The following is a 51026-nucleotide window of genomic DNA, read 5'->3' on the forward strand; positions in this document are numbered from 1 at the left end:
GTAGTAATCTTAGCTCCACACTTACTGTGTCATCTAATTCAAAATATAATCATAATTTCACCCCACAGTTAGGGTTCATCGTATCATCAAGAAAATTGTCCCCAAATTCATATGACTTAAGCAAATAATCTAATTAACACACATCATAAATGATTGATGTCCCAATCATTAACAAAGAACCCCAATGTCACAGTTTTCAATTCAACAAAAGGAGATACATATCATCATATAAAATTATTATCATGAACACCACAAATCAATAATTATATTTCCCTCATCATATCATCTTTATAACTAGTATATATAATATTCAAATGGCAAAGGAGAATTTCCTCAATCCACTTCTTGCATGAAAAATCAGATAAGGTAGACAAAGAGGTCATACTTACCTAATATCTATCTACAGCAGAAATTGAGGGTAATCAATAGCCTCCTTTCACACTCTCTTTGCTACCACTTCTTCGTCAAAAAAAACTTATCGAAGCTACCACTAAAAACACTAGAATTAAGTCAACACCTATTTTTCTCTAAGAATTTGTGCATACATTTTGATTAGGGATAAACATCTCTAAAACACATTAACGTGCCAGATATAAACTACCAATATGTAATGCCACACACGGGTGTGTGCCTTCCCCACACACAATCGTGTGTTACTTAAATTCAAATTGACATGGTGTTTATCCATTATGATCGACATGACAACTAACACATGAGCATGATCGTCTCATGCATGACCACCTTTCACTTAAATTTCATAACTTGACACTTAATTCAAAACAATTCAACCATATGCCAACAATAATCATATAAATGACTATAATACCTTTGAAATTTATTTGTGGATGTTATATGTTCTTGTACCATATGAGGTTGTATGTTATAGCTCATGAAAATTTGGAAATGTGTGGAATCTTATGGGCTTTGGCTTTTTGAAATAATTAACAAGACCATTTACCTTTATCTGTTAGAGGTGAATGATGCAAATTTGAGCCCAAAAATAGTTGATTGTTCCCTTATCGTTGGGGGTAGTGTGCTAGCCCATGAAAATGGAAGTTTTTTGAAAAAGTGTAGATTCTAGAGGGTTATAGGCTTTAGTTTTAAGATCCATAAATAGGGTAATCTACCTTAATACTTAATGGGCAGATTATGCAAATTTGAGCCTAAAATAAGTTGAACGCTTTCCCACCCTCATGAGTCATGTATTGTAACCCAAGAAAATAGTCAAAACTATGGGTTTTTTGAAAAGTATAGGTTCGAGAGGGTTATGGGTGTACGTTTTAGAGATTGTCAACAAGGTCATCCACTTCACATGTCAATGGTGGATGGTGTAAATTTTAGCCCAAAAAGAACCAATCATTCTTCCACCCTTGGGGGTTGTATGCTATAACCTATGGAAACAAAAAGTTTTTAGAAAAAGTGCATATTCTAGGGGGTTATGCGCTTTGGTTTCAAGGACCAGCAATAAGTCATCTACCATGATGTGTGAGGGGGTGGATGGTGTGAATTTGGGCCCAAAAGGAGTGAGACATTTCCCTATCCTCAAAGGTTGTATACTATAGCCCACAAAAATGGTCAAAATTAGGGATTTCTATGAAAGCATGGGTTTAAAGGGGTTATAGGCACACGATTCGAGGACCATTAGCAAGGTTATCTATTTTGACACATGAGAGGTGTATGGTACAAATTTAGGCCAAAAAAGAGTCACTTGTTCCCTCTTCCTTAGGTAACCCACGAAAATAAAGGGTTTTTGAAAAAGCAGGATTCTAAGAGTTTATGGTCTTTGGTTTTTCGGATTTTTAATGAAGTCATCTATCTTGACAAAAGAGAGGTGAATGGTGTGAATTTGGGCCCAAAAGGAGTTGGGTGCTCCCTCACTATCAGAGGTTGTGTATTATAGCTCATGAAGGTTTTGGAAAAAACAAGGGTTTGGAGGGTTGTTCATACTGGTTTCGGAGATCATCAATGAGTTCATCTACCTTGATGAGTGATGGATGGATGGTGCATATTTAAGCCTAAAAATAGTCGATCGTTCCCTTACCCTTTAGGGTCATGTGTTACAACCCACAAAAACAAGGGGATTTGAAAAAGCACAAATTCTGAGGGGTTGTGGGCTTTGGTTTCAAAAATCATAAGTGGGATCATCTATCTCAACACGTGAGAGGTGGATGATGTGAAGAAGTTGAGTGTTCCCCCACTCTCGATGGTCGTGTGTTAAAACCCAAGAAAAATAGTCAAAAGTGAAGGTTCTTGGAAAAGCGCAGGTTCAAGGGGGGTTATGGGTGTGGGTTTCAAAGATTGTCAATGAAATCATCTATCTTGATGTGTGATGGGTTGATTGAAACTTTTTTTTATCAGAATCATCATGTGTATTTTGTTAAATTGTTTGCCAGTTTAATTGAGTATCTAATGTGTGTTTTGTTAAATTGTTAGAAGTTAAAACACTAATATAACAAGTAATTTCCATTTGAACTTAGAAGAGATTACAAACCAAATGAGATTTTATAATTTAATTCTCAACTAAAACAAAAATAAGTATTAATAAAGAAAAAATGATGATATATAGATTAGAAGAAAAAAACAAACAAACAAAATATGTAAGGAGAAATTCAAAAGCAAAAATCTGTAAACTATACATTTCTATAGATAAGAACATGAAAATTTGATAAGAAATCAAAAGCCTCGATGAATAAGGAATGAAGACATTTGGAGAAGAATTTTGATAAGTGAAACTTGGCCAAGTCGAGAAAAACAGAGAAGGCGTTACATTTTTATAGGTAATTAATGGAACCAAACATGTCCATATTCTTAATTTTGGATTTTGGTTTTTGTTTTCCCATTAAATGCAGGATATTTGTTATCATATGATTAATTATTTTACAATAAATTTATATATATATTTTTTTTATACACAAATATATACATACATAGATGTATCATTATATAATTGAATAATTTTGAATTAGTGATAAAATAATATCTAATCAAAAGAGTGTATTAAAAATATGTACTAATAATGTTACTCATTATTTTAAATTAAGAATAAAATAAAATCAATAACATTTTTAATTATGTAGAAAAAAAATGTGCATGTAACATCACTTTTGTTAATTGTTTTAAGTTGATTTGAATATGACTTACTTAAGTCATACTAAGAGAAACATTATTAAAGTGTTTCATGAATTTTTTTTTTGGGTAAAGAGTTTTTTCTGAACTTTTTTTTTTTTTTATGAGTAAAGAATTTTGACATTGTATGAGGATTGATAATGTGGTTTTTGTTACAATGAAAGAAAACAATTTGAGACTAGACCTCGCAGTTTTTGTCAATGTGGCACATTTATATGGTATCAATTGGAGTTTTGTGTCAAAAACTTTTAATTTTAACTTAATCTAAATTAAAATCTAATAAAAAAATTTTAATCTTAATCTAACTCTTAATATTAGGGTTGACTCGATCCGATTCAAATTGACTTGAATTTATCTATTATTTTTACTCTCTAAAGTGGTTTTATCATTTTAATTTTTTCACTAAATTATCCCAACATACTATTAATAAAATACATAATATAATATTTTGTTTTATTGACAAATAGTTTAAAACTTTAGATACTAAGAGTTTTAAAACACAATTCTTAATAATAAAATAAAATATTTAAATAAACTAAAAAATAATATGAGTAATTATAATTATATAATAGCTACAATTACATACAATCAGTATGTCTAGTTAATGGGTCGTGTGAAAAATTGTTAACGTTATTTGAGACAGGTCAACTAATGAGTTATTTTACCATTTTAATCCCAAGTTTATCTTTGGTTTTAGTAATAATTTATTATAAAAATAAAAAATTATTATATTTAGATTATTATTTGTCATAAATTACTATAATATTTAGTAAATTTTATATTTATTTGGTTATAAATAATTATTATGTTTGATTGATTATAATAAATAAAAAATATTATTTTACTTAAATATTCTTAAAATTAATTTTGTTATTTCATTTATATATTTTCTATCTATGTTAATACATTAGAATTTCTTTACATCATATTATGAAATTAATTAATTATTTTTTTTCAATTTATCAACAACAAATGACATGGCCCACTTGTATTACGCTTTGCAATTGGAGTAACGGTTTTTATACCATTTATCTCAAAATTTTCAATGAATCTTTTGGCAAATAGATAAGCCTTATATCACTTAAATACTGCTGTCTAAGTTTTACTTACATTTGACAATTTTCTTCTCTTTTGGTAGATCAACAGCCTCTCATGTCTCATTATGTTTTAAGGCTCTCATTTCTTCTTGAACCACAATTTGCTACTAAGCATTCTTAAAAATTTGATGGATGTTGGACGAGATATTCTCTTTTTAAATTCTTTTGGTTATAGCCCCAAATGCCCTAAATAAAATTCTTTTGGATATTCTCTCATGTATAATATAATGTTTTTCTCTTTGTGAATAAACATGCATCTCTATTTCCTTTGAAGATTTTAAGATCGGGTGAATCTTTTACTGCTTTTAAATCAATTTATACTTTTGACACAATCGATGGCGGCACAAATTGAACAAAAGGTACAAAGATGAGTATACACACAAGCAGATCAGTTGATGAATGATCAGGCAAAGTTGAGAAATTTCAAAAGCTATTTTTGAATGAAGAAATCTCCCTTACCGAATCAACCAGGACACGACAAGGGAACTTTCAGACAACCAAGCTTAATAACCACTAGTGCCTTCTTCTGGTTTCACCATTGACAGTTAATAACATGTTTTCCCTTTACCCTGAATAAAGTTTTAATTTATGGTGGGTGATGAGTACAGAATGCAAATCATTCACTACATAAGTCATTAGAGGGGGAGAAGGATAAGAGATTAAGGTTTGAGTAGCAAACTCGCATTAATTCCTGAGTTGCTGGAACAACTCGGCCTACCGCTCCTAGTCATTGCAATTGTGGCCATGTTAGTCGATAGCAATTGAGATAAGATCACCAAATCAAATATGCATCAAACATCATTAACTGCAGAAACCCCCGTCTTTCTTTATTTTTTAAACCCAAAAACTGTCCTTGATTTAGCCTTGAAAATCCATTGATAAATCTGAAATACTTTGGCAGAAACAGTTCTAACGATCTATTTGGCCACAGAAATGTTTTCCCTTCTTCCTTTACAAGTGTTTTTCCTCAAAATTAATTAAATTATTAAAAAGTATCAATTCTTCTTTCTTTATAGATTATCCTTTATATATATAGACACTTATAACACAGAACATCACTATATGGTGAAATATATATATATGGCCGCCTGTACAAGATGACTAGATGTTGATAGTGTATATGTTAAATAATCGTATCACAGCCACGCTCCCCATCCAGGAAACATTAGACATAAGCGCTCCGGATTGATGGCATCTTGTATAAGTTGTTGTACCTACAAAGAAAAGGCAGAGTAACCTGATCACATAACAAATTCAAGTCCATGTCACAGACAAAAGAGCAAATTCGCATTTGTAAATTAATTGATTACAGAGTACATCCATATGGCATTGACATCTGAGATTTACCTGCCCATGTACACTTCTCATTTCACCATCTTCATATCCATCTAGCTTTTGCTTGACACGCATTAGTGCACGTGTAGCATCCTTGTTCCCTTCATGTTCACCTTCTGTGCCTTCCAAGCTTGTCTCCAGATCATCATCCAATTCCTAACAAGGTCCAGTATCAGTAATATTATATTTCCGATGTTTGTGTATTCTGCCAGAACCAACTTAAATGCATGCAAGAGTTAAATTGAAAAGCCAAATAAGAGGGATATGGTCAAGTAGGATTAAACTGACCATGAGGTGCAAACGAAGCCAACCGGAAAATCATGAGGTATGTATAAAATTGATCTAATGTGATTTTCATCAAGTAATTATATTATGAAGTTTAATACTGTTAAATTACCTTCTGACGTTGCAAAGCCTTCAAGGGGGATAAAGCCCATTTATACAAGGGATCATGGATAAAAACCTGCAGAGAATTTCTTACGTTAACAATAATAAGAAAAAAAAATTATATATTATAGCAATATATGAAGACAAGTGCTGTACTTCAATGATGGTCAGCAAAGCTTCTTTATTTGTCCGCATAACAGACAGAGTTTTCTCACAACATCTTCTGAAAACCCCTTCTACTCCAGTAACACCCATGCCATCAATAATGTCCCTAGTCAGCCTGAATGGAACCTACCAACATAAAATAAATAAATACATAAAAGAGATCCAGGAAGACGAGAAACAGATTACAAAATGGCTTATATAAGCACAAAACAGAATAGAAGGAAGATACCCGCTCCGGTGTCTTGAGCATCAAGCCTTGTTCAAAGGCAACACCAAGATCTATGTGAACAACTTCTGCGGTGACTTGATCAATCAAGATGTTCATTGAATGTCGATCTCCGAGGCCAACAATGTAACCCACCTGAAGAGTGTAAAAGGAAGGTTTCAGCGTTTATGACAACAGAAAAATAATGAACCGACGAATAAGCCAAAAAACATGGAAAATGAAATTCATATTCTTACTAAAACAACACAATTGTTCCCGTAAAATTAACAAAAAAAAACGTTACATTATATAGGAAAACTAGGTTTTGGTTGTATTAATAAGAGATCAAGGTCAACACCAAAGATTTCAAATGTTCAACCATGTATGTCTTCATAAATTCTGTCCCTTCAAAGGCTTGTTTTGTTTTTGGCTTTTATGCACACCTGGTCCAGCTCTGAATCTCTGCTTGTACTACAGTATATTTTTTATCCTATCCAAAATGAGTAGAATCACCTACCATTGAACTAGCTGCAACACTTCGTGTGTATGCAAGTCTTTTCTCAAACCAGTCAGCTGGTTGTAAGAACCTCTCCAGGAAAAAGTAATGCATGACAGGCCTGCAGAAAGTTCAAGGATAAGAAATAATAGTAATTTTCATTTTGGTTCTTTTTCTTTTTTTTTTTCATATTTAGGAGTTCTGTAAATGAATATTAATAACCTGAAATTCTCACAAACTTGCTGAAATGCTTTGCGCTTGTCTTTTTCCTATCAATGACAGAAAGAAAAACAATAAACAAATTTTCAATGCTTAGTATGCCTTTTAAGTTTTATCCTCAAAAATTTTTCTTGGATGATATCTTATAATTAGTATGATAATGAAAAACATAGATAATACTTGCATTTGACATGTGTTCTCTGCATTTCATGAATGTCCAGTCTCCAACTCCATAACAACCATGGGCACCTCCATTTCTGGTGCTGAGAATTGAAATCATTAGATGAAGATATTATATAGGCCTTTTTAACATCCAAGATAATTCTGTAGTACCATCATGTGTACCTTCCAATAAGATATTCTCCAAGAGGAAGAGTTCCATCAACCCACTCAAGAACACCAGCACTTGGAGTAAAAGGAACCACCTATTACATTAGCAAAATTGATTTATTCTGATGTGTAGTTATAAACATTCCATGAAAAAAAGCAGTATACTTTGTACACACATAATGACATTAAGTTTGGCAAGACCATATTTACATACCATTGAATTCGTTTGTAAAAGATTGTTTCAGTCCAATAAAAATAATGTAAGGGTGTTTAAACATGATTCTGACAATTTATATCACAACACCATAAAAAGAAAACTACTGATAGATATTATATATCACTAATCGGAATTATTTGTGTCAAAAGACCAACAGAGGGAAGTGATGCAGACAGAAGGCTTTGAAGATTAACACAAATACAGTACAGAATAATCATATCATCATCAGCAAAGAGAAAAAGAAATGCAGTAATCTCATCAGTAAAAATGTGAGAAACATTTTGTAATATTTGTAATACTAATGAAAAATATTTATATGATAGATTGAGAAATCATAGACATGCACAAGGATTCTTGGGGAGGAAAATCACGATACCAGAGCTTGAAAAGTCTGAAGAGACATAGGTTCATTGTAATTTATATGCGTTACTTGGTAAAGATTAATTCAGAGAAGACATCAAGATCAAAAAGCATGCAAGGATTCTTCCTAATTGAATTTCCAAAACAATTGTTAGGTTCAATGATGTACAAAATGTTTCAGTAAGAATGGCCAGTAATTTATGCAAAAATTTTATCCATAAGACAAGCAAGCAGTTCATCCTTTCAATTAAATCAACCAAAAGTGTGATATAACCTTTGTTAAATCAGAGGAGAGGTACCTTATATGTGCGTACTCCCAATCTTCTTTTCCATGTATCCTGATGATTCTGTAAGAAAGTGTTAACCAGACCAAAAAATTGTTCCATTACCTGCATATCATTCATTGTTAGAATGTCAACTGAACATGACAGAATCTTGTTCTAATCTTAGGGGAAAGAAAAAATATCAGACAGGAGTATCTGAAACTGGTTTTCTCAATGAAATTATATACTAAGGCTGGTTTCACTCAGTAATTGAAGCTCTAAATCAGATAGTAGTATCTATCTGACCCTAATTATCTCGATGAAATTGTATAATAAGGCCACCTCTACTCAGTAATTCAAGCACTCGTGTTGGACTGCCAGACATGGCACAAGAATCAGGACTTATCCTCACTTCTATATATGTTAAGAGTATCCCAAACTGGTAAATAATAGTCCTTGGCATAGGTACATATGTTCCAACTGGTCCAACCCTAATAGCAGAAATTCTACCATTTGATTTATCTAACAAGCACCTATGCCATGGAAATCAATAGGAAATGTCCTCTGAATGACAGATATTGAATAAAGATTCATATTAAGTGAAATTATGAAAAATATCTTTTGTAGATATGAAGAGCACACATTTCAACACCAATGATGCAGTATCCTGTTTAAAAAAAAAAATGTAGCTAATAGATATGATGGCAGAATTCAACAATATGAATAGAACGATGAGAATTCCTACAGCATCTTGTCTTAAATCATCATTTCCGGATTTTGCAAGCTGTCTATATTTATGGCCATCTGAACCAAAGCACTCAACCACCTTTGGAGCATTTACACCATTCATAACCCTACATGTCACCAATAGAAACTGAAAATTAGCATTGGATATTACTCACAAACAAAGAGACAAAATATAATGAAGTGTCATGAAAATTTGGATATGAGCGAAGACAAACATTATTGAATCAGCTAATCCATTGAAACATGGGAAAGAGCCTTCATTATATTGGCAGGTACGGTCAACAGGAACATTTGCAGTTACTACAGGTACCTGACATTGTCAAAATGCACAAATTTTCAGGTCTGTTGACAGTATCAGAAGGCAAGAGAAGAAAAATTATGCAAAATTAAGTTGAAAAAAATTCTGGGGAACAAATTACTATCCAAAGCATGAGCAAACCAGGATGATATTATAAACTTTTGCATGTGGCATTACCCAAGGTGATTGTGCCAGTGCAAATTTGTCTTGCATGGTAAATTTCAGCAGCATGATGCTAATACTAGAGATAATTTTGCCGTCAGGTTATTGTTGAATAATTTGTAATTCATTTAATTACTAAGTAGATAGCATAAGGATTGCAAAGAAGAAGCAAATTTTCTAACATATAAAATTTATAAAAGTAAACATCTTAGGTTTGTCCCAGATTCTGTAAAGCTGTTAGAAACTTCACTGTCTCCAAGTTATTTGATTCAGACTTTCTAGTAAATCTGAATATACAAGTCTGTGAATGCAACAACAATAGGCAAAGTGAAGATTTAAGAACTAAGAGCATCAACCTACCATCAATCCCATCCTGGCATGTTTGAGTGCCCCTCCACCTTGTTTTAGAACCAAACTTGTAAAAATTATTAATATGAATGAGGAGATCACTTACAAGTTCCAGTCGCCGAAGATTGCGAATATCTCTTGGTAATGTAATCCGTCTATTAGTATCCTGTTCAACAATCTAGTAGCTAAGTAATTATTCAAGGAAAACAAAAAGAGCTTCCACTTGTTCTAGGTGACTCAGGAACTGTTTGACTAACCTCTCTCCTAGTTTCAAGCTCTGCAAGCTTAATATAAATCTCCACCATTGTTTTCATCTTCACCATACAGTAGGCAGACAATAGTTAATTAATGAGAAACACCAAAATCAGAACATCTGAAAGATTACAAACAAAAATTACTTGTCTGATTATGGGTCCATGATAGGATGATAACTCTTCCAAAAGATTTTCTGCTGCAAGCTTTTTATCCATGTCCACCACAAATGAGTTTCTACTTCGTTGTTTGTCCTTGATTCGATCACCGTTTGCTAGAGCTAGAATCTATTTCAAAAAAGATGTGTATATATATATATATATATACACACACACATACATGGAGACTTAACAACATGGAGTTATACAAAACTTTTAAAAAAGGCAATTCATTAAAATTTCTGTAACTGAGGTGACAGTTTCTGCTTCCTATTTCTGTTATCAGTTGTAAACTCAGAAGTACATTAAAATTTCTATTGTTGGTTCTTCACAAGAATGGAAAACTTGATGCTATATATTTTCAAAAACAAGGCCCTCCAGAATGGCAAACTAAGATACCTGAAAGATTGTGTGGTATGGGTGGTCAATGGACATCTTCTTCACAAGAGAAACCAAGGCAAACTGTATGGACCAACAATCCAGAGGAAGAAATTAAATTTATCTTAAACTTCAAAATATAATAGCAAAAATAGTAATAATAACAACAAAATCAACAATAATAATAAATCATAACATAATGTCATTTGATACCTGAAAATTTTGAGGCCCTGGACCATCCTTTGAGCTCCCCATCCTGGAAGCAATTTGGTACACTAGTGGTATAAATTTATAAGACTGAACCTGGAAAAAGTTTGGCATGACGAACCAATTATCACACCAAATCAACTTTAAAAAACCATTGCAAATCCTAATTCTTGTACCAGATTTCCAAAAACTGGTTTGTGATTTCTCAAATATCAATCTATACCTAAAGCTGCTATAAACAGCATACCTCATTAATTGTTTGAAGCATGCTATCTATGACATTTTGTCTAGAAGAGAGACTGAACCATAAGGACACAAGCCGAAAAACCTGAAATCACAATGGTTAAAGAGGACAAGACATTCACACAATAGGATAATACAGATTTTCTTGTTTGGCTAGAAATTTATTAAAGCAAAAACAGATGAAATCGATCAAAAGATTTTTAATAAACTTTTAAAGGCCGATGAAATTTCAACTATGTATTTCAATTCCTTAGCTGAAGCAAAGATGCATTTCAAATGATATTTCATTTTCCATTAATGAATATGTAAATATATTTTTGATAAAAAATGTTATTATATATAATATGCCTCTTTTTCCCAAAAAAAAAAAAGAACAAACTTGATTACTTCAGTGGCTAGGAAAACAGAAAAGTTGGACAAATTGTTTCCAGCTAAATTATAAATCAGCAAATAGCATTTGAAAACCTCATTAGACATCTGAAACATAGGTATAAGTCATTCAGACTGCAGAATTCAACCAAGATTTAATTAGTTACCATTGTATTTTTATATATAATAAAATTATGTACACACACTTTTAAATATACAATTGATGTGTCATTATGTTATTGGGTGATTTGAATTAAGGTATAACCAATCAAATAAAGACACATTATGTATGTACCCAATTATATACTAAAATATGTGTGCACACAACATTACTCTTTTATATAACAGTAGCACCATTTTTAAAATCATTCATTGCTCATAAAATTCATCCAAAGGGGAGACAGATTAGAAGTGCATACCACTCTTACATCATATTTGTCATCAATTACCAAACAGCGTTCATATCCCTCCAATGCTAGGCCAAGAAAATTGTCCCTGTCATCCTGAAAGTTGAAGACAATAAGGCAATATGTATTTATTACATACAAGATTAGGCTAACCAAATAACACTTAGAAGACACACACAAACTTAAGACTAAAGCATCCATTTGGTTTGCGACAAAAACATAAAACCAAAAATAAAAGTAGAGATGACCACAAAGTATTTTTTTATCAGGGAATCATTTAATGGCCATTTGTGTAGACAATTCAACAATGAAAAATAATATATTATATATTAGCAAAAACTGTTATTAAGAGATCAATATTTTACATAGAATGTTTAGAGCAATCTCTGTCGTATGAAAGAACACACTCACATTAATACATAAATCAAGAAGACGAGAAATCACCTACATACCTGCAATTTTTCAGCCTCTTCCTTGTCCATTGCCAGTTGCTTTTGCAACTCTTGTATTTTTACCGAATAGTCTACTTTGTCTCCCTAAAATGATTATAAATGAAAACTTGAAGTAACTTCAGATTCATCATAACATTGACACAAAGGAAATGGATTAAAAATCAGTATTCACCTTTGCACTTTTTAGCCGCCGAATAAGTGCTTCCAACTCCCTTGTCTGAAGATTCAACATTCAGATGACTTAGTTCTACAATAATCATTCTCTCACCCGCCCAAACCCCCTCTCCCTATGCCCACACACACACATCCCAATGATTTGTTTACCTTGTGATTCCTCAATCGCAATGCTGCTTGCCACTCATTAGAAGCCAATCTTTCCTCATAATTCCTGAATAAAGCATCTGCATAGTGTGCAAGATGAAAATGAGTTTGACATTGTCTTTCAATGGACTTCTTGTTTGCAGTGCCCTGACCCTCAGCAAGTGAAACTGCATGTTTCAGGTACTTCTCTAAAATAGTTCTTGAGCTGCAGTTTAAACAGAAGCAATGCACAATTAAAGGATTAATATTTTGGCAAAACAAATACCAAAAAGTGTGATTGAATAGAAGATCAAATTTATAACTTGCTAGATCTAGTTTCTGCTAGCCACTTTCCAACCAAACGATGTACATCTGAAGCTTCTTCATTTAATTGATAATTTTCTGATATGTACTTTGCAAGATTGATGGCCATCTCATGCTGGTCTTGGGCACGCAATAACTTCGCTTCTTCAAGCTGTCATTATACAAATAATTACAAAAAGAAAGCTAGTTGCAAGTTTGTTTAAACATATCAACACTGCACCAAACATACAACATATAAGGCAAGTGTTTAAATAATAAAGGTTAACAAACAGAAGCCAGGAAAATGCCCATTGCCCAACACACAGTAGAATTGTGTATTCTGAGGAACTATGGAAAAAGAATGCTCTTTCATGTTTATACCGGCTTAAAAAATACAATCAATAGCAGATGTTGAGGGAAAAAAAAGGCAAATACTAATACTAATTATATATATATTAGGATTCCTTTTGTCAGCTGGCAATCCAATAAAAAGAAAATCAATTCAGAAAGCACGTTGCATGATAACCCTCCAGTGGCAAGCATAATGTTTTACAAAATGCAGTAAGGCATGTAAAATTCTTCAAAATAAGAGAAGACTCTAAGATATGTCAACAGAAATAATCTAAATTTTTAATGATATCAAAGAATAGAAAGTATTTACGTAAGCCATACGATTTTAAGATATTAGGAAAACATACAATAGTGAAAGACTACTACCATTTTATTTCTAAAAAGTGACCAGACAAATATGGAAAGGGGCTAGATACCTCATTTTTCCTCTAGTTATGTGAAAAGATGCAATTGAAAAAAGAAAGATAATATCCAAGTACAGGTAAGAATTTAGAAATCAAATTTAAATATAATGGTTGTGACACCATAGGGATAGCGTATGGTAAACTTTTTACCCTCCCAAGCCCATATAAAGTTGAAAACTGTTCACCAGGTCCAGTGCAAAGTAACTTAAACTCATGCAAAGCAGCAGCTGCTAGAGAAAACCTCGAGTTCTGTAAATGAATAGAACAAATATAAGACAATATTATTAATCCAGATTTCCTAATACTGAAGATACTTATGATACCTTACGAAGAGTGGATGCTGATTGCAAAAGGTGCTGCATGGTACACTCCTTGCAGCCCAAAATTTGAAGTAGCACTCGCCTGAATGCTGTGAATGGTTCTAACAAGTTCATATGTAATTGTGTTCGGTCCAAAATTGAGCTCCAGTCCATATTCAGCCATGACAACTAGATTGAAAATTAAATGGGAAACTATGTAAGAGAGAGATAGAATATTGAGGAAAGAAAGGTCCAACATGATCTTACAGTGGCAATCGCTTATAAGAGTAGTTATTCATTATTGAAAGGTGTAATTATGATATTGCCAATATCTTCCGTAGTTTGCCAGTTCCTCGTATAAATTTCAATAGTTCTCAATTGATTCAAGTTTGCTGAGTTTGAAAAATTCCATTTACAATTAAAAAAATAAAGGGAAATTTTGGAGCACTTAAGTCTTAAAAGAAAGATAAATGTTGTGAAATAAATTACAAAATATTCAGTCGTGACTGACAAAAATAAACAGGCAAGAAGAAGCTTGCTAGTCTAAGATGATTGCCAAAATCATTATGGCAGTAAATACTCCAAATACCTGGTTCATAGTAGGAATTACAGGTTCTGGAATCAATTTTTGCTTCTCAGGATAGAATTTTATTCTTTCACTTGAAGGTTTCCATCGGATATCCCAAGCTACACCAAGATGATAAAGAATCTGGACAAGGAATGAATCGCAATCAACTGAATATGAAAAATGAACTGTAGCAAAATTTTGAATGACTCAGAACATAAAGAATCAGACAACTGTTATACCAACACTCCAATTTACATTGCAATACTAGGGTATGCAAATAATTTTATATGCATAAATTTGACCTACGAGGCAATTCTTGTCAATACATAACTTCATGCAAAATCTAATCAGATACCTGCTAGTCCCGTAAGACTGAGACCATATGATCAATAGCTTGATATTAAAGTACGGAGGCTACCAAAAGTTATGATTACTTAAAAGCTGTTTAACATAACTTGTAAGGCCTTTTAGAAGTTAACAATTGCCCAGAGTGACTAAAATCAACCGTACCAGCCCTCACCAAAGCATGTTTGAGCATAATATAAATTCCTAAAAATATTTATAATTGGGCCTTAGAAAACCCCTTGTCCCATTAGAAAGACTGATTAAAAGGTTTAAAAGCTTGCCACTTTAGGGACCTTCTATTTGCTGGATGAGAAGAAGCATGGTAAAGTAAATTACGTACCTGAAGTTTAATTATTGTTGAGTAGATATATTCAGTGCTTTCCTCACTTGCATGAGAGACAGACAATAGAAGCTCCTGAGAATAGCAAGTAAGTAAAGAGCATAACATGCAGCAACCTATCAATCAAGACAAATAAGAGATAAAGCTACCTGCTTTGAATCCCTTAATTTTCCAAAAAACTCAGCAGAATCACCTTCTTGAAATGCCCTCAAGCAGCTAACATTCCAGCAGCACAAGACAAAAAGATCACATAAGCAGCAAGCCAATAGAGAGAGATTATTTGCCAGTCATAATACAGTGATGCTCAAGACACTTAATAGAAGATCAGCTGATAAAAGCATAAGCAATACATAATATCCATCATTATGTTGTATTATGGTAATATCTAATTTAGGTGAATGATAAAATTTCAAAGTCATTGAAAATGATATTGCATTAATGTAATGGTTCTGCTCGTGTAAAATCATCAGCATCCTAAACTTTATAGATTGATAAGTCAACTGTATTTATTCTTACATAAAAGACCAATTGGTACAAGCAGTGCTGATGCTTCTTCTTCCTCTTTTTGTAAGAAGAAACAAAGAGAAATGGTTGATTAAAAATGGTTAATGCCCAGTTATTATAACAAAATTCTTGAAGATATGAATTGTTAGATGTTTCGTCCACTTGTCATAGAAGTAAAATTTTTGGGCTTAACTTTGTGCATCTATTATTTCAGAGCCGAGAAAAGTTTCTATCTTCTTTAAACAACACTATATTGCCTTGATAGGAATAGATTTTGGTATAGGTTTTGAATAGATTTTTAACTTTTATGCATAAGAGGTGTGTCACACCATCTTATATGTTTTTGAAGCCTCTGGGTTTTTGGGACTGCTTCCCCTATTTTGTAGAAAACTTCTACATTCTTGCATACATTTTATAATCATATTGTCTAATTTTTTTTCCCAGAAAAAAAAAAGGAAGAAATCAACAATCTAATAACCTTTTATTTATAAAGGCAGTATAAATTTGCAAATTCAAGTTGAAATCTAGACAAAAATAGGAAGAGAAGCAGAAACTGAAAACCAGTGCATGCACATCTATGGAGAAAAAATTTACCACACAAAAAATTTCAGGTAAGCATTGCCATTTTGGATAAGGAACCTGAAGTCATCTTTCTTATTCAAATTGATAACCAAATAGAAATCTAAATAACATTAAGATTTAAACCTCTAAATGAACAAAAAAGACAAGTTCACCCAAAAATTACCTGTGCAAATTTTCATTGAAATGATTAATTTTAATGTGTTGAACTGAAGAAGAATAAACTCCATCACAAACTAAAGAGAAATCCCAGTTTCCTGCACGCCATGCAGCCTCATACTACAAAATGGTGAACAACAAATTAGGGATAATGGAAAATAAGCCATTGAATCAGTCAAAAAAGAAAAAGAAAAACATTATTTTTCATCTATCCAGCATTGTGAACAGAGTCAAGCAAACCTGCAATTCAGTGAACTCCAGGTCATGCTGAAACTGGCCTTTTCGAGAAGTCAATCCTTGGCAATACATATCCAGCACATGCATACAACCAATTTTCTGCAAAGATCTAATCAGCCCTTTGTAAGGTTTCCTCTCCTTCACATCATTTTCTGGTAGAGACAAATGCATTGTTGGTTGCATAAACGGTGATAAGGCTCTAGATCCACCATTCAATTGCACCATGGAATCAGACCGTACTTGTAACTCATAATATTCAAGGGCCTTACTCCAGTTTCCCTCGTGCTCTAAGGTAACGATTTGAGAGGACAGCTACTCAAGGCATCCATAAATCAGTAAGAACAAAACGTGAGGTTACTTGTAAAGGCATGCCACAAAACTTAAAAATATTAGTACTTCAAACTATTCATGATACTACTTTTCAGCAATGGACCATATCTTTGGCCAAAAACCACAAAGCATCACAGATAGATAAATGGATGAAAAAAAAATTAAGCTGCCTATTTTCAGCATGACCTATTAACCCAACATGAGGTGATACGAAAAAAATTGGATTAAAATTAAGTTTTTTTTACATGAAATTTAATTCAAGTCAATCCAACATGACTTATAACTAAAACGGCTCATGTTTAGATTAACACAAAACTAACCCAAACCAACCATAACTAGCTCAAATGTTTAAAGAAATGTTATCATAATAAAATTTGTTAGGAACAAATTGAAGAAATGTTAAAGTACATTATTAACAGTAATTGAAATTCTTGCATATTGCATATAATTGTACTTACCCTAATCATTCCTGGTTTCATTTAAAAATTTTATTTTATTTTTTGAAAAATGAGGATGAAATTTGGTTACAAAGATTATTAACGTATTTTAAAAGATCCTGATATATAATTTTTTTGATTATTTGTAAACAAGTCAAAGCGTTATATCGTGTGTTTTGTTAATAAAGATGGGGTAATTTGTAAATGAAATTGAAGCCCTAAAAATAGTTTGGCAAGTAGAAACAATGGATGATTTCAAGCCAAATCAAATTGCGTTAAGTCAACACGAATATAAGAGTTTTTGCTCCCCATGTGTACAACCACTTTTTGTTGCAATACCTGATTTTTACACCTCATTATAAGCAAGAATTCCCTTGCTTGAAACCATATGCCTCTTCTTATACACCTCAAGTCCTATCAGGCACAATTCTAATTCAAATTGGGTTACGGTTGATCTCTATTAGGAACCCAATACGGTTTTGATTCTCAACCAAAATAAACTAAGTGAATGACAAAAAATAAGATAATATCTGTAATAATTGTTGGTTTTGAATACAAGCAAAGCAATTCTTTTTGTCGCACCCAATAAGTAAAACCAAAACACCATACTTCCGATTGTTCGAAATGCCATAAATCTCTCCTGAATAGCTTAGCTTTAGAGAGGCTGGGTACTCTCCCAGATCAGTTGAAGCTGTCCACAATATTCCAGAAAATCCTCTCCGTTCTCTCTGCCTCCCCCTTCTCTTTTATGCCTTTTCCTCCGCTGACTACCCATGATTATCTTTGTCACATGTTTACACTTTCACAATGGTCCCAATTCATTTACCCTGCCTCGCTTTTGTGTTGGCACTCTACCTTGCTTTTGTGTTGTGCTAGCACACTAGTCCTAATAGTCTCTAGCTCAAAACCCAAATTAACAAGACACAACACAACCCAATAACACAAACTGTCAAGTCTAAAAATCATCCCATTTATAACAACGTGCCAAACACGGCAGGAGATCTACAACCCGAATTATGAAATGACTTCAATTATCATATTTACACCCTAATTAACCAATGAATTCGATAATGCATGTTAACCCAGTGTTAAAAAAGTTACATCTCTGATTAAAAAGATAACAAGAAGCAGAAAAATCTCAAAGTACAATTTAGTAGCAAGGACTCCACATTAGACATTACAGCTTAAAAAACAACGGTATTGGGACAAAAGAATCTTTAACAATGTGTTGAGTTACAAACTAACCTTGTGTGACTGGATGACCCCATATAAGCTGTCAGGTTCATTTATTTGAGTAATTGCTGAGACAAGTATTTCAACATGATGTGGTAACTGTTGCAATAAAAGGGTAAAAAAAATAAAATAAATCTCAAAAAACCATGATTAAAAAGAATCACTGTCCAAACAAATTCTGAGATTACCGTTTAACTATTAAATGAAAGGAATTTCTCTTTTTTTTTCATTATTTAGTGTTTTTACAAATGAATGTATATAGGAAGAAAAAAACATCAACACTCCTATGAAAAACTAGCCTGCCTACTTTGCCTTTTTCCAATACACAACAGTCAACAGTAACAAATTATCTTTTATGTTTCTAATAGGTCACACCATATATGCTTAGGGTCAATTATCTCATAATATATAAACAACAGTATGGCACCACTAAATAACTTTTAAGAAAAGTTCTATTTATATTCTTGAAACATAGAACACACAGTATCTCAAAGTTACCGTCTCAAGATGGGAGAAGTCTGGTCTCCCCAGTGTGAGACTTTTGAAATGCTCTTCACACCAATGCTCCACATACATCAATGCAGTAAAATACGAACCAGAAATCTATCGATGAGATACATCAATATCAGAAACATTGACATCTAAACATTACAACGTAAGTTGAACACAACACCGAAAAAAACAATATAACAAACTTCAGAAATTCTGACACTTACAACCGCTGACTTGGCAACAACAAGATAATCAATTGAAAGCCAATAAACCTGGCAAAATATTGCTGGTCAGAAAAATAAGGAGGAAAGCAACTTGCCAAATATTTTTCACTGAATGAAATAAATTTAGAACAAAAGACTCCCCCAGTCCCACCCCCAAGAGAAAGGAGAAAAAGAGAGACTCTTGTAAGGTATGCAAATACACCCCTGAAACCCTGCTCCAGTGAGTTTTAATTTAAAAACAGTAGCAAATGATAGACTAGAATTATTTGCTCATAAGGAATGTTGAGCTTGTAAACAAATAAAATTCTACTCAAATACAGAAAAAAGAAATCTAAAAATAGATCTGAGAATGTTCATACTTATATAAAAACTGATAACTATACCTTGTCCCACACAGATGTTATGTTAGCCACATTTGATGAAGCTGCCCTGTCTCTAGCCTTCTTTGAGGTGGAATGGGATTTTGAACCACCGCTAGAAGGCTTAGAATACTGCAAAATCATAGAATAACTATCATTAGATAGTCTTACAATTTTAACCATGCAAATGCATTAGAGTTTAAAAGCATTCAGCTGTTAGCATCTCTTTAGCCTTGGTCTCTAAATATTTTCAAAATTCTTCAGTTTTCTTTATTCATCTCAACAGGGTTGGGGTTATCAATTAATTTGGCCTTGGGGCTTTTGTTTCCACTACTGTTACTCATTTTATCATCAACACAGATATTTTTGCTTGCTATCAAAAAACAGAAAATGAATTAGAGTTTAAATGCTTCACACCCACCAAATAAAAAGAAAAGAATCTCACTGTTCCTTTAAATTGAAAAAACAAGAGGAGACTTGAATGAAAGTTTTATATAGTAGTAGAAATAAACATGTTGTTTTATTGCACTAAGGAATGTATGAGTCCCTACAGATATATACTTATCTTATGATGATCATCCTAGTTTCTAATCGTAACAACAGAATTTCAGAACACAGTAAATTAAGGCAACATAAAAATGCAAAGGGAATCACATGGAGTCAACTAAGGAGGTAGTTCAACATACCTTAGAATGTTCTTGTTTCAGTTGTACTAAAGAAGATCTTTCCATGACATGACATAACCGAAGTTCATAGAGGGAATTCAGAAATACTTGAATTGATTTTATCAATTTATTAGATTCCACCAATATATGTTCCTGAACCTGCACTTTTTTCCTATTATAAGAAACCATAGATGGTGTATAACAAGTGAAAAGAGATGAAGTTATAAAAGTAACCTAGAATAACACCCTGAGAACCCTAAGGGAGGGGAAGATAACAAGAAATTAATACCATCATTCCCACTTGAAAAAACCCCTCAGGCAGAAAAACTTCTGTCTATACAAAAACCAGCACCTGCACATTGGCTACAAATTATAACCAATGCAACTGTACTGTGCCTCATTACATTATGGCAATAAAACATGCAATCTTGACATAGCAGCACTTTTTTAATAAAAAATTTAAAAAATCCATGAATATTTTAAAAAATTAATAATATTTTGGGTGAGAAAAACATCATTTTTGGTGAAGTTGGTACCATAACTTAGGATCTTAAGCATTGTTTTTCATGAGAGTTGGGCACGCTACATGACTGAAAATTTTATAAAAACACAGTAGTTCAGACAGCTCTCTAGGAAAGTCTCTATTTGAGTTATTGTCATTAATGCAATGACAAAAGATGGTTGGTCATACAAGTAGACAAGGCAAAGCAACAATACTCCACTGAATAATGAATTAAATAACACAAAAGAAAGAAAAGCTGTTAATATGAATTTCAATGGAGAAAAAATTCAGAGATACAAGAACTGTTCAAGAAAATAACCTGCAAAGAAATTAATTTTTGCAGATCAATATCTGTAGCCTTCCTTCCAGCTAAATTGACAAACACACTCGGCAAGAGAAGCTCAGCAACTTCAGATTTCAGCAATACAATATCTTGAAATAATCTGAAAGCAGATGGTCGAGCAAATTAATTTTTTTCTAAGACAATACTCTGTAAGGACAAATTAGTATCAAAAATCCATATAAATTGCTCTGAATGTAGGAATCGTATACCTTAGTATCACATCATCACAGTAGCCAATCAGTGAGTGTACAAGAGGACAAATCCACATCTCAAAAGTTTTATTCTCTGTCTCCCATACAGCAGAATTCTCCAACGAAACTACATCAACTGATAACGAATAAATGAACTATTTAATATTTAATGGACTAATAAATAAGTCAAGAGTGAAACCCAACCACACTGTAAAATTAAACCGAAAATTACAAAATCAATTCAAACCCCATTTCAGATTATGCAAACAAGAAATATTTTGAAATTCTTTGGCAACTAAGGTCCAATTGAACCTATGAATAGAGGTATCCAAAAAAAAACACAGATCTTCCTCTCTTGAATCTTCAATAATCTTTCTCTTCCTTTCTAGTCAAATAACCCAAAAAGTTTTCAAGATCAATAATTTTCATAAAAGTTCCGCTTTATCTCCTTTATCAAGGCAAACGCAAGTTCATGATAACAAGAGGCTGGAATCACCAAAAGAATTTCAGCAGTCAGAAAAAAACTAGGCTGCAATTTGGCAGCAATTTTATAATGAAATAAGGGATTATTAAAATTTTCCTCACTTCTCTTACATGTGACAAACCAAGAACACCAACTTGAGAATGGATTTCTTCTGAAGATAATATCAACGGTGTTATCCGACAGTGTCAATGCCCAAGAAACTAATTGAACCCTATAAGGGATCTAAACTTTCAAATCAACTTTGCAGATGAAAACTTATAATTCCATACATTATCTTAAGAGCTTCAAGGCCAGCTTTAAAAACAGACAACCTTCATATGTAGGCCGTCATGTATGGAATAAGAAGAGGTACTATTGCACAAGTAATAATCACTCATCCAGCCTTTGCCAAGGAAAATTGGCAGTGATAAAGTGACATGATTAAAGATTCAAAGTAAAAAAAAAAAAAAAAAACCCTAGAAGTGAGATCAAAATATAAAAATTAAAAGGAAGAGAGAGAGAATAAGTGACTAGGTTTAGATAACTCGCAAAGATCATTTTAAAGAAAAAAAGGGAAAAAAAAAAGATGAGCTTCTAGAAACTTTCAGGTGCCCTACCTTTAGACTTCCTTTCCAGATCCAACAGGAACTTCTCCACCAGGTCTATGTTAACACCCTTTGAGTGAACCTACAAAACAGGAAGATCTTACTTAGAATTATCAGGACTCAAAGAACTTCCATCTCTAAAATAACATAGCACGTGATATCAGAATCAAGGACACCACGTATGTGATTATTGGCAGTAAACACACGATAGATTTAAATAACAATTCTTAATTTTTGTCATCAATGTGATTAAATAAGTGTTATACATGAGAGGACCATCCGCTATAATCAACAATATCTCTGTTTATCATAAAAAATAAAACTAAAAAAAAACTAATAAGGCAATAACATCTATTACTCAGAAACAAAAAATCCATGTTTACTTTTAAATCTTCTCTGCTTAACTGTCAGAAATTTACACTCAAAATCAAACGCTAATTCGACTTTAATATCATTTTAGATGAAGAAAACAGCAGAGATGGAATGGGACTGATTCTGATGGCAGCATTCCACATTGCAGGAGACCCCACCCCAACAAAATAACAAGCTTACAACACCTATATTAGAACCTCTCTGTGATTATTCCAGTTAACAATTTAAGGAATTTGAAATTCAGTGGATGAAGACAATATCCACTAAAAAACTATGATAGAGATCAGAGAATAGAATACTCACCTCAAGAAGGGACCTCTCATAAGAATCAAAGGACATTATAGCTCTTTGACCCCTTTCAGTTGAAAGTATTCCCTGGGGAAATAAATAAGAACATTATAATTATGAAGTTAGATTGTCAAGCAAAAATACATTATACATTATAGAGTATACGGAGCACATCATACAGTGGACACACACATATGCACTATATAGAGATACACTATTCACACCATACAAAATACAATATATAATATGATGTACTCAATACCAGATACAATACGACCTATAAAAACCACCATATATAAGTCAAATACACATACATACGATACAAGTATTCTCTAGTCAGCGTCCTAATAACAGTTCCATTAGGATCTGATGCAGCCCTAATAACAAAAATCTATTCCCACAGGCCCAAGGGGGAGAGAAACTAAGAAAATCCAGCAGCGGAGAAGAGTGGTCTGGAGATGTCCTTTTCAGTAGCTCTTGAGGGTGACACATGGCTGTCTAGGATTGGAGAAGAGTGAAGAAACAGTTAAAGCGGTTAATAAAAAGGGAAGTGCAGAGAATGGAGTGTAGGGAATTATATGGAAAATGTTTAATTGAATTCTTGTTTTCATTTGGACAGGACTAGCCTCTCAAAAGCCAGCAAATAGCAGTCTCTATGTTAGTAAACTTCAAGCTGTAATCAGTGGATTGTAATGAATATATTTGATCAGTCTATCTTCTACATTTCATTCAATTGCCTCAGTTTCTTGTCACTGTTAATTGAACTGCAATTTCTGTCTTCTTTAACATGTCCACTGCACCATTTTGAACTGTTCTGGACATTGGGAGTCGAATTGTCTGATTGTGTGTTGTGTTCTTTTCTTTTCTGTTTTGTGGAGAAGAGAAGAAGATCTGTGATGGTGGAGTTGATTGTTAGAAGTGTTGAAAGTCACTGGCACATTCTGTCATGGAATTACAGCAGGAACCAAATAGCAGAAGAAGTGATTAGGTATCTATCAGGGATCATGCTTAAATAGACTAACATGATAAGTGTGTGTGTGTGAAGGGAATAAAGTATTAGTAATAATAATAACAGATGCATATCTTTGAAAAGAACATCGCTAATCATGATAGGTTTTTAAATGAGTTTTGTTTAGTAAAAGTGAGAGAAAAGTTTCATGCATAATGAACAATTGAAAATTTTTCCCAGTCAATTTTCGACTGCTTGGCTGCCCTGGTGGCTGTGTTGCCTAACCTTTTTTCCCCTTCAATTCAATTAGAGACACCAAACAAGAAGGGAATTGGACCAGGAGAAATTGTAAAACCATTTCAGTCATCTTAACTCAATTTCCAATTGTGGACTGCGTATATTCTTTCCTACTTACAGGGAAACATATGTTGCATTATCCATGAAATCTTAGGTACACTAGATGATAGCACTTCAACCTATTCACAGGGGACCATAGCTAGAACTTTTCAACAAGAGTTTTTTTTTTTAGATAATAATCCCTCTGAACTCACCCGAAGAGTTTGTGATGTCATATCTACTATTTTGACAGAATCATCCATAAGATATTTCTTCAAAACTTTCAACAGCGAGATCAGAAGTTCTTCAGATAGAACAGCATCAGTGTGAAAGTTGATTTCAGTAGTACTACCATTATTAATGGGTTGACTTGACTGCATATGACTGGAGTCTCTGGGCAAATGGAAAACAACACAGTGTGGATCCCCAATGCCAACCTATACTTACAACAGAAGAAAGGAAAATTTAGTCTACTCTCATGTGTGAAGCATCATATAATGAAATGTAAGCAAAAGCTAGTCACAATACCCTTGATACAAAGTCAGATACCAATGCTCTAATACCATTAGCATCATCTGAGCCACACATGCGAACAAGTGACCAGACTGCATATATGATTTCATGGTCAGAATGCCAATCAACAACATCTTCAGCTTTCTTTTCCCTCTGAGATATCTCATTCATAAGTAATTTCTTATGCAGAGCTTGAAGACTGCAAAACATACCAAGTGATGATAAAAAAATCTCAGAAGCAACTTAAAAGTATTATTAAATAAAAAATTTTAAGTTGAAACTAAACATAAATATAAATCTACTTAAACAAAAGTTCAAAAGTTCATAATTGAGTTATCTTTAATATTCCTTTAATTTCAATATTCACAAATTTTGTTCAGACTTTAACTTCTGAAGTAATATCTATTACATTTCAGTTCACAAGCTAATAAGCATAGCAAAGCCTGCTCATTTGGACGCTCACCTCCAGGAAAGGATTCTTGATGGAAGGTAGCAAGATCTTTTCACAAACTGAAAAGCAGAAAACCAAAGAACAAGGTGGAAATTGGTAAAAATATCCAAATTACCTAAATGACAATACAACCAAAGTAAAATACTAAGGCAGATTACCTTCAATAAGTGGTCTCTTGCAGAATAGGCCTGGCATAATTTCTCGTGGAAATTTCGTAATCCATCAAAAATATCTATTTCCGGGAAGGGTTCTAATTCCTGAAAGATGGTGAACAGTATATAACACAAAGGACACAACTACCAAGAAAACGGCTAAAAATAATTCTCTCTAAATAATATAGTATCATCAGAGACAATATCTTATAAGCACTGAATTCAAATTAAACTTCCAGTACAAAAAGGGCCTGCAGCTACGAAGTCAGAAAGCCTACTCTGACGTAATCATAAAGAGATGGATCAGAATCCACTGTTAACTGGAGAAGCAACGATAAAACTTGGGATGATCTTGAGCTAGAAGGTACTGCACTAGCATCAGAAGGAATGCAGCAGGCCACCAACTTTGATACCAAAAACTACATAACAACAAGCAGTGGAGAAGATATCGATAGGCCACGCATTATCATTGAGATATTCGATGTTAATATAAAACATATGAGTTGAAATAAAATAAATACCTGAAGTTGTTCGCCAAGCACATGGATAATTTCTTTTGATGGGTTATTTTTGAAAGGTTTGAGCAAAGCAGATATGATCCGGCAACACTGGTCTTGTAAAGCATGACAACCAATGAATTGGCCAATCAAATTGAAAAGATAACTGCATTAACTCAGATAAAATGATTTCAATGAGAAATCACATTCAAGCATCATAAAAATAAATCACTTAATTGACAGCAATTAATAGATACCAAAAAAATCTGTGAAAGTTCTATATATATTGGAAACAAGTGAAGCACTCCTAAATTTTCACAAAACTCAACAATTAGGGACTGTGAAGATACAAAAGGAATAGAAAAAAAAATAAAAAAAGAAATAGACAATGAACAAATAAAAAACCTTAAACTGTAATTCTACAAAAAATTGAGTAAAACAGCTTGAAGCTCATCTAAATTGCTGGCACAGACATTATCTTAGCTAACCATAGACTGTTACTCACTTGGAAGTGCTTGAAACAGCAGCTCTATGCCCAAGAATATTTATAAGCACCTCAATCCCAGCCAACCGATGACATTTATGCCTGTGATGAACTGCTGCAGAAATTTTGTAATGCATTTCCACTATAAACTGCAAAATCGAAAACATAATTCCAAAAAGAAAGAATTCAGTTGAAACCGAAGGGCAAACAAAAGAATCCTGAATTTGAACAGTGTAGAAAGTTGCAGGATCACCATGAAAACTCTATCAGGGCGAAATATGTTGATTTTATCGATAACACCAGCACTTCTAGCATAATCATCCCTACATTAGTACATCATAAATATACATTACATATGTCATAAATTCACATAATTTATCAGGTGGAGAGACAGTAATGTACATTTCCAAAAATCCATCCACAACTGTTTGGATTGCATGAATGATTGTATCCCTTGAAAAGAAAGGGACTGCAGGTTCTGGTGCACTAGAGGCAAGAGATAGAATATGGTTGACAATTGATACCTACAAATAAAGTAAGTAGGAAGCCAACATTTAACATTCAATGATATCTTTAATGAATTAAAGTTGATATAATCAGACATGGCCTAGATGTAATTTCCATCAAGTAGAATTTAAATTTAAAAAATTAAAATAATATATAAATAAAAGTAAATATGAAGATACGCATGATCTGTGAATGTGACAACAGAACCATTGTTAAAATATAAGAAGCAAACCATATGTTTCTTTATCAGTTTATCTCTTTCATCCTCAGAAATTTCAGCCAAGTGTAAAATAGAACTCTGAAGAACCATTGCTGCCATTTCATTTCCAGGTCTTTCACTGCAGTGCAAAGCCATGCTAACAGAAAAGATTGGCACAAAGTGATTTTTTACCAGCTCTGCAAGAGGTTGACCAGCAATCTGCAAGGATATAAATGTATGAGTAGTATGCAATAGACTATTTATGTAGGGCAAAATAATAGTACTGTATTTGACGATCAGGGAAACAATCATCGCAATCTTAATCTCTTGCTGGATGGTGAAAGTATTGATAAAAGTTGAATGGTAAATTACTCTTAGTATTCTTTAGGAATACTACCGGGTTATACACAATTGATAATAGAATATAGAATGGAAACCAAGAACTAACTCAATTGACTTTCCTATTGGAAAATAGGAAACAAAATAAGAGAATCTAGGATGAATAATAAAATTGCAACAAAATCCCTAACCAAATAGTAACAATCTACTGTTTCCTAAATAAGAGGAAAATTTGTATTCTCAATAGGTATAAACATGTTCAAATTTTTAGCTATGGCTCCAGAAAACTTTTATTTATTTCCAATCAAAGATTGATCTCCTCAGCATGCATTTTGTTAATCCACTTTTAGAAATTAAAGAATCAGGAATCTGCTCCAAACCTCAGCCACCCACTTCAGGTCAGAGTTTTCCCCATGCAAAACAAGAGCTGGAAGAAGCCAATGGCAACAATATTGCATAAAATAACTAGGTTCAGCATCTGATACGAAAAGCCGTCGAATCTGCAAACGTTGATAACCAAATTATCAGACTGAATGACGCTGATGCTAGTTGCCTACCCAACAACATAAAAGAAGGGCTTGAATCTGACAAAACTAGGTGCAGAGGAAACAAAAACTCCAAAGAAAATAGTAAGGGGTATGGCAAATATACAATAAACTATCTTGTATTCATTTCTATTAACCGTTCACACTATCCAACATATAAATAGGGTTTGTTGCAGATACAATGAGTACATTACCTCAACCAATGCAACTAAACTAACACCACAATCAACCCACCAAAAGAGGATTGAACCAAAGATTTCCTCAAAGTACTGTAACAGAAAGGAGCAAAAGAATTTATATGAAATGAAAGTGTCAGCAATAAAATGAAAGTTCATGTTAGTAATCTCAAGATGAGATCACCTTCCATCTAGTTGCATACTGGAGCTGTTGGGATAGATTATCAAGTGCCACATTCACCAAGTCCCTGAAGTAAAGAGACTATTATTAGAAAATGCAATTAGCCACTAAAATAAAAGACAGTGAAATTTTGTACCTCTGGCAAGGATCAATAGCAGACACAACACTCATCATGAAAACAGCCTGCATGTGCCACAGAAAATTAGCAATTGAAATCAACAAACATTACTCACTTGATAAGTATATGAAACTAAGAAATCCAACAAAGTTGGAAACATTATTTTGAAACTGTTTGATAACCAAACCAAAGAATACCTCCAGCTCTATTTTATCACTGTGCAAAGCAATATGCATAAGACTAATAATAATTGTCTCCAGTTTGGGACGAGGCTGGGGACCAGCAGCTAAGGCTTCCTTTGCATTGACAAGTTTTTCTTTTGAGTGAACAACCAGAATAGCACCAAAATTGTTACTGGGCATACCACCAAGGAAAATCAATATTTGTTTAACATCCAAAACATTTCTTGATGGTTGAAAGAATACAATCAGTTGCCAATATAACACAAAAATTTAGAGAGAAAAAAGAAACCTAGAAATATTTCAGGATCCAGGTGAAACCAAGAAACAAATAATTTCTTTCTTTCTTTCCTACTTTCATTCATTCTTTCTTTCTTTCTTTATTTTATTTCATCAAAAACTTAAATCGATTGATATAAGATAAGATACTAGTGAAGGAGGAAACAATTTTGAACCCTTGCAAAAAGACACATATATCTGCTGCAAGAATAGACAGGAATTACAAGAATCAATTTATATGCCTCAGAAAAACAAGCAACATCTCAATGTTGTATAAAACACGTTGACCTACAAGCTATTTTAAGCAATCTGGAAGGAGCAGAGATTTGCAAGCTATTTTCTTTTGTTAAGTAATATGTATACCAAAAAGCATCAATGAGAGCACAACAGTAACATACAAGTGTACAAAATGTTCAGCCTGTGGACCCCTTCCAAGCCATGTGTCAATGTTTGGTTATTGGAAACAGAAAGGGAAAGAAAATAAAATTTGTGTGCTTCATTTTTTCAGTTTTGCATTAGGTTGTCTAAATCAACAGAAATGGCACATTGCTACATAGTAGAAAAGTCATAGCCCCGACAAAAGCTCATATTGAGGGAGTAAGAAACTGTAGGATTTCTGAGATATCAGATTAGATTTTTCATAAGTAATATCTAAGATATATTTAAAATCTATCTTATTATTTAGGCTAGGATTTATCTATCTTTTATATTGTTTTTTATATAGACTTATCCTTGTTGGTAATCATCTATCTAGGAGAACTCAATATGTTAACTAGCAGTGTAGCAATATAGTTAAGAAATAGATGGGAAAAAACCAATAAACTTTCACTGCTTTATGGTATCAAAGCCAGGTTTTCTAACTGGTCTCGAACAAAAGATGGTAAATACAGCCATAATGATTAGTCCTAGAGATCCTCCTATTTCTAAACATCCCACTACTGGTGATGTACCTTCCTTGTCTGAAGCTTTATCTGATCAGACTGAGGCTCAACAGCCTTTGGCTATGGTTCAAGATACCATTGATCAAAATACAATTAAGATAGCAGTTGATAAACTAAATGGGAAGAACTATATACCATGGTTTCATCAATAAAACTGAATGTTCGTGGACGAGGAAAGATGGGTTTTTAACTGGTGTAACTACAGCACTGAATGAGGATGATCCAACCTTTCCAAAACGAGAGGTAGAAAATAGTACAATCATGTCTTGGCTGATCAATTGGATGGAGGCAGATTTCAGGCAGTTGTACCTCTTCTTTCCTACAGCAAAGGATATATGGGATGTTGCCAGGTATACCTACTCTCATTTGGGTAATTCTACCTCAGTTTTTTAGTTGAAATCAAAATAGAGAGAAACAAGACAAGGTGCTATGTTGGTAACTCAGTATTATGGTATTTTGACTAAGCTATGACAGGAGCTAGAATTGTTTTGTGATGCAAATTGGAACTGTCCACTGGATAGAGTGAAGTTTGTCAAGACGGTTGGGAAAGAAAGAGTATTTGAATTCCTTGTTGGGTTAGACAAGTAACTAGATGAAGTTAGGGGAAGAATTTCATGTAAGGGAACTTTACCATCCATTAGAGAAGTTTTTGTTGAGGTAAGAAGAAAGGAAAGTAGATGGAGAGTGACAATGTCAAGTCAGAGAGAATTCAATGGTTCAAGTACCCTTCCAGAATCAGAATTTTCTACCCTAGTGTCTAAAGAGCCAGGTACCTTTACTACTTAATGATCAAAAAAGTATGGGAGAAAGAGTGAAACTCCTATGGATTCCAATTTTCAAACACTTCTCTTCAAAGGGAGATATTAGGTAAAGAAAATAGTGTTTGGGAAACTCCTACACCAATGTCTATGTCATCATCTTGGCATGTGACACCACCTATAGAACAATCTGAAAATTTAGAACCTACTGAACTTGAATATTTAGAAATATTTGTATGACCTAAAAATTTAGAACCAGGGAGAGGATTGACAAGATCAAAACAAGCAAGCTTAAAGATCTATTCCCGAATACATGAAACTTAAAGCATTATACCTACTAATGACACTCATGGTCAACCACTTCAACCTAGGACAAAACTGTAATCACAACAGGAAATAATGCAAAGTTGCAAGGTTCAAAATCTTTAGCTCTTGAAAATATTGTTGTTGATGATAGTATTTACCTATCAATTGGTTTTAGGAAAGCAGTTAGATCTTGCATATTACAGCCTACTTTCAACTATGTATCCTATGATCAGTTATCTTCAAGGTTTCGTGCATTTGCTCTTAATGTATCAAGTGTATAATTGCCTAAGACAATACAAGAGGCCTTAGGTCATCCTAAGTGGAAAGAGGTTGTAATGGAGGAAATGAAAGCCTTAGAGAAGAATAAGACTTGGGAGCTAGTGAGTTACTTAGAGAGAAGAAGATTGTACGCTGCAAGTGGGTGTTTACTGTGAAACATAGAGTTGATGGTTCTATTGAGAGGTATAAGACCCGGTTAATTGCTAAGGGTTTACTCAAATATATGGGGTAGACTATGAGGAGATTTTTGCACCTATAGCCAAGTTGACTACCATTAGAGTGTTGTTGTCCCTAGTTGTCAACCTAGACTGACCTTTGCAACAACTAGATGTTAAGAATGTTTTTTCAGATGGTAACTTAGCAGAGGAGGTGTACGTGAGCTTACCGCATGGATTTGAGAGAAATAACCTGGGCAGTCAAATGTGTAAATTGAAGAAATCTTTATATGGTTTAAAGCCGTCACCTAAAGCATGGTCTAAGAAATTCGCTAAAGTTGTTAGGAGCTATTTTACTCAAAGGCAGGTTGATCATACCCTCTTCTTCAAGCATATGAATGGTAACACCACTATTCTAATAGTATTTGTGGATGATATATTTCTAACAATAGATAATTTAGAGGAAATAGAGTGGGTGAAGAAGGTGCTTGCCATGGATTTTGAGATAAAGGACTTTGGGCATCTAAAATATTTCCTAAAGATAGAAGTTGCTAGAAGTAAAAGAGGCAGTGCAGTTTCACAAAAGAAATGTATGCTAGATTTGCTACAAGAGACTAGAATGTTGGGTTGTAAATTGAGTGAAATTCCTATGGATTCTAATTTACAATTTAACATAGATAATGAAAATACACCAGTGGACAAGGGACAATGCAGAGATTGGTTGGTAGACTAATTTATCTATCTCACACAAGGTCAAAAATTGTCTTTCCTATGAGTATGGTGAGCCAACACATGCATAATCCACAAGAGAAACATTTGAAGGTTTTCAATCGAATCTTGCAATATCGAAAGAAGACTCGAAGTAAGAGCTTGATTTTGGGAAAAACACTACAGAAAGATTGAAGCATTCACAAATACTAACTGAGAAGGATCAATATATGATAAAAGGTCAACCTCAAGCTAATGCACCTTTGTTTGGGGGCATTTGGCAACCTAGAGGAGTAAGAAACAAATTGTGGTGGCTATGAGCAGCACAGAAGCTGAATTTCAGGCAATTACACAAAGTAATGGTGAGTTGATGTGGCTTAGGCTTATAGTAGAACTTAACATTGGAGGAGAGGAAATGTGAAGCTATACTATGACAACAAGGCAACTACCAATATTGCACATAACTCAATGCATCATAACAGAACCAAACATGTGGAAATCGATTGGCATTTTATCAAAGAAGAGATAGAAAAGAAGCTTTTGTGTGTTGTTTACTTGTCGGTTGCACACAAACAGCTAAGTGTGTGTTGTTTAGTTGTGTATTGTTCTACAGACAACTGATATTCTGACCAAGGGGCTACCTAGACAAAGTTTTGATAATCTAATGTCCAAGATGAAAATGGTGGATATTTTTGCACCAACTTGAGGGGGAATGTAAGAATTCTAAGTTATAAAATTAGATTTTTCATATATAATATCTCTGATCTATTTAAAATCTATCTTATTATCTAGACTAGAATTTATGTTATCTTTTATTTTGTTTTTGATATTGGCTTATCTCAATTAGTAATTATCTATCTAGGAGAACTCTATATATTAGCTTGAAAAAAAAAAGCAGTAAACTTTCACCGCTTTTAGAAAGAAGGCAACATAATAAAAGAAAATAATTCATGATAATTTAGTGAGCCCACCATATATCCTGGAAAAGCTCCTCATGCCCATCCCAAGTTTGGAATAGAACACCAATTCTTCTGCCCAGAAATAACCTGACTCGATAATCAGGATCTTGAAGCATCAAAAGTAGTCTCTCGATCATTGACTGCAAAGAGTTACACAACAGCAACAATAAAGAGAAATTATTGGGGGCAGGACTGGAGCAAGAGAAAAGGGATCAATATGTCTAATTAATATGGAAAAAAAAAAAACATAAATAAATAGAAACATAACAATCTACCCTATATTATGAATATGAGATAACAACCAGGTCAACAAAACCATTATGGATATTGCAAAACCAAATGAATTAAACAAGGAGTCCTGCACAGACTTATCAATTTAAGAGTCACATCAGTGTTAGCAAGTAGGGTTAGATTTAAGCCGAGGTATTATGTTAGAAACATGCCCTTATTTAAGATGTTTGTCAAACAAACGAAAACTTACATGTTACAAGCCAACATATCCACATCCAACAAAATATAGTACCACCAAATCAGAATGTCTATCTGTCAGGACTTGAGAGTTTTTGGAGAAACATGTCCTAATTCTAGGGGGTAGGATTTAGGGGACATATGCCCTAATTTTAGGGGTGGAATAAGTGTATATAAATGGTAGCTAGGGTTGAGTGGAGGAAGAAATTAGGGTTTTTACGCAACTTTAGACTGTAGACAGCTTTTAGACTCATTTTGGTGGTCATTGACACCTTGACTTGCCAAAATGGGAGGTCCTAGCCCCTCAAATTGTATGTTTATCCACTTATAAATCCCATTTATCAATAAAATAGCGTTTGTTTTCTGTATTGTCCATTATTTGTGTTGAAATTAGCCATGTATCTAACAATATCCCATTCCCAACAGTATGTCTCACAATGAACACGTTAAAATTACATATGTAAACTATAATATTTAACACTTCTCAACCATATTTGTAGTACTCAAATAAGAGAATATAACTTTTTGTAGAACAGGATAAAATCACAAAAAAGAGAATAAATATCATTCCATAATACTGCCCCTGGCTGCATACAGGGGTCTTATGAGTGTATATCCCTGCCATACCAAATCATAGATTTTGTGTTTACGAATAATTACCTGCCCAATATGAGGTGTGAGTGAAATAAAATTACACATACAGTCAATCAGCTTAACCCGTCCAGACCAGTCAAGAAGATCATATTCCGCAACTTTGTTCAAAAGATCCCCAAGATGTATCAAGCACTGAAAATCAAATTAAGCAATAACCTCAGCAGAGGTATATAACAATCCACTTTCAATGGGGTTGAACAACAAAATTGATACTTTGGAAACAAAAAAAAATCTTTTATCAACATCTAAACACTAGCAATAATAAATCCACCCAAACTCAAACCATGGTAAAGATTTAATTTCCCCCACCCAACCTAAAGAAATTGTTCATGGAAAACAAATATCTTATTTCAAAACTGTGAAATTAAACAATAGAATATCACAATATTTATTCTGAACAAACAGCTCAAAATTTTAATAAAGTCAACTCAAATATAACCACTACATTTTAAATTAAAACACAATAATTATAAACCAGGGTTTCTAACTAAATTTATAGTAAAATATCAGACAAAAACTGTAACAGAAATGACTACCATAACTTTTCTTCTTTAAATGTGATACGAACCTTAGGAGAACTACACTTCAAAAGCTAGCTATTGAGATGGGAGAGCCCAAAGCCATATAAACCCCACACTAGTTGCCCATACTTTCTAATGTGGGATCCAAGTGTTATACCTTGCACTTGGGATCCTAACATACCACCACGTTCTGCAACCCCGGCGCCCACACGAGCTGGCTGTGCGCTAGCTCCTGCTAGCCCCGGGCGAACACTGCAATACCGGCGTCACCACCCGCGCCGCACAATTGCAACTGGGAGACATGGTGATGGCTCTGATACCAAATGATACGAACCTTAGGAGAACCACACCTCAAAAGCTAACTATTGAGATGGGAAAGCCCAATGCCATATAAACCCCACACTAGTTGCCCATACTTTCCAATGTGGGATCCAAGTCTCATACCTTGCACTTGGGATCCTAACAAAATGCAGTATATTTATCCCAAATCCAAAGGAATGTAGAAGTTTTAGGTTTACCTGTTCAGGCACCCTTTCCCTCAATGATTGGACAGCATATTTTTTATCCCTTTCAGCAGTTTCAAACAATAGCAAGGTACCCAGAAGGCCATGAATAGCAGTCAGTATATGAGCACAATCAAGCTTAAGACTCACTTGCATCTTGATCATGTTATCCATTATTTTAACCTGCCAAAAGGAATGGAGGGGAAAGTGCAGCAAACATGGAACTGAGAATAGTATAACACAAAATGAAATGGGCAATGAAAATCCTGATATTGCTTAAATTTTTTCATGAATCACCAAACACGCAGTATCATACCAAGTCTATGATTTTTGTAGAAGAGGACCAGCTAGGATGCTGACAAAGATAGTAAAGAATCTTCTCACGAACCTAAGGTTGAAAATTAATATAACATTCCATGAGAAACTGAAGGATATGAAAAAGATACGCAGGTAATAAGGTCACAGATTAAAATACCTCAGGGCTGCACTCTTTCTCCATCAGCTCAAAGAGAATATCCCATGTAACATGTAAAACTGAGAAAAATGATGAAATTAAAAATATTATTTCCAACTTCCACTTCACTGCTGAATAGGACATTCCAGCGGCAAAATTCCCATTGACAGTCAAACTATTGACGTTCCTTGTATCCTCATTTACATCCAACTCCACATCCACAATCCTATTTCTATTGCTATTTAGTTTGCAGGAACGTTGTAGTTGTGTATCAGATACAGATACTTCCGAAAGTATCGTCTCAGACTGAGTATTACTTATGCAGTCAGAGTATTTTTCATACAGTCTGGTCAGAGACGTTAAAACCCTCTCAATGGCCTGAATTAGTCCATCATAAAGTGTAGCATCTAGAACATCTTGATCTCTCCATTGGACAAAAACAGGGGAGCAGATAAAGCTTCTAAGTGAAGATACAAGGAAGCTTCTTTCATTAAAATCAGAGTTTGAGCCAAAACAACCAAGAGATTGAACATCACTGTAGTTTTCTTGGATTAAATCAACTGAATGATCTATTAATTCTAATAAGCAATGACCCACTTTGGAGAGAAACAAAGAAACCTCTCTTTTCCTGAAATTAATAAGGAACATAAAACATAAGTAAAAGCCGATGTGCAAAAAAGAAAAGGAAAAGATAAATAAATAAAGATGCTTATAAATAAATAAAGATGCTTAAGAACACTCTTCAAGGCGAACATATAGCCTTTGCAATGATCTTCTAAACACAAAGGTAATGCCCATTCACTAATCATTGATGTATATCCCGGACCAAACTGACAAATACCCTATAAATGGCTTCAAGAAAAGAAACCAGGTAGCATATTTTTAATTTATTCTTGTAATGGTATCACAGAAACAACCAGTAAGATCAAAAACACACAGCCTATCGAGTAAATAAGATATACCAACCAGCTAAGCTAATAGTTACTTCAAACTAATTTGCTACGTCCAGTAGTAGATGAAAACAAAGAAAATAATCATGAAGTTTGGCTAACCAACAACACAGGAAAAATTAAACAAGGTACAACAACAATCAGATGCAATCCCAAAATATGAAACAAACCCTATTATATTAAGGGGAAATTCATTATAAAAGACAAGAATTTTTTCCTAATTAGTAAGAAAGAAAAATGGTACTTGTTAATTAGAAAAGAATGATATACAAACCTTGTTAAAAACAAGCCATACATAATATTGGACAGTAAAGCACACATAATGAAGACCTCTGATAGAGGCTTCTGTTTGGTATTCTTATTTAATACAGCTCCAAGAATGTAATTCTCCATTTCATGCAGAAGTGGATCTCTAAGTTGCTGGGGAAGACATACACTCTGATGGCAGTAAGATGAGAAAACCTGACAATAATCAAAACTGAACAATATTAATGATCAGATAAAACCCCAAAAAAAAAAAAATGAAAACCTAAGGTACAATATGGTTCACCTTAGAACTAGAACCCAAATCAAATTTTGCAAGAACTTCCACAAAGCATTTAAAAGGGTCAAGCTGCCTTTTGTGCTCACATTCATCTATCTACAAAAACGATCAAATTTCATCTTCTCATTCACAAACATAAATGTAAAAGAACCAAATGTCAAATGGCAACCAATAGAGATTAAAAACAGCACACACCTTGAACCTATCATCTCCAATGTCGGTAACATCTAGAAAAGAGTATGACAAGAAATTCCCTCCGTGGTAATTTGTAAAAGGAGAACAACCAGCACAAAGAGCATAAATGGCTGCTGGTAACAACAATACCAAGCATTCATTCAATGTGGAATCCTCCTGCCCAAGGAGATATTAGCAATTAACAAAGAATAACACAAACTCAGAAAGAAAGCAGGCATTAAACTTTTAACATAAAACATCATGAAGCAACTCAAGGTAAGAAAATAATGAAAGCATAGGGGGAAAAGATTTAATTAAACATATTTATCCACAAAATCTGCAATCTTTCTAAAATCCAAATTTAAAGTATACAACCACTAGACAGAATGGCAGAACAATACAAAGTTGTTGCCAATCCAACAGTCCTGCCAAGTATAAATTGATATCTAAAGCATTATAAGTCAGAAGGAGTCCATTTAAATTATCACAGAAAATCCAGAAGTATTTCGCATGCCCCCATATTACATAAATTGGCCATTTTTTTAATATGCAAACTTACTAATATCAAAACTCAAAAGATTAGCCAAAACAATAAGGACAATTCAATATACTTTCTAGTTATCCCTCTACCTCGATCAACACCTCAACTTCCCTCCCTAATCAAGAGAACCTTATTATTTTCTTTTTTTCGTTGCACAACTAGGACAGATTGTAATCAACTATTTCACCATCAAAGATCACTGGTTACTGGACAGCATAGATGGAAGATATTGTCAACAAAATTGGATAGGTGAATATGTTAAGACAGCAGCAACAGAACACATAAGGGAATTGAAACTTAATCTATACTCTGATAACAGAAATAAAGTTTACTGCATCTAAAGACAAGACAATCATATTTAAAAGAAAAAATCCAATATTGCATAGGAATTCATGGCCAACAGACCTTGTAGTCAAGATAACCCAAGGTTGCTCTCAACAGATTTTTCCTCAGATGAAAAATGTCTCGATGGTCACCCTGCACAAACATATAAATGGTAGACATGATACATAAATTATATTGGCATTGACTAGTCAGCTCAAGCTCTAGAAGTAAAAGAAAGACCCAGGTCAAAGTTCACCATCTTGGGACCTCAAGCTCATTTGAACGGGAATGACATACAATAGGCACTATTTTGATAATAAGTATGTTGTGCCTAGTAGAATTTAAAAAAAAGCCCTAGCTGGCTGCTGTTGAATTCAATCTATAGGAAATCTCACCCAAAGCAAGCTTACAACTTCTGCTGCCACTTCATAATCTTAACTAGTTCAAACTGAGCAAAACTTAAGTTTTATGTAGTTCGCATTGCTGAGAGTCCTCAAGATATATTAGCGTAATTTTTTTTGGTAAATCAGCTGAAATAATCCTGAATTTGGGGGGCCATTTGAAAATAATTTGTTTCTAATTTGCACAACCTATCAAACTACTCACTCTCTTGAAATAACAAATGTCACTTTATTATAAACTAAAACTATTACTGGACACATAGACAGCAGGGCTTTTAGCAAAACTAGATAAACAAGATGTGGACTAAACCACAAGGTGTCTTAATAATGTTTACACTAAAATTTATAAATTAAACTAGAAAAACTCAGCATTGTCTAGACACATTCTTGTCTAGCAAAATGACATAATGCCATTATGTACTAAACACACTAGACAGACTCGATAACAGCTAGACAACTTGTTATCTAGCAAGACTTGACATTGACTAGATGGCATGTTTACTCGCAAAAAGTTGTATGCAATAGATTGGCACTCTGAACTGAGATTTTGCCACATTTTAAATCACCCCCTACTGTAGGGTTATTTTAGCCAATTTCCATTTTCTTTACTTGATAACATCAAAACCTTTAAAAAAAAAAAAAGCTAGCAAAATTGGTGGAGCATTAGAATTTTTAAGAAGAAATCTTGGGTTCGAACCTTTATCACGTTTATAAAACCTTCTAATTAATTACTTACCAAAGAAAAAACATCAAAAACCTAAGTCAAACAGCAAAACCAGAATCAATAATAAATTTAAAACTTTATAGCCAAAAGGCAAGGAAAAGGAAACAAGTAGTTAAAATAGTGGGGCAAGAGCTGGGGAAACTATGAGCAAGTGGCATCCAACTCCAAAAAAGACAATAAGGAAATGACATTAAGGTGAAGAAAAAACCTAGAAAATCCAACGAAAGCCACTTACTTGAGAACCTTTACGTGAAAAATAGCATGCTATGAAGTACAAGGCAGACCTGGATGACATCATAAAGACAGATCAGATAAAAATTGAGAAAAGAATAAAAGCACAAGGTCACACTTTAAGGTCTTTAAGTGAGACAAAAAAAAAGTCAAGTACCAATAATCCCCTTCTCTCCACCCAGCAAAAACAAACTTCCAGACTGTCTATTACCCTTATTTAATTGACAAACTCTGGTCACATGATCTATAAGAGTTTAAAAGATGTGCTTACCATGGAAGACAAGAATTGTATTCAAACTTAGGGATGAAGATTTTGCTTTCATCACAGCATACATACAAGACATTTTCAAATAACTGAAACACAGTGGGTAAGCTAAAGAGTGAGCTATGATATAAAATGCTTACAAGTAAATTTAGGAGAAAATTACCAACTAGTTTTCCAAAATAGTTTCCCCAAATTTGAGGACAGAAAACAGAATAAATACTCTACAGCTCCCTAACGCTTGCAGATTTCTCCAGGCAACAACTTCTAGAAAAGAAACTTCGATAACATTATGTCAGATTTCAGACCTACATTATATAATGCCTTGATCAAATGACAGAAATATTATTTGTGTTCCTAAATCAGTCATATGTGAAGTTCTCCTAAGTAGATACTCTGCACCTTTATTTCCAGATATTAGATATAATATCAAACCCTCCACCTCCAAAAGGGGTGACACAACAACTCTATTAGCAGTCTGACAAACAATGTAGAACTGTCTTGGAAAATATCATCATAAAGTATGGTAACAGTTTGGGCAGGCAAATATAATTTTTCTAAGGGATTAACATAACATCTAACTGAAATCTATTACAAGATTTGCAACCCCAGCGTTCAAGCTCACAAGCATTAAATGTGTTTCCCCGTTCATATCTTTCTTTGTCTTTAATTAGAAGCATAGAATTGGAATTTGTAGAACTTAAAAATATACATGCTATAGCAGCACTTTAGGAAGTTCCTCACAGAAAATCACAATTAATTTACATGAGCTCAACTTTATATAATATTAAAGGGAGTTCCTGTATTTTACATTAAGTCAAAGAAAGATGCACATACGTTGATGGCATTTGTTTGAATAACTGGAGATCCCATACATCTTGGGGTACGAAACATGTATTTATTGAATCCTAAGAGAAGAAAATAAGTAAATTGCTTAACAAGATGAACTCTGCATAGAAAGTCAAGAAAAAAGCATGTAATCTAAAACTGAAAGAGTCTTGTACTCACACATGAAAGAATGCGTCCAAGGAGCACCAAAGCAGCCTCCACCTGCATGAATGAACCCAAATGCACATTGTAGTACAAGATTAACGAACTACATAAATGAAACATTTCTCATTGCAATACAGTATTATTGGTCAACATTACATACCAGAACTGATAATATTCAATATTATGACGGATTATACACAAAGATAGCAAAATAACACAGATTGCATTTATGTTACTGTCTCATCTACAGACTCCAACCTTTTATCAAAGCTTATCTTTCGAATGTGACAAAAATGAGTGTGCATACCAACCTTTTGGACCCAAAAAAAAAAAAAAGAAATAGCACCAAATGAGGAACCCTTTCAATTATAGAGACATCTTATAAACAGAACATAAGGAGCAGAGAGACATTGCAACAAGAGAAGTAAAATTTGCTTGAGACTACCCTAGAAACAAGAACAAAAATAAATCCTTGTACATAACAAATCAGCCCAGAAGCAAATACATGGAATTTCAATTAACCTAAGTGATTAAAGGCATCAACTAAAGGAAAAATCACTTGACACCATCCACCATCTATATCCATTGTACATCTCAAAATCAGACCCTAGAAGTAAATATAGCTTCCTAACCAATAGAACAGGAAAATGATAAATCTAATTGATAAAAGAACAAAGCCAACAATAACTTACCACTGTGGTTAAATTGCTGAATATTGGTAAACCATGCATCAGACAGTTCCAAATCATTTGCCAGCCACAATCAAACTGCAAAAAAAAAAAAAAATCCAACAACCAAGTAAATCGAACTCCCATTAAGATGAATAAACTGTTTGGGATACAAACAGCAGCACAAAACAGAGAGTTGCAAGTTGCAAGGTGATCACTTTTATTCAAAAATGGAAAAAAAAAAATAAACTGGAATCCTGTCAACTCTAAGTTCTCATCATGACTTCACATGAATGCAAATTCAGAAAAATGAGGAATGACAGGTTTTCAAAGATAAGACAAAGTTCTAGAAAGAATAGAAATGAAAAACTTGAATAGCAGGGTTTCTACCATATTATGGTTTAAATGAAACAAAAATAAAACACAACAAAGATTCATCATTGAATGTTATAGGGAAAACAAATCAACATGCCTTATTAGGGGAAAATGATGAACTTGATGGAATCTCCACTGGTGAATTTGGAAGCAACAGTGCAGAAGACAGTTCCTGCAAACTCCTTTGGATGCATGTAAACACACATAAGAGAAAAGAAAGAAGAAAAGGGAAAAGAAACATAATTCCAGAAGTTTAAACTTCATATTTAATAATACAAAAAGGCAGTAGCAATTGAACTTGCAAGATTGTCCTTGATATTACACTGCATCTCAACAATAAAGATAACCCTTGGCACAGGCTCAAAGGATTCAATCATTAAGTAATTTGTTACAATAGTAAATCAAAGCATACCGCAAGGTCCATAGCAAACCATCATAAGCGTGCCTCATGTTTGCATCATTCAAAATTCTGCACATTAAGCACACAATGATATAGCAAGAATGCCATTTATGTGGGAAGTAATATTGCCAGCAGAAACACAGAATAAATGTGTGTATTTGAGTCAAAACTATATCAGGTAAGAATTTTCATGAGCAGCAACTGTTGAAACACTCATAAAATTCCTAAAATGCTCTTTGTCAACCAGCAAATGCTAAAAAAACCTACATAGACACCTGACTCAGAGGAATGACCAACAATCCAGATAGTTAATTGTGGTAAACGCAATAAATAAATGACAATTAAAGTTGTGCCAGGATTCAGACAGAAAAAGTTTTAAATGGTGAACAACTATGCAGTCTCTTTGCTACAATGTCAACACTCCACAGTAGTAATTTTAACAGTGAAATTATTTTGTCAACCATGATAGAGAAAAATACCAGAAAGATCAATACACAAAGTTTTTTTTTTTTTTGACATTATTATTGTTGCAATAAACTATAGATCAGGTCAATACACCAAGTTAAAATGGGACAAGTAGCCAATAACAGATTGCTGACATATAATTACCTTTCAAAGTTTGTGTAAATGCCCTCAAACCAATAGATAAAAAGGTCCTCACTAATGCAAGTGTAGTAATTGCAAATGAGACAGCGAAAAACAGCATGCCTGCAATGCATTTCATTAATATGAATGTCATAAAAAAACAGAATAAAGATGAGAAGATAGTGTGTGTGTGTGTGTGTGTGTGTGAGAGAGAGAGAGAGAGAGAGAGAGAAGGATTGCGTTACTCTAGAATGGGCACAAGTAATCATAATTTTATTGCATTGGAAAAAAGCACAAGCATTATGCATAAAATAAATAAAATTTACATACATATATCACACAACATATATTTTTTATGTCAAAGACATAATTAACTCATTCCTCCTTTTGTAAATGTTATATTCAATACAATACTATTTGTTTCTTATTAAAAATTATGCCATCAGTGCATATATCAAGAGAACTTTGTTAACGACACAAAATTCTCATTAAATATCATTATTCAAAGCCATAATGATGTTATTCTAATATCATATTACATCAGGAAGACCCCATTACCTATCATTTACCCACCATCTTGTTGACATTGAACTGACATATTAAATAGGGCTAAATCCAAACTGTACTGGCTCCACTCAAAATCCAGTTCAACTCGATTTGGCTTAGCTTGAATTCATTTAACTCAAGTTCACGCAAAGATAGTCACCTCTTTTTTAAAATTGAATTGAACCGAACTTGAATTAAAGGAAGTTTAGCTTACTCTGACTTGTGAACTAAGGAATGGTTCGACTCTATTTAAACTTGGCTCGATTCAAATTATGTTAAGCAATTGTCAAAACAACATCATTTGTTCATTATTGGGTAAAAAGATGTCGTTTCATTAATAAGTCGCAAACTCAAGCCACAAATTCAAGTCATAAGCTCAAATCGAACCATTTTTCATTTGAATCAAACTCAAACTACCCTTAATTTTGGCTCATCGAACTTGAACTGAATCATTTTTTATTCAAACCAAACTTGAGCCAAGAAGTGTTCAAGCTTGGCTCGGTTTATATCCACTCCTACTATTAAATGAAACCCAAATAATCAAATCTACTATGTGGTTGTTTAGCATGAAAGAAAAAGAAAAGGAGCTTAGGGAAGTAAAGGTCTAAATAAAGGATGCTTCTAGTTATATGGAAGATCCACATCAAATATATATATATTAAACTTATAATATTATCTAGTTTAACAAAATAGCAAAAGATTCCTGATCAGAAATGCAGAAATGATATTGATAGGAACTTCCAATAAAATTCAAGAAAAGTAATGGACAATTAGTTGTATAATAGAATGAAGAAGTCTACAATGGAGGCTTAAAAAAGGTTGGATATATTAACAAAATTCAATATAACTACATTTAAATTTATATCATCAAGAACGTATGTCACAGTTACTTCAATTTTACAATGTCTTTTGTGAAGACTAAATCAGATCATAACCTTCCATAATTGACATAATTATAGCACACAACCAGACCTCAAAATTTGTATAAGCTAGCAACAATGATGCCACAGACGCTACCAGGACATGATCAGACTTAATCAAATCTTGTTTGACAGAACAAGTAATTATCTAGTTGAAGTCACTTCAAACTGCTTTTTTGTACATAAGAGCATTCCTATTGATACAAATTTACTGCATATCAAATTGTAGAAGACAAAGGGTGGAAATAAAATTACAAAAAAAAAAAAAAATTAAATATAGATAAAATTGACTTGGCATCATATATATTCACAAAATTTGAGGAAACTTGAAACTGTGATGAATATCAAGCCATGGAAGACAAGACTTGAGCATTACCTATATCACTAAAAAATTTATTTAAGAGACCTAATTTCCAAAATAAAACATACCATAACCACTTTCCTTTCATGAGGGCCTCCTTTAGAAGGTGAGAAGCATGCTCCCTCTTGGCCCGTTTTTCAGTTGATGGTGCTTTGGTCATATGAACGCATGCCTGGTGGAAAATAAGCAATATTATGCTAAGAAACTTTGTTTCTCTAATTGGACTCCAAATAGAATAAGATTCAGTTAACAACATTAACTAAAAGAATAAGTAGGAGCTCTGATGCATAAGAGTGTAGAATTATACCCGATAAAATACAAGTGCCGCAAGCTCCACCAAACCACATTGAGAGCTATTGAGAGTTCCAAACTTATCATCCTTAGTACCATCATTCCTGAATACACAATGCACAACCATCCATGAAATCACAACATGGAACTCCACTATAAATTGAATAGAAAAAGAAAATTGACAAAGAATAACAATTAAAACACTGACCTCGGCACACCAGCACCAGGTAAACTGCTTTGATCTAGTTCCTTGCATACAAGATCCAGAAGTTGTTCAACCAGAGAACTTGCTTCAGAAACATCTCTAGTTAAGTTCAGTTGTAGCCTAGCATATAAAATAAGAGCATCCTGCAAAAGAGAAGTACATAAACACGTAACACAGACTAACAAAGCATACAGGAATAGGAAAATCCAATTGCAAATTATAAATGGTTAAAAACCTTGAGACCACGATCATGGGTTGTAAGCCAACAGCGATAAACAAAATGCTGCATGGAATCATGGATCTCCAAGGACTGGCAACCCAAATTTGGTCCATCCTTTAACAAATAGGTATTAACACAATCCATAAGCTTCCGTGAAATCTTCCCCTCATCCCTGAAAATGTTACAAGCAATGGCCCGAATACCATATCAGAGTCAGCACTTCTCAAAAGGTAGATCTAAGAAGAAATAGCATGTTAATAGTATATACAGAAAAGGAAATATATCAATTTGATTAATGATGTACCTTAAAAAAGAAAATATCCGGATGAAACCCTTAACAATACCTTCCCTAAGAGTTTCTGGAAAATCTCCCGGGGCATTTTCTAAAAGCGACTGGAGAGTCAGGATGCAGCGAAAGACCTCCTCTTTCTGACTATATTGACTATTATTTTTCTCCTCAAGGTTTGATTCCACCTTCTCCATGTATAGACACATTAGGTCTTGCCAAAACAGATATTTAAGTAAGAAATTGAAAATAGTGAACAATGATTAAATAAAAAGACAATTTCATTAACAAGCAGGAATTATATGATTCTCATATGAAAACTCACTTCTGTAAATGCACTTCCCCATGTGAAAACAATAACCTCTAACCGCCAAAAGATCCCGAAGTATAATCCCATATTCCGACTGAAAACTTGGAACATTGCTTAACACATCGAAAACATGTCTAAAAAGTCTTTTAACCACAGATAATAGAGGTAACACCTTTCCTGGCAGGAACATAGTGATAGAACAAACAACATCAATCACTGCTCCACTTCTTCCATCAAAAAATATATATAAACACTCACACACATAATCATTCCTTAGAGAACCAATCCATTGATCTGGTGCCTATCACCATTTTGCGCCAGCAAAACTGAGAAAGTAAATGAAACAGAGAGGATAACAATCCATCCCTGGGGAGAGTGGGGGAAGGTAACTCAATCAAATAAACCCAAGAAACTAGTTGTCCTTTCAATCAATAAATCAAAGTTTTAAATTAACAACCCATTTGCAAGATCATTATCAATTTCTGATAAGAAATTACTACTTCTATACACCAAATATTGCAATCTATATTAGCAACCAAAAATACAGATTGGTCAGTAATTCTATTAACAAACTATTTCCAACTTCTTTGGCCAGGGAACTTCAGAAGGGTTAGGTTTTTTCAATTCTCTCTTTAAAGAAAACAAAAGTTGACTACCTTCAGAAATTGATTTTTTTTAATAATTATAAGATCACTTTGCAGACACATTCTGAGGGATCCAAAGTCATCCTGCATGACAGTTTCTTGCTTTTATTTTTTATTCAACTCTTTACTTTTAAAAACATATTTCAACCGACAGGTAATGATTACATATGTGCTAATCAACAATGAAAAACTTTCAATAAACATTTAAATTATTACATAAATCAGACACTTGACCATATCATGCAATTTCTAACCTGAAAACTTGGCATCTTCAGCTCGTTGGATGACAGCTCGAAGAGATTTTGCAAGATTAATCTTAGGCGGGCGCCGCTTGCTTGTAGATATTTCTAGTTTTATGCAACTGATGAGCAATATTACAAGATATGGCCATGTATCTGCTGCAGAAACAATTTGAAACATTGCAATCTGTTTTTAACAATTTATTCACACAATGCCTCTTAAACGTACATTTAATAATTGCAAATACACGTTAATCTTACAGCCAGGAATATCATTCGAATCCAACTTTGCAGTGTTCTTTCCAAGAAATCTGCAGAACATGACAGATCTTTCTCCTTCTAACCATGTACACAACAACTTTATTCCTTCCTAAACACATATATACAAAGTCAGACAATGAAAATATTATTGTAAAGTTTAATTTAGTGTATAGTTGGGGAAGCAGAGGATGCTTGAAACATCAATCGCTACTTGAGACTTAAGAAAACAATAACATTCAACAGAAATGACCCAAAATAATAAAAGAAATAAATTAACCAAATTCTGCGATAGTTAAAACATTAAAACAAAAAGGAGTAACAAAAAACCTCTCTCGCTTTGGCCTTATCAGAGGAGAGTTTATCGGCAATCTCTTGAAAGTCCCTTGACGTTATCATTGGCGGGAAAACGTTTGAAGCGTCTAGAGACAGTAGGAGTGTTGAGTCAAGACTCTGGACATCTGAGACGACCTAAGTGTGTGTGTGTGTGTATATATATATATATATATATATGTTTTAGGGTATATAAAATTAATCAACATTCTCAGGGTATACAAATAGAATCATTTAGAATGAGGCGGAAGGAATTTGCCCACAGTAAGTAAAGTATGATTTGACTAAAGTTTATCGCATTTAAATTTCAGTACACCCTATATTTATATATAATTAAATAATTTTAAATTAAAAATAAAATAATATTCAATTACATAATAATATATTATCTATATATTTAAATTATATATAAAAATATATACATATAACATTATTTTTTAAATTTTACTATCGATAATAAAAAATAAAATAAGATTATATACATAAATAATATGCATAACTTTATATATAAATAATAACAAGTCATTATATAATTAGATAATTTAAAATTAAAAATAAAATAATATTTAATAACGTAATAATATATCATTATTTGTATATAAAATTATACATATTATTTGGTTTATAATTGAGGCAAAGTGTTTTAGTAAACTCTAATGGGTTATTTGACTTAAAATAAAAAATTTGGTCAAAAAATACTTGAAAATCTATTGGTTTTAAGCATGAATTGCCCAATACCAGGTAATTCACTTCTACCAGAGGCAAAATATGATTTGTGAAGACTTTCTTAGTCAGTATGATTTGGATTTGATTGCATGCTTTACAAAGGTTTATTAAACTCCAGTCGAATCGGGGCTTTTCGGCTAAGTCCAATCTCACGTGAAAGCCCGATGGCGCAACACTATTTTCCTTAATGGGTTATTTGCTTAAGAATTTAGGGGTTTGAATTGTGTCAAACTTATATAAATTTAAACTCAAATTTGGTTTAAATGAGTTAAAAACAATTTAGATATAAATGAGTTTGAGTTTGAAAGTTTAATATTTTCAAATTTAAACTTTAGAGGTATTTGGTTCATAAAACTCGTGAGTTTGAAAAATTCAATATATATTTACTAAAACAATATCATTTTGATTAATACGAATTAAAACGATATCATTTCATTATTAAACTATACTCAAAGTTTGACTCAAACTTAAACTTGACCTTGACTCATTTCAAATAAGTTGAGTTCAATGAGTTTAAGTTTGATGTTATTCGTATTTAACTTTAATCAAATCACTAAGAGTGGTGTTATTTATAGATGAATCCAATGGCATTTAAGTATGATCCTTACAAGTAAACATAAAGGCAAACTTATTAAAGAATTGTTATTAAACAAAAGCAAGATTATTTTCCTCTTGTTGATAGATGATGATTTACATAAAACATATTATCATGTTTACCTTTTTACTAGAGTAAGCATCATCGAGGTTTTTAATAATTTAGGTGATAATAATTAATTATTACTAGAATGAGTGATAGAAGGGTATTTTTGTAAATGAAGTATTAAATTCCTAATTTTATTTAATATTAGGGCTTACAAACTAGGGGTGAAATTTTTTTTTTTTCTAAACTATAACCAATCTAATTCCCTCGATTAACCGATAATATTAGATCAATTAACCAGAATTTTGTTCAATCAGTCAAAAATTATTTTCAATTTTTAATTAAAATTTACTCAAAATATAATTTTTATATGAAAGAAAAAAAAATTGCAAATTAAATATACAAAAATCTTCCATACAACTATAATCTTCGGCATAGTATGCTTAATCATCAACATAACCAAACTAATATATATATATTGAAAAACATCGTAAAAATGATTGTTTGATTTTACCAAAATGGACATTCATTACTGAAACTCCAAAACCAAGTGTGCTTCCATCTTGATAAAAAGGGTAATGGACAATAGAATATCGTATCCATCTAAAACAACTATGAAATTTTTAGGTGTTAGCGTTCTATTTTATTGGAATATGTGTTTCTTCTTTTATTATTTATTTTTATTTTCAAATTAATAAAATTATGACCACCTTGTGGAATGACTTGTGAAATAAATGTTCTTTCTTTGTAATGATAGTTTCCTCTTGGTGAATGTTAAATGGTTAGTTAACCGAAGATGACAAATTTTGATAAAAATCCAAAATCAAACCCAAAAAATTAAAAAACAAAATCCAAACCAAATTTGTAATTGATAGATTGATTTACTATTTTTTTATTCGGTTTGATTTTGGGTTCGATTTGTCAGTTTTTTGGCTTTTTTTAATAAGGCCTATTTCAACCATGATTCATGTCACATGTCACATGCACGGGGGATGTTGACGGATCATAATTTAGATTTGATCTCTAATAACGAGCTAGTTTAGTCGCAAGGTGTTAATCGATAGATAAACAAGACATTGGATCAAGGGACATACTGGGTCATCATCCACCACTTTTCTAGCCAATCATGGTCCCTAGAGCAACATCTAAGAATGCATCATTGCCATACATGTGGCTTCCAAAGAACCTCCTTGACTGAACAAATTACGAGGTTCATGTTGTTTGACCACATCATGAGGAGGACCACATCAGATTCTGATCATCATCATCAGAGGGAACCTCAAATATATAATATTCATATTCATTAGCAAAGCCCACACACTTGAGTTTAAATTTCGAACTCCTACAATTAATACTTAAATTACAGAGGGGGAAAATAAAGAAAGCTTAAGATTTTCCTGATTGAAAGTTATCTGATTAAAGGAGATGGCTTGAAAGTAATGTTGCTAGCAGCCGCATGATAGGCCGCAAGAAGGGGCTTTAATATTAAAAACAGTAGGAATAAATTAGGATATAGATAGCACGTAAAAGATGGTAACATAATTTAAACCTCCAATCATTAATCACGCTAAAGCATAGACTCTAATATATCTTTGCATGAAGATTAAAAGTTCCCAGGGACACATTTTTCTCTTATTTTTTACTGGCTATATTTACATTGACATTAAACCAAAGGAAATAATATATTAGAGTCGACCGAATTAGCCCTCCCTCTTCCTCTCTCAACCCTCAAACATTCCTCCTTCCCCCTCTTACCCTTCTAAGATACTACTTTCTTTGATGTATAAATAGTCAATAAATAGGCCACCGATGCTACTTTGTTTTTTACCCAGACCACACCTCTAGGAGCTTGAGGATTTGGTTGAAAGAGCTTTCAGTGCCTTTTTTCTTTCTTCGGCTTGAGCATACCTACTTCTACTTAATTTTTATAACGAAGAATCCCTTTGGCTTATGGGGCAAATGCCTTTAGCTTCCCTTCAAGAAGTCGACAACACACTCAAGCGGTTCATCTGTCTATAAAACACAATGGACGATAAATATAATATAATATTATATGTATATAAATTTTTATCAAATCATAGGTATTTCATTGGTTGATAAGAGTAAGCACCAATTTCAGTATAATAAAAACTAGAGTTTTCTTCCATTGC

The 51026-nt window shown here is 33.2% G+C and overlaps 1 protein-coding gene across 8 annotated transcripts; it reads right to left on the reverse strand.

The window, feature by feature from the left end:
• Positions 1-5028: 5028 nt before the first annotated feature.
• On the reverse strand, positions 5029-47671 carry LOC123204513 (serine/threonine-protein kinase ATM). Of its 8 annotated transcripts, none has more exons than XM_044621218.1 (79): positions 47508-47671; positions 47181-47289; positions 46935-47078; positions 46052-46213; positions 45745-45940; positions 45456-45612; positions 45224-45363; positions 45032-45119; positions 44793-44896; positions 42922-43020; positions 42325-42381; positions 42010-42094; positions 41562-41636; positions 40885-40926; positions 40714-40784; positions 39619-39667; positions 38340-38411; positions 37415-37570; positions 37226-37315; positions 36950-37137; positions 35747-36353; positions 35588-35659; positions 35287-35454; positions 34254-34379; positions 33138-33265; positions 28759-28915; positions 28580-28626; positions 28447-28510; positions 28281-28355; positions 27922-28041; positions 27236-27421; positions 26899-27020; positions 26750-26819; positions 26518-26645; positions 26037-26178; positions 25794-25934; positions 25522-25620; positions 25376-25422; positions 24928-25111; positions 24615-24836; positions 23130-23201; positions 22467-22536; positions 21405-21513; positions 21172-21295; positions 20372-20509; positions 19710-19817; positions 19327-19374; positions 19109-19213; positions 18623-18709; positions 16614-16922; positions 16381-16493; positions 15281-15347; positions 15132-15206; positions 14468-14587; positions 13903-14067; positions 13730-13828; positions 12845-12996; positions 12546-12747; positions 12394-12438; positions 12222-12305; positions 11782-11865; positions 10998-11078; positions 10757-10846; positions 10565-10627; positions 10154-10294; positions 10013-10069; positions 9862-9921; positions 9163-9257; positions 8946-9054; positions 8237-8326; positions 7376-7455; positions 7215-7293; positions 7034-7080; positions 6833-6932; positions 6340-6471; positions 6102-6236; positions 5956-6021; positions 5571-5714; positions 5029-5437 (listed from the first exon to the last, which is right to left on the reverse strand). In XM_044621218.1, exons 1-79 carry the CDS (start codon positions 47574-47576, stop codon positions 5360-5362), a joined length of 9081 nt encoding a protein of 3026 aa, XP_044477153.1. In that variant the 5' UTR covers positions 47577-47671; the 3' UTR covers positions 5029-5359. The 8 variants fall into 8 exon arrangements, with proteins under 8 accessions (XP_044477153.1, XP_044477152.1, XP_044477147.1 ...); XM_044621217.1 differs by having other exon boundaries at positions 21405-21522; XM_044621212.1 differs by having other exon boundaries at positions 21405-21522; positions 25376-25620; positions 46935-47075.
• Positions 47672-51026: the final 3355 nt, after the last annotated feature.

The sequence above is a fragment of the Mangifera indica genome, chromosome 20, assembly GCF_011075055.1.
Source record: "Mangifera indica cultivar Alphonso chromosome 20, CATAS_Mindica_2.1, whole genome shotgun sequence".
Classification (NCBI taxonomy): domain Eukaryota; kingdom Viridiplantae; phylum Streptophyta; class Magnoliopsida; order Sapindales; family Anacardiaceae; genus Mangifera; species Mangifera indica.

Coding starts and splice junctions, on each gene's coding strand:
- LOC123204513 (XM_044621211.1), bottom strand. CDS start 47,576: ATGATAACGTCAAGGGACTTTCAAGAGATTGCCGATAAACTCTCCTCT. Junction 37,316..37,414: donor TTGGAGATGATAGGTTCAAG/GTGTGTGCTGTT, acceptor TCGTTTTTGTAG/ATAGATGAATGTGAGCACAA. Junction 14,068..14,467: donor TAATTCCTACTATGAACCAG/GTATTTGGAGTA, acceptor TTTTCAATCTAG/TTGTCATGGCTGAATATGGA.